The sequence below is a fragment of the Emys orbicularis genome, chromosome 12, assembly GCF_028017835.1.
Source record: "Emys orbicularis isolate rEmyOrb1 chromosome 12, rEmyOrb1.hap1, whole genome shotgun sequence".
NCBI lineage: Eukaryota > Metazoa > Chordata > Testudines > Emydidae > Emys > Emys orbicularis.
Window position 1 is genome coordinate 1,951,291 of NC_088694.1, and position 71,354 is coordinate 2,022,644.

Below are 71,354 nucleotides of genomic sequence, written 5' to 3' on the forward strand. Positions count from 1 at the left end.
ACTATAGCTGTAGAGATGATGCTTCTTGCCACATGATTTCATCAGCAAGAAGATCCTTAATGCATAGCTGAGGCGCAAGACAAAAAGTTCTTTGGAGAACAGCTCATGCTTCTGGCTTCCTTCGGGCTCACTCCTGCAAGGAGTAGAACATCCTTCATTTTAAGGTGAGAGATTCAGCACTTGCAGGATCAGGCTGTAGCTTGAATCCTGATCACCTTATTGATGTGGCAGTCCCACTGACTCATACTGTGACATGCCCCTTCGCAGAGGACCAGCGCAAGTCTAGGAACCCCTTAAATCTTTCTTAAGCCCGCAGCACGATTTACTGGTGTGTGGGCCCATGTGCTGGCCTTCTGCCCCGGCTGGATTTCACTCTAAGTGGGAATCTTCCGTCTAAACCGAACAGCTAGATAGCTCTGGGAACTGTGGTCCTGATCACCTCAGCGAGGTGTTGAAGATGCTTGGTGGATACTCGTGTGGGTGTGGTAATAGTGCTTCTACTCACATGAAGAGAATACTAAGTGGACAGCTAACTAATTTTAAGCACATTTCTCATCACCACCATTTCCCAGCACCGTACTGTTTTTTTTTTTTTTACTTTCTCTTGTTTCTGTTAAAAAAAAAATTGTCCAGTCATATAGAAATACTGATTTTAATTAAACTGTGATAAATGTTAAGGTAAACTCTGGGCATTGATCTTTTTTCTTTTCCATAAGAAAATGAGTAAAACTGTTTAGACAAGGCACAGTTTTGATTTTTCATACTTTGGTACTAGGTAGATTTTACAGAAAACGTGAATTATTGCAACACAACAAAAATACAAGCTTGTCGTGATTTTAAAAGATCACCCACAAAAGTTTTGACATTAAAATCCTTAGTCTAAAAAAATAGCACCAATGAGAGTAAAAGGCCTTTAAGAATCATTAAAATAGCATTCCTGAAATGCAGCTCTCTCCTGAAAACATTTGTATAAACATGTAATAAAAGGCAGATTTTACAGGGAAAAATATTTTGTGGAAGATTACAATTTTTCATGTAAATTTAATGCCAAGACAACTCTTATTCCTCTTTTCCTAATCTTTGTTTGCTTTCCAAATCTTCTGCATTGTATTTATTTATTTTTCTTTTGATGAGGAAGGGAAGGATATAAAAACTGGGGTAGAGAATTCAAAGATAAAGCTGAGTTGAGGTTGTGTGTGTTAATCCAGTCTGAAAAAAGGTCAAAGGCTAAAATAAATGGAGGACTCACATGGGGATTTTGTCATCTTCTTGTCTCACTTGAATCTAAAGTCTCAGTTCTGCCAGGAGCTCCATGTAGGCAGACTCCTGCAAACATGCAAAACTCTGTTCTCCTCTGGGGGGGTTCTGCGGTCCACCCACTTGGAGTTCAGGGACTATCAAATGCTTTCACATGACAGTAAACTAGGGCTGCGATGAGGAATTAGTGTTCTAATCCAGATCCAGAACAGGTTTAGGGTTCAGAGTTTAGCTTTTGGTTCAAGAGTTTCAGGCGAGGTAGGCATGCAAATGCATGTGGAATTCCTCCAACTTTGCACACAGAGGCACCCAATTAGCCAGCTGCATGTGCATTACTGTGTGCAGACTTGTCAGTTGCATGCTCAGGTGAGAAGAGCATTTTGAACACCTACATCACTTGAAAATCTGGCCCCATGTGTCTCCTGAGTCACATCTATATAGTTTATGGGTGTGAGATGACGAAGGGAGATGATAGGCTGCTTCTTGTCCCTGAGTTGCTTAGAAAGATTGGAGGTAGCACACAGGAGAGCGCTGCTTGGTTTTTCTTCAGCGTTTTGGAAGTCAGTGCATTCTCAAGTGGATGTCACCTGGGAACAGCTAACTGACAGGGTTTCCAAGTGCAACTGGGTAGGACTGAGAGGAGAGCGCTACTCAGTCTCTCCTCTCCTCTGTGGGAAAACCCGTCTCCCATGGCTGTGACCTGCTTCCCCCTGCTGTCAGTTCCCAACTGACTCTCGACCTGGGCATCAAGAGGAGGCAGGCTGCAGCTGCGGTTGGAGGTGGGAAACAATCTGCAAACACAGCTCGACACAGGGTAAGCTACACCATGAGAGGAGTGGGAAACATGAGGGTCTTCATCCACTGGGGATGATGCCCTCTTCTAGGACGTGGGAAGGAAATGCACAGGGGTCTCCTGCTATCAAGGAGGGGCAGAAGGAGCAGAGATAGGGACGCTCTCATTTCTCATGGATCCTTGTTAAAGTGGAGGCTGCCCCTTAGGAATGCTGCTGAGCACAATGCAGAAAGACTTCTGTTTGCCTGGCTTTTCACATAGCCTGCAAGAGTGTCTGGGGGCCAGGCCGCTGTTTACTTTGCCATAGGAGACAGAGGCGTCTCTTAATTTAGAAATGGCCTTTCCCACGACTAGCCAGAGTCCACTGGTCTGCCTCTTGCTTGAGCCTTTTCTTAGAGGCAATGGCATTTGCTTTCAGTCAAATCAGATATAGCAACACTTCATGCATTTCAGCAAAGCACTTCTAGAAGCACATGTGTCCTATTAAGCATGAGCATAGAAAGTGCTTCACTTCACTGGGGCCACTGGTTTGAGTGAAGAACAGAGCTAGGAGAGGACAGAGGAGCTGAAGTCCTGGACTGTTTCAAAGCATGGCAATATGCACATGAGGGTGCCACGTTTAGGGGAAGCTCTGTGGGGGAAAAGTCTGACTTCCCTATCAAAGACTCCTGTGTCATTAGTAGATCTGTCAGAGAGACTGTTCATCCTGGTATATGTACGATATGCATGAGAGCCCTACACACTAGCTTGCCCGGCCCACGATTACTGTATTTGAGAGCTGAAATCTTTGGGTCCAGGCTTTATCCAATTCAGGATCCAGTAAGCGCTAGTCAGTCTTGGGAGTTTCTTTCAACATTGCAAATGTTTGTTTTTTCCAGTAAAGGCAGGAAGTAAGGTGAGGCCCTCAGCAAGGCGCTGGGGCAGCAGGTCTGCCCTAGCCACCATCACGATGGCCAGACCTGACTGGGACATTCCTTTCTCAGAGCAGGGCAGTGGATTAGACAGGAAGGGTCCAGTGGCACTAGATCCATATTTGGTTGTTCAGCCTGAAGCCAGATTTTCAACCCGGGTCAAACCCAACTCAGCAAAGGGCATCATCCACTTCACAATGGGTAGGTGATTGCACCTGCCAAGGCCGGGGCCATGCACACAACTGGTGCCTGTGGGCGGGCAAAGATCAGAGTAAAAATATGTCCCTCTATGCTTCTTAACAGACATTAGCTGTATGTGCAGGGATGGCAGATGAGATAAGAACAGTGGGAATCTGTCTGATTCACGTTATAATAAAAACGGACTCTCCCGGGGGAGGGTGGGGGGTGTTGAGAGTTTACTCCATGGCAGGAGGGTTCCCTTTTCCGTTAACACGAGCCTGCTCCAGCCCCACTGTAGTCAGTAGCGAAAGCACCACTGACTAACCCGGGAGAAGAATCAGGCCAAAGCCCAGGGCAAAATTCCTAGGTGAAATCTTGGCTGCACTGACGTCAATGGGAGTCTTGCCATGGACTTCAACGGGGCCAGGATTTCACCCCTGGTGACTTAGTGGGATCAGGATTGGACAACACTGTGTTGGCAACACTGTTCAGGTTTATAAAACTGTTAATAAAAATAAAGTTTTGAGGTTTTTAAAAAAAAACAGCATTGAACATGAGTGCTGCCCCTTCCTGCCCATTTCAGCACATTCGTTTGCAAAACGTTAAGAGAACATTTTCCTTTTTGATTTGGAGCCCAAACTCCAGAAATTGATGAATGTTTTACCTTTCTAGCTGTTCAGCTGTTCTTAATGTAAAAATTAAAAGAATGTTTTAAAAAGGAAGGAGTGAATATTGGTAAAACTACAGCCAGACACAAACAACATTTCTTTAGCTCTAACTAGAACAGTAATTCTATCACCTCACAGTTCAGTTTCAGCTACATTCAGGTCTAGGAATTTCCACATTCTCATGTAATGCCTTAAAGCAGCAACAAAAGTTTAAAAACAAAATTAAACTTTAACAAATAAAAAAAATGTAAAAAGCTATTTGGTTCTTGTATCCCGCTTGTTTGTTCAGTGTATGTAACCTGACAGGATTCTTTATACCTATGGCTACAGTTCTGATTTCTTAGCAACTGTTTTGAGAGGCTGTTTTTTTTCCCCACAAAAGCCTTGTTTCTACCTATTTCAAGTATGGTTGCAGCCCGCCAGCCAGCGGCTTTCACCACCCAGCCTCTGAATCGCTACTTTTCAATTGTACAGTAAAATGGAATGGTTAATGCTCTGTGTGAGACATAGCGGTCTCATCCACCATACCTACGCTCTCCTGGGTGGGGTAAGCTAGCTTCTGTGTTCGGTATTTTCTAAAGAGCGTTGTCTTCTGTCCCTTTGAAAAAGTCACCCTAACAGGTTCTTTGGTTAAAGAAAGTTTCCTACGCTCTCCCTGCAGGGCCACACTTCCTTCCCAAAGCGTGTGGCTCGGGGGACCATTTCCTACCAAGTAATGGAGCTTGTGGGCCGTTCTCTTCCTTCCCTCTCCCACACAGGCAGTTGAGCTAGTGCATCTTTACCAGAAGAGACAAGGGAATCCCTGCTATTCACAGGCAAAATAATCCTTGAGCGGGGCGAAGAGGTGCCGAATGACCGGGACACTCCACGATCTCCCGAGTAGCTTCTGACGAGCTCCACGCCCCATGTTGGACACGTCCGTGTAGTGAAGGGGGAAGCCAAAAATCCTGCAGAGGGAGGGAAGAGAAGAGGAGCTTTTAGAACAGCAGTTACGCTTCGATGACATCTTGTCCTTGTAGTCACAGGGTTACTCCTGAGGGCCAGAACCCTGACCCTGTGCATTGCCCAAGGCACTGGGCTTTGTGCATGGGGTCTCTGGGCGTTCCAGGGGAGGGATCCCCTCACCCACAGACGGTGAGCAACTGTACAGCTCCTGCACTGAAGGAGTTTTGGCCTGTGGCTCTCTGCAGTAGCAAAGCCAATATCTCACCTATGCCCACTTCTGTGTTGTCATGGAGACAGCGCCCTCCACCCGAATGACACACAGTTGGTATGGAGTGCCCTTGCATAGCCTCAAGGCATTATTTCTACACGGATGTCTCTTGCACTGGTCACTGTTTTGTCTCACTAAGGGGCACATTTCCACAGGGATGAGGTCCAGACCCTGACTCTGTGGGCAGCGTCTGCCCAGTCTTTGCACTGGAAGTATAGGTGAGAGTCCTCAAGCCTCTCTCTGATTTGTGCCCACAGTTCCATCGTAGGTACATGTTACACTCACATTAAAGAAGACCCCCACCCCCTTTTACAAATCTGGTCCCAAAACCCTGACCCTTCTCTCACTGAAGCTGAGTGTTCCATATATGCTACATATTTTTTCTTTCCTGTAGAGATCTGTATCCTGAAAAATCACTTCTGCCCCCAGCTGTAAAAGCTTGTCTAGTCACATTGTTCTGGTATGGCTTTTATGTTTCCACATGGCTCTCACACGCTTCCATACTCATGGTTTTCACAAACCTAACTCAGGTTTAAGGGGTTTTTCAGCTTACACTCAGATGCTGAAATCTAGTGATCCACACTACTGTTAGAATACTTTTCCCTCCATGAATCTATGATCTTGGTTCGCTTGTATTACTGAAAGGCAGAGATAATCTCTCTTCTCTGAAACCAGCACTGGGCTCTTGTCATACTGAAAAGCCCTGATGTGCCGTCAGTCAGGTGAAATGCAGTGACTGTCGCACTTGACTGAAGTGCAGTAATGTATTTATCTTAATGGCGGTCTCTAGTAGTATTATTATTACTGCTGTCCACTGAAACACAAGGCAAGTGAATATATCCAATCACTTGCCAGAAGAGCTCAAACAGATGTGTCAGGTACTGGAGAATCACTGCACAACATGAAAACCAGTTTCCACAAGAACTGAACTTTGGAATCCCCCTAAACTAAAGAAGAAGCGCATTCCGCCAACACATGCATGGACTAATTCCACTGGGAGCACCTCCACAGCAGAGCCCAGCTGTCCCGGCTGACAGAGACACCCTGGATGGTCTGATTAACAAATTACCCTTTCCTGGGGTGCCAGCTTTATTTAAAACATAACCAGGGAAGGGGGAAATAAAAGAACCAGATGACACACCCAAGACCTCTCTGTCCAGGGATCAGGGCCAGGGGCTCTTTCAGTCATTAAACTGTAGGCTTCCTTTTGCTGTTGCCTGCTGCAGAGTCCACAAACCATTGAGAAGTCCCCCTTGTTGGGCCATCGCCCTTAGTGACAAGCCAGAGAGCCTGCAGTGTAAACTCCTGGGCCCCTTCCAAGGAGGGTCAGCAGATTCTGCTTCTTGCTGAGGAACTGCCAGGTTAGAAAAGGCCACCTCCCATGCACACTTCACCCCTCCCTCCAGTGTATGCTGGAGAAGTGTTTCCTTTCCAGGAACCAATTCAAGCCAGGGGGCTTCTGGACCACGGCCTCGCCCTCTTGGAGGCTCACCCTGAAGAGCCAGTGAACTCCATCACAGACTCCCATGGGAAGAGCTGGCAGATGCACGCAGCGCCTCCCACAGGCCTTTAAGGGGACCCTGCTAGTGTGCACTAAAAGTTCCATAGTCCGCTTTGATCTGAACAGCAGTAGGTCAATGCGCTCCACGGTACTTTTTGCTCACAGTAACAAGAGCCACATGGCCAGTCAGTTCACGGCAGGCTGCAGTGCTGTGGATTTACACCCCAGCCTGCCATGCACTGACTCTCCCTATAGACATGCCCTGAGCGTGTGGTTCTACCTAATCCCCACCTTTTTTTCCCCCCTCTCCCATCCCTCCACCTCTCTCTGAGCCACCCCTTGGTAGTGACGCTCACCTTTCTAACTCAGTGCACCACAAATTGTCTTCTTTCCCATTCATGAGCACTGGGAGCTGCATGCTTTTCCCCTGCCTGAGGGAGTTGGATTTAGTCGTTATGGTTTGCACTTTTCTCAACTGAAGAACAAAACAACAAGAGTTGATGTGAACTTCTGGGTTTAGTATTCGGGATCAAATGGATGTTCTGTGGGCTATCCTGCAAAGATCTCGTACTGAGAACAGGGCTGATCTAGGCAGGGAATGATAAAAGGAAGGAGCAGGGATTTTGCATGCCAGCATTTTTAGTATTTACACCAATATGCATCAGATGCCAGCAACAGATTCTGCAACCACCGGCACGTCAGCTCTTAAGAGAGTGGTTGCACTCGCAGAAGAGGGTATTTGTAAAAAAAAGTATATGGAAACGGATGGAGCTACTTTACCTGGGCACTGAAATCCATAGCTCCCAAGAATTAAAAATATCTATACAGAGATCCAGAGGGAGAGCAGCAATTTGTGTCTCCTGTAGGAACAGCGTTGGCATGTTGGGAACAAGGAAAAGTAGCAGGCCAGGGTGTGTGCCCATTAACCAGGACTGTGCCACATGGCGTTAAGTCCCCACAGTTACAGCCAAACACTCAGCTTTGGGCCTCATTTGTGTGTGGACGATACCTCAACAGAAAGCCCCTATGAACAAGACAGAAGCCCAGCATCATCTGTCTCACCAGATCCACAAAGCAGAACAGAGGGAAAAATAAGGGAGGTGTGGGGGAGGGAGGGAGAGAGAGGTTGGAACCACAGAGAAATCCCTCATTAGGGTTGAAATGAGAGAGAATATCCTCAAGTCCAGGAGAAAGCAGAGAATCCTCGAGAGTAAATCAACTAGAGCATCCACCAGACAGGACATCCCTTATTATAGCATGCAGTATTACACGAGGGAGCCCCAGGAGGTGACGGAGCCCCGAGTAAGTGGTATTCATGGCAAGCTCAGAAATACCAGACTGCCCCAAGGAAGGAAAGGGAAAGGGTTGAACAGCAAGTCTTACCTTTGCTATCCTACTGTACTCCAGGCAGTCCTGAAGCTCAACTCTATCAGTCCTGGAAGCTACCAGAGGCCTGAGAACAGGCAAAGCTCATTACACTCTAAACTCTACAATTAAGTCTGTTCTCTAGTCCTCCACCAAGCTTATCTTTTGTGCAAAATTCATCGCTTCCTCTGCTGTAGCAGGGAGTGCGGCATCATTTAAAGAAAAGGTGAAAATCAAATGTAATCCCAGACTGCAAGTCAAGTGGGTGAAAATAAAGCCTCACCATTATCATTTCATACATGTGAACAGCCTTTGTGAAAGCCCCACACAGCCCTGCTCAGCATAAGCAAGCTTTATGCACAAGAGGCAACAGAATCCAGAAACCTCCCAAAAGAGAGAAGAACTAAGAGAGGTCATGGGGAAAACAAGACATTAACGGCTGGCCGGGGCTTCTGGTTTTGTTCTTTAATTATAGTTGTAAGAAGTGGAAGAATATTTATGACTTTGAAAAAATCCAAGAAAAAAAACCCACTGGCCTATTGGGTTTTTTGTGTTTTTGTAAAGACAGTGCGACTGTTGGAGATCTGTGTGTGAAGGGGAATAACCTGCACAACAAATCTGGCAACTGATTACTCGGATTTGTGCACGTCCTTTCTGTGCCACACCTAGCAACTGTGTCCCTGGCCTCTTATATCATTTCATTTCCCACCTTAAAATGGCAGGCACAGATGCGGAGGGAGGTTCTGAGACTCCTTTTTTCTACACTGTCAGTGAGGGACGGAAACCAAACCTCCGCCAGCTTGAGAAATATAAACAGAAAAATGAGTGTTCCAGTGGTAGAGCCCACTGATGCGCAAATGCAGATTCACATTTCTTGACTACTTAAGAGGCTTTAATGAACATGCCTATTTATTAGATGATGCAAGAGCATATAATCTACTTACAAATATCCCACACAGTACGGAGCTCTGGGCCCAGATATCAAGTCAATTTGAACCACCGTGTTCTTTAAAGTGAAGGTAACAACTGAGTGCTTCTTCCAAGAGAACAAATAAGCTGTTTCCTTCAAATGTAGGACAACTCAGGAACCCAGCCCAAAGGCGTCTTTCACTGCTCCTGTCCGTTGGGACTTTAGAATCTCCCACTACACACAGTGAATCCTTGGGATGTACCAGGTCTTGTGTTGCCCATTCCCCCCATCTCATTGCGCTGCTCTATCCCTTTCCGAAGTGCTGTAGCATCCTTATCCGTAAAGCAGAATGGAGCTACAGCTTACAGAATTGAGCTGTTACCCCTCTCCTCCTTGCAGTGTGCTGCCAGCTGTCTGAATACGCAGATCCTAGCTCGTCTGTGGATCTCTCTCATACCAAGCTTTCCAGAGAAGACCAGTGCCTCTCTCCCTCTCCAGCTCCAGACCATACCTGCCTCTTCAACCACATTATAATGACATTGCACATACCCTTGTTCAACTTCATTGGCTGGGGTCAGCCATATTACAAAACCAACCACACCCCTTTGCAGGCTGCTAGTGCTGTCTCTTTGCAGAGTTCACTTCTTTCAGGCAATGTACAATAGTTATGCAATTTACAGTGGCTGCCCCTATCCCTCAGACACATCATGATGTGATCAAAAATGATTAAAGGGTCAGGGAATGATCCATAACAATAAAATTATGGTGCGTCATTGACAGTCTCTCTCTCTCAATAGCCTGAAGGAAACATTGTAAGAAATTATAGCCGAAGTGATGAGAGAGACAAGGTGAGGCAGGTAAGATCTTTATCTTTTATTGAACCAACTTCTGCTGAGGAGAGAGACAAGCTTTTGAGAAGCTGGTCCAATGAAAGATATTACATCACCCACCTTGTTTCTCTAATACCCTGGGTCTGACACAGCTACAACTACACAGCAACGACTGTAGGTTTTATCCTGTTACAACTGTCCTGGATACCTGACAATTTTAAATGAATAGAAGCAGGTCAAGTAGCAATAGCAGCTATTACAGTCAGCCTCATTTAATTAGCTATTGTTCATAGGCACATGCTCTAAATTGGGACAGGCGGCTGGTAACTCATTTTCTGCAATGCCCTCAATAGGTTTTCATGGATAACATTTTCAAGTGTGCCTAAGTTCCATTTTCAAAAGACCCTTAGGACCCCTCGTCTCATTAAAAGTCAATGGGACTTGACTCCTAAGTGCCCATCGATTTTGAAAATGGGACTTAGTCACTTTTGAAAATTTGACCCCAAACCCACTTTAGTGGGACACCACTGAGACCTCATGCTTTAATCTCTATGCTCAGTTACAAACAAATTAAAATGCAACTACGATTTTCAAAATGCAGGTATAATAGAAGCCATGCAGCTTCTCTTTCACTTTTCAAATGCCTACTTCCATCAGGAGCAGCTTTAACTATTTATAATTCCTAAACATATCTGCAATTAAAGCACAATCAAGCATATAAAGTTCAGAAATCCTTGAGGGATTCCATTGGTTTCTTTGTGTCTGTATTTACTTACTGAGAATTTTGATGTGTGAAAATTCCATCTGCCATTGCTAGGAATCTCTGGTTAACAAGGTCACTATTAGCATCCTTTTATTTAATTGCAATGTCATTTTATTATAACTTTTTCCTGTGAATTTGGTGGTGGTGAAAGGGGCTGGACAGAAGGCTCGGGGAGAGTGGAGCTTCTGTTCATCCTCAGAAAGCTACAGGATAGACTGCAACCATGCCAGCTTTCCCCCACGTTGCCCTGCAAATGGGCCTCACTACTGCCCTGGATGGACCATCTCCAGGACGGAGAGATTAGTTTGATCTCTATGGCCCATCCAAACGCTTGTTCCCTTAGGCTGAGGCTGTCAGCATGGGGAAGGGCAGTCAGTGCCACTCACAGAGGTAGGTTTTGGTCCACAGAGAACTGGACTGTCAGTGTCCTTCTAAAAAGGCAATTGTGCATGTGCGATTGCAAACACTGAACTGGTGTCTGTAGAGGCAAGAGACTCTCCAGCTCATGGAAACAGGGGAGTGTTTTGCTTAAGAGAACTGGGTACGTTTATCACAAGGCCTGTTAAACGTCTCAAACCCAGAGTGCGGACCGTGCATGGATCCCAGTCTCACAGCACTGTGCAAGGGAAACCAAGTGCCCTGTGCGGTGGCAGAGGGGAATTCAGATTACTCACTGCCCCGTCAGCAGTCCAAGAGTTTGCTGCAGCAACCCATTAGGATGGAGGATAATGAGTTTGAAATTCCTACCACAGCTCCAGCAAACTGGAGGAAGGGCCTGAGTCAGTGCACCCTGCTATCCAGGGAGGGGTCCCATTGACTTCAACGGGCTTTGGATCAGGCCCAAACTCTACAATTTTTCCAGATTCACATAATTACTAACAGTAAGTGCAATGCAGAAACAGAACCATTGTTGGGAAGATAACTGAGCTCCGCAAAGGGCTGTGGGGTCGCAGGCTAGTGAGTTTCATTGGCTCCCAGGAGCTGCACGTGGCGCCGAGGAGGAAAGAACCAGGAGAGCGTCACAAATAGAAGAGTTACCTGTTCATCCCAGGCAGATTGCCCCAGAAATAGCGCGCTCTGTGTGCAGCTGATACCTTGATGGCGTCGATCATAACTGGGTTGCACTGCATTCCGAGATAGAAAAAGGGAAAAGATTAAAGAGAAGCACCTGTGGCCAGCATAAACCGTAACATCCAGCACTAACTGCAGCCACCTCCAGCCGCGTTCCAAATCAACTCACTGCCTGGAGATGGCTGGCGAACTGCCCTGCTCCTCACGTAACCAATGAACAAGGCCTTAAAAGGCTTACTCTCATGCATCCGACGAAGTGGGCATTCACCCACGAAAGCTTATGCTCCAATACATCTGTTAGTCTTAAAGGTGCCACAGGACTCTCTGTTCCTTTCTCTAGGACCTTAAATTTCAAAGTGCTGCTGCTGCATCCTCCAGCACCCTGAAGTCCTGTGCGCCAGTGGCCAGGGCTGGAGCAGCATCCTCCAGCTCCCTGAAGCCAATGCCCAGCATGGGAAGTGCGTTCTCCACTACATGCAATTTTAAAAACTCAGTTGATCCTCTCAGAGGGAGCCAGCTTAAATGTCTTTTTGTTCTGCGTGCGTACAGTGCCCAGTGCAATGGGGTCCTGATCCAGAACTAGGAATCCTAGGCACCAATGCAATACAAATGAATAATAATGATACATGTTGATCAAATTCCAGTGTCTCACTGTTCATTACTTTGGGTCAGGGACAGAATTATCCTCCTAGGTAGAGACTCTTACAACACGCAATAGACAGGCTGCAAATGATGCCACAGAAGTTGCAGTCTCATCTGTAGCACCGTCTTTGTTATTGTGAGAGTGAATGCTTTGCACTTCCCTCAAACCTTCCAGCTGGAAATATCAAAGCACTTTACACTAATGAACAGACGCTCAAAATCCTCCTGCCAGGCTGCTAAGAACTATTAATCCCATTTTACAGATGGGAAAATTGAGGCACAGAGAGGGGAAGCCATTTGCCCAAGGTCAGAGAGGAAATCTGAAGCAGAGCCAGGAATAGAACATATATCTGCCAATTCCCAGCTCTGTGAATTGTCCTCTGGAACATCCTTCCTCCCCAGTTGTTTTGTTTGAGCTTTTTAACCTCGGGTCCCTACACAACCACCGCCCATACATATTCTCACAGCCCAGCTTCATCCTCAGGCTGATTTATAGGATATATTATATGATAAAGCACATGAAGGATGCAAGAGCCTGCCCGTTCTAGGCCCTTGTCTGCAGAGCAGGAATGTGGGGAATGGCTCCCAGTGACTCCTACCTCCAAAAATCGAGAAATGTCCCTTTTATCATTGACTCTCATGGCCACGACATTCTCAAACATCCAGAAGAAGGGGCGTTCCTCCCCCGCCTTGGGACGTGCGTAATTGAGGAGATGATAGAACTCGAAGAACAGCCTTCCAGTGCCCTCTGCAATAGGGAATGTATAAGATTGTGAGGGCTTACCGCAGCCCAAAGAGAAGAGAGAGACTCCCGTCTCCCGGAACAGCGACGGCAAAGGCAGGAACAACAAGAGCTCCCTTCACACAGCGCTGTGATTGCGCCTCCACCCTGAACTAGCCCTTCCAGAGGTTAGACAAGCTCAGTCTCCACGGTCCATTCAGTCCTGGACCTCCCTAAAGCAGGTGCCACTTGGAGAACATATTAATGCCATTTATGGTGGTGGTAGTTTTAGACTCCTGTCCACCAGGAACTGGAATGAGACACCAAGTCATTGTGGTGGTAGTTTTAGACTCCTGTCCACCAGGAACTGGAATGAGACACCAAGTCATTTCCCAGAAACCACCAAACAGTCACCAGACCAGATGGTAGAATCTTGTGGCCAGCACCAAACCCGGCTGGATATGAACCAGGGGGTTAGAGGTGAAATGTTCCATTCCCCATTAGCCACCACACCCCTCCAGAAACAAACAGTCTTACCATACAGACCCTTTCTGGCAGGATTCACAATAGAGAGATCGTTACAGGGGCTTCCACCAATCACCAAGTCGAAAGGACCCCACTCCTCAATCTAGGACAGACAATCAGATTCAGTGTCAGTGAACACCAGGTAACAGTCGTCTCCCATTAAAGTACATGCCACTGGGGGCACGACAACAACTGTATCACAGGTCTGCACACTCAGCTCACACTTCTCCTTTTCAGTAGTAAATAAAGTAAATCCCCCTGGGCGTGGCAGGTGTGTTCGCCAGCCCTTCCGTGGAACGCATTTCTCTTGGTTATGCTCACGTTTCTCTTGGTTATGTTCCTGACATCATGCACGTATGTGATGTTCCCTTCATGCCGGACAGTTCCCACAGCAATGGAATCTTCGCAAATCTCAGAGGCGATGTATTTCTCCACTTTAATGCCTAGGTCCTTCAGAACCAGGTAACCTGTTGGGGAAAAGACACCCAGGTTGAGTTCCGGTCGGGTGGTTCTTATCAGTCCCTCATCCTCCTCCACTGGCCCATAACACACACTCTATGCCACCCTGGCGCATCACGAGCAAGTGCAGACTAAGGATCTTCTCTAGGTCAGTAAGGGTGGCAGAATCTGGTCCTCTGAGCTCCCCCACACCCCTTTAAGATCCTCTCCACGGAGAGACACCTTCAAAGAACACATTGGACTTCTCCCAGGAGCACCCATTCATTCTCTCCAGGGGGAGGAAGCAGAGCCAGGGAGGTGTCTGCAGAACTGAACCTTCAGTAGTCAAGCCACCTGCACTGAGACATTTCCCCACTGGGGGCTCCATCTTACAGGGCTCCCTCGCCTTTCCCCACTGGGGGCTCCATCTTACAGGGCTCCCTCGCCTTTCCCCACTGGGGGTTCCCCCAGACATTTCCCCACTGGGGGCTCCATCTTACAGGGCTCCCTCGCCTTTCCCCACTGGGGGTTCCCCCAGACATTTCCCCACTGGGGGCTCCATCTTACAGGGCTCCCTCGCCTTTCCCCACTGGGGGTTCCCCCAGACATTTCCCCACTGGGGGCTCCATCTTACAGGGCTCCCTCGCCTTTCCCCACTGGGGGTTCCCCCAGACATTTCCCCACTGGGGGCTCCATCTTACAGGGCTCCCTCGCCTTTCCCCACTGGGGGTTCCCCCAGACATTTCCCCACTGGGGGCTCCATCTTACAGGGCTCCCTCGCCTTTCCCCACTGGGGGTTCCCCCAGACATTTCCCCACTGGGGGCTCCATCTTACAGGGCTCCCTCGCCTTTCCCCACTGGGGGTTCCCCCAGACATTTCCCCACTGGGGGCTCCATCTTACAGGGCTCCCTCGCCTTTCCCCACTGGGGGTTCCCCCAGACATTTCCCTACTGGGGGCTCCATCTTACAGGGCTCCCTCGCCTTTCCCCACTGGGGGTTCCCCCAGACATTTCCCCACTGGGGGCTCCATCTTACAGGGCTCCCTCGCCTTTCCCCACTGGGGGTTCCCCCAGACATTTCCCTACTGGGGGCTCCATCTTACAGGGAAGCCCCCAGAGCTCCCTCGCCTTTCCCCACTGGGGGTTCCCCCAGACATTTCCCCACTGGGGGCTCCATCTTACAGGGCTCCCTCGCCTTTCCCCAGTGGGGGTTCCCCCAGACATTTCCCCACTGGGGGCTCCATCTTACAGGGAAGTCCCCAGAGCTCCCTCGCCTCTCCCTGAACAGAGTGGGCAAGGAGGGTGCTCAGAAGCTCAGAGAATCAGGCCCTTGCTTTCTAAAGCCCAATTGTTCCAGCTTCCTCACCAAAACCAAATGGGGGACATACCGCCCCAGAGCTCCCCCTCCTCAGTATTACCCAGGACATGCTGCTTATCAAGTAGGGTCTCCAAGAATGTTCTAAGCAGCTCTGGTTAGCACTCACTTAGCCTTTCCTGAAGGCATGTCACCAGGTAAGATTAAGCTCCAAACACAGCATTTATCTCTTGTCAAGTTGGCTGTATAGAATCCATCCCCCACCCAGATCTAGTCCAGGACTTTGGTAGAACCTATGTAGTGTGTAACTGAAGAATTCATCCTAGGTTTTGCCCAGGACACAATGTGTGCGAGGACACGCTGCCCTGGGTGCACTTAGTGAGTATGACATGGTTCTTCACCTTGAAGCTGAATTACAGGGTCGAATCCAGCCCTGGTGTAAACAAACACAACTCAACTGACTTCAGTGGAATTGCATCTTCCATACAGCAGAACGGAATTTGCCCCGGATGGGTTATTAATTCCAGGCTCCAGGGCCCTGGGACTAGAGCTGGTCGGGAGTTTTTTTGATGTAAAATGGTGATTCGTCAAAACAGATGCTTTTGGGGGGAAAGAGTCAGTTTCTGTGAAACTGTCCTTGGGAAGATTTCTCAGGCCCAGGATGGCATTTCTGGTCGGGGGAGAGAGGGGTGGGGAGGGAGAAAGAAAGAAAGAACGAACACAGACATCCCCCCCACTCCCAAACAGTCCAGTGGTTAGGGACTCAGCTGGGATGCAGGAAACCAAGTTCAAGTCCCTGCTCTACCTGATTCAGAGAAGGGATTTACATCTCAATCTCCCTGCCCCAAGGCAGGTGCTTTACCCACCAGGCTATTGGCTGTTCTGGGGTGGGTCAGTCTCTCTCCCTCTCATGATTTTTCGTGAAAAATTCCAAAAGTTCTCATTTTCATTCCAATGCAAAACTAAAGCGACATTTCGAAACCTCTGATTTTTTTGCAAACTGGAATTCTCGTTTTCCAGCCAGCTCTACCTGGGACACAGTGTTGGCATCAACCTCTGGCTTTGATTTGCTTTCACATTCTCCATATCAGTTAATAAGCAAGCTGGGTCTGTGCTCAGTCTCCGCTGGTGAACGGAAGGGACAACAGCAATTGTGTCTCATGTGCCTGCCCTCTCCCACCACAACTTCCCTCCGTCGAGCAGAAAAAACAGCTACTCAGATTCTGGACTCTTTAAGGGGCGGTTTTGTGGCTAAAGCGCTGGACTGAGAATCCGGGCTCTGCCTCAGGCTCACTCTGTGTGAACTTGGCCAAGTCACTTCATCGCTCTGGGCCTCGGTTTCCCCATCTGTGTAATGGGCATGATGACAATGACCTAGCACCGTGGGGTGCTATGAGGCTGAGTTCATTCAGGTTTGTGAGGGGCTTGGATCTCCCTGGATGGCAGGTGCTAGAGCAGTATGAATCATCAGTATTTAATACTGTTAGTCATCCAAAAATAAGCTCTCTTGGATCTCACCGGTTGCTATGCCGTCAAATAGGGACAGCACTCGGATTGGCCTCCTTTCTGTTGCAGGCACTGCCGGGTAGATTTTAGGCGCATCCTGCAATTAAATAGAGAGAGAAATGAAGTGGGCAGCACCTTCAGCCTGGGCTCATGCTCCGATTGCAGCAGGACTCCCCTGCTCTGGGTAACAGCTCAATGCTCCACGAGGCAGGCCCCGGGCCCAAGCCCTGTCATTACAGGGCTCTAAGCTGGCTTCTCTTCAGGAGAGCTTGGGAGAGCCCAGAAGCCTCAGAAGACGTGTGTGCAGGAAAACACAAGTCAGGAACACAGAGGGCACCACGACTGGGTCAAATGCTAACAGAAAAGTGTGGATTTTGAGGAGTGGTTTTAAGAATTCAGCAGATTCCCATAATCCCAGATGACAGTCAGCAGGACCCCTCAGGAAGATGCTAACCTCCCTTTGGATTCAAGCACTCAGAGACCACAGGGACGGATGACGTACAAGAACCCAAAGAGATAAAACATTCCCTGTTGCCTCAATTCCTCCTCCCTCTTCTGCTGTCCTTCGGCCATTCTGCTGCTCTCCCCAGGGCACAGCCTCAGCTCAGGCAAGCCGTGATGGCTCCACTGAAGTGCACTGGCTAACTAAAACCAGCTGAGGATCTGCTGCTCCACTTTCATGTCCATATGCGTAGCTAACATTTCCTCTCTGCTGCTTACCCTCCTGCTGTATGGTTCTGTGCAAATCCCCATTCCCAGTGTCCTACACAGCCTCATGTCCTTCCCCATTGCTAGTGTCCTCTCGCCCATCCCCACGTGTGATCTGTTGTACTCCTGCCCCAGGTCGATTTCCTTACATATTCCTGTCCTTTGTCGCTGGTGAAGAAGTCTTGCAGCCGTACATTCCAGTCCGGTCGGCGCTGTAACACCCCATAGCACTTCTGTGGTTGACACATGTAACAGCTCCAGGGCTCTTGCTCTTTTGCCTTGGCCGAGGTACCTTGCCCTACCAGGACCTCCAAGCATTCGACACAGAAGCACCTGCGCAAACCAGGAGAAAACGGTAACTGAGTTCCAGAGGCTCCTCCACTGAGCCACCTTCCACCTCCAAGATTATGCTTGTAAATCTCCCCAGGACAGGACACTACCATGGAGCCCAATTCTCTCATCTCTCCCATCTTTCAGGGAGACAGTAGATCTCCAGGTCTTCTCTGGCATCACTGTGGAATGCATGTATCTCTAGGTGTTTAGAGCTGATGACCCCAGCTACGTGTTCAGCCAGGGTATTCACCCCCCTGCATCCTGGGCAAGGCACGTGCTATTCTCTTTAAGGGCTACGTGCACAGACCTGCTCAGGTATGAGGCAGGCAGGTCTGCTGAGCACCACACCACAGTCAGGCCCAGAGCATAGTGCTTTCACCTGGGACTTGCTGTCCACAAGCCAGGTCTGATCAGCTGGACTCTGAGACAGCACTGCGTGAAGAGAAAGGCTCTACATCTTTGGATTACAATCTGGGGAAGGCGAGCCAGGAGTCACTGGGAAAGTATTACAGAGGCTTAAAATAGTGTCCTCTGAACTATATCTAAGTGGCTTCTCCCTTTCTCTGGCTGGGGTTTTCAAAGGAGCCAGCCAGCCAGCCCCTTCCAAATTTCAACTCCCTCCAGTCTCCTTTGAAAATCTCAGCCCCCATTACTGCACTGGTCAGCCTGTCCTAGTCCACACCTATGGGATGCATTAAGGTTGGAGGCCAACATTTTCAAATCGGACTGCTTATCCCATGGATCCTCAGCCTAGATTTAGGTACCGAAACCCAACTGGCCAGATTCTCCAGCAGTGCTGAACCCCCTCCCCCTGCGGCGTCTGCCCCAGGAATTCAGTGTCCCTCTAATTTTTCCCACCCATGTGTGGAATGAATTTTGTTATGTGACGCCTCACCTCCATCTTGGTGCACAGAACAAAATTCATGTGGTGGGGTGGGGCCAAGGGGTTCAGAGGGCAGGAGGGGGCTCAGGGCTGGGGGGGAGGGGGGAGGAGGGCTCCAGCTGGGGATGCAGGCTCTGGAGTGGGGCCAGGGATGAGGGGTTTGGGGTGCGGGAGGGGGCTCCGGGGCTATGGTGGGGAGAGGACTCCCCCCAGCTCTCTATCCCTGCAGCAGCACCTGGGCTGAGGTGGGAGAGGTTGGGCTGGAGCCGGCCGGGAGTGGCACCTCTCCCTGTTGCGGCAGGTCGAGGGCTGGGGGAGAGGCATCTGTCCCCGCCACAGCCCTGAGCACCTGCATGGTGCTTACTAGGCTGCGGCGCAGCCGCGCAGCTTAGAGGGAACTTAGCCCAGGATCTGCTGGAGAAGGAGAAAGACCCGTGGCGGGTGCCAGGGCGGGGGTGCCTACCGGCAGCAGCTGGCATTGCTACACAGCAGCAGCTCCTTGCCCTCGCAGCACACGGTGCAGTAGGACTGGTAACCGTCCTCGTCGTACATGTAAAAGAGCTCCAGGAATCGATCCTAGCGAGAAGCATGCCCAACAGAGAGAGTCAGAATCCCGGAGTCTACTGCAGAGCCAGCGCCACACGGCACCAGGCAGGATGGAGAGAACGCAGGGGGCACATGGCGCACGCCAAAACCCTCTGGCTCATACTGAGAGGCAGCACAGAGCTGCACCTCTCCGGTGTCCCGTGGGAGCCTCTAGAGCTCCTGGGTGCACAGGGCAGCAGACGCTGCATCCGCACGTTGACGTAGGGGCCGGATCCAATGCCCAGGGGAGCCAATGGTACGAGTCTCACTGACTTCCATGGGCTTTGGATCAGGTGTTAGAAGGGTGCTGCGTGCTCTCCCCTAGGATGGCCAGGACAAGGGTGTGGCACCCTAGCTCCACCTCCCCCCGCCCTATCCTGGGTAAGGTGACCGGCCCCCTCCCCAGCCTTAGCGCACGGTCACAGCATGACCCCTCCCGCATCCCTCTGGCAGAGCGAAGTGTACCCCGACACGGGAAGGTTAGCAGTGCTCTGGTAGGCCCTGGGGCTTCCCACCCCAGCTAGTTCTCACCCCACCCCACTCGGCAGCTGCTCTCAAAGCCTCGCAGGCTGCAGAAGCCAGAGTCACTACACACTAACAGTGACCTGACCCAGCCTTCTCCCCCGGCCCCCCGCACCCACCCTCACTAGTGACTTACCCTGCAAGTCTGGCAAAGGCCCCCCTCAAACAGCGGGTGGAATGTGGCTGGGTTTTTTCTCCCGCACGATAAACAACTGTCTGTTTAATACAATGAACACACCCTTTAAAAACAGTGTTATTGATCCCAGGAGCACCTAGAGGCTGGATGCCACAGTGCCAGGCGCTGCACAGATGCACAGTGAGAGACAGCTCTCGCCCCGAAGAGCTCAATCTACGCAGACGAGAGACACAGGAGGGCAGAAAAGAAGGATGATTATTCCCCGCGTTAACGCCGGGGAGCCGCAGCTCCGAGAGACGAAGAGCCCCGATTCAGGTGCTCAGCACCCACAACGGGAGCCAGATTTCCCAGGCAGCTCAGCTCCCAGGTAGCTTGCTGTAATCGGTGAAAAGGGACCCCTGAGAATCGAGTGGCAGGCAGCAGCCTCTTTGCCAGTCACTGCCCCCTCCGTGGCTCACACCAGAGCACCCACCAGAAGTCCACAGGGCCCTCCCTGCTAGTCTGCAGAATGAAGCGTTTTAAGAGCCAACCACCACCTCTGTGACGTAGGTATGACCATTATTAGTACTTTGCAAAGAGGCACAGCGAGTGAAAGTCAGTTCCGAGTCTGTGGCAGAGCAGACTAGAACCCGGCCGTCCTTAAATCCCTACCCATTCCCGCTTGGGCCTTATCTCGCTACGCTCCGGTCCCTTCCGGAGTTTCAGTTCTGCCTAGTTTGTAAGGAAACACTGTCCATAAAGAGAGGCTACTTCTCCCCTTTGCTGCGTCCCACTTAATACTGGACTAATTCTATTCCCTCCCCCCCCCCCCCCCCCGCCCCGCCTCATTTTCTCCATTTTCCATAGATCGTTATACGGCCCTTTGCCCCATATAATTTTTTACAGCATGTTTAGATCTAGCAGAATTTCAAGAACAAACCAATTTCTGACCAACTTGAGTTTAACCTTTAGCCAGTAGACTGATCTCTTAGACTGAAATTTACCCCTGTACGTATAGAGGGCCAGTGAAAGGTCTATGTACCAGGTAGACTCTCCTGAGAGGAGTCAGGACCCAATCCTGCAGGGATATACACACACATGCTTCACTTTATACATTGAGAGCAGCCTCAGCGAACTCCAAGGCACTGCTCCCAGCATCTCAAGTTAAACACCTGGGTAACTGTTTGCAGGGTGACTGGCCCTCATGCATTTCACCCTGCGGGAAGGATGGTCACCTCTCCAGCAACCTGGAGAGCTTCCAATAATTCCACACGGTGCAATTAAACGGGGGAGACCAATTATCTCTCATCTCAGGCCGTATCCAAGCACCTGACTTAGCCACTGACTTTTGACTGAGAGAAGAAAGGAAACTAATTACCTTCAAGGCTCCTGTTGTTGTTTGTGACTTCGGAAACCATTTGCTCTTTACAAATAAAAAACAAAGAAAATGTGCTCAGTCCTTAAACGATTTTATGTAGCAAACTTTACATGTAGCCTATTTAATAGCACTCAATTTAAACCACTATAGCAATACTGAATATTCACCCGAAGGCATATATATATATTCACATATTATGTACTTATCTTATACAGACTGTGTGTCCTTTTAGGCGCTTTACTCCTGGGGTTCACTGCTCTGAAACAGTCCCAAATGAACCCAGGGGACAATACAGTTAAATACATTTTGGCAGAAAACGTTCTGTATCCGTATATTAGCAGGCAGCATGAGGATGTGCGTGTATGGCCATGCCTAGATTAGGCTGTCATGCTAACCGGGTTTGTGTGCAGATTAGGGTACGTGCAGGCGAGGGCTACGTGTAGCGGGGGCGGGTACACATTATGTGGGTATGCAGTGTGCAGAGGTGTGGATACTGACACAGCTAGGCAAATACTCCAGCTCCCACATTTCTGGTGCTACACCAAAAAATGTCATTCGTTCCGTGCTGCCTGGGAGGGAGTCACAGCCTGTCACACGTCACTTGCCCAGAGGGGTGTCTCTTTGGTGCTTTCTATGTCTAAGTTTTTGCTGAATTGTGACATCCCCCTTGGTGCCACACCCCCCCCCCCCCCCCCATCTCCCGAGTTACCTCTGCTCTGGTCCTCCTCCACCCGCTCCTTGCTGTTGTTGCAGAAGTTAGTCTTTAGTCGCTTGGCCGGGGGGCAGTGTTCAGGGGCACAGACCTCTTCAATGCCATTCTTGAGGAGAGCCACTCCGTTCTCTGTGAAAGGAGAGCAGCCTCAGCCTTCCCAGACTCTGTCCGGTCCTGACCCACTACCCTGGCTCTTTAGTCTTGAGAGTCTCCAAGAAAGGTGCTGAATTTCTCTCTCTCCTTTCTTTCTCCCTCATCCTCACCAAGAATAAGTGCCCTCCTCCCCTGGCCAGATTTATCCTGGTCTAGTGAGAGGACCATGACAAGCAAAGGCCAGAGCGCTCCCGAACTAGAATCAGGTTACACGTTCTTCCAGTGGGAAGCCTCTTCCGCTAACACATGCTCGACCTGATGCCATGTTCCCCTCAGCGTCTGGCAATGCGGCACCCACACCCCATCCTTCCGGCACGGATTTAGTCTGAGCTTCTGCTGAGACCATCAACATTCCCGCTGTGTGCCAGGAGAGTTAATCCTGATGCCAGACCGGGGCGAGGGCTGCATGTGCTGTGCTGGAGATGATTGGGAGATTGGGGAGGGCGGCTGGGAGATTTCTTTGCACCTGGTACAGTTCACCCCCTCTCCCTCACACACTAAGCCCTCCCGGCCAGCCATGACTCTGGGAGAGGCGTCTCAAGGGCCACTCTTACTTTTTGCCTTTGCTGGGCATCAAAATATTTCCACAGAGGGGGAAGCTGTGTCCCCCGAGCCCCTCGTGTGGCATCCAGCCCAAGCCCTGCCTGATGGGTGAACACAGCCAAACAATAGTTTAGTTCCTGGAGCAATATTTTTATGCCAACTGAAAGGTGCTTCGTGTCTTTCCTCTGGCCTTTTGCTAAGCTGCTGCTGGGCGTCTTTGTCTAATGGCACCCACTGTGCTACTGCCCAGCCAGGGCCAAACGCATCCCTGGGACAACTCCACTGCAACCATTAGAGTTACACTAGAGATAGCTCTGGCCCCCGGTGTGCAGAGGGGAGCCTGAGCAGCAGATGACGATGCAGACAGGAGGGAAGAGGTTGGCCAAGGGGTCAGTAGCAGCTAACCAAATTCAAATCCAGAGCCTGGAAATGAGGGCAAGTGGCCAGGTGTGTTGGCAAGTCTTGACCAGGCCAGCTCTGCTGTCTGGCTCACAAAAGCAGCAAACCTGGAGTTTTCGGCGGTTTCAGTCCCTTGCATCCCATGGGCTTGAAGCCGCTCAACGCCCAGTCAATCATGGGCTTTAGCTGCTCTTCCAGAGACTCCCCAGCGGTGCCTGGGAACGTCTTCCCTGCCCGGCTCCTTGCAACCTGCCGGAGAGAGGGGAGAAGTTACCACGTTCTACGCAGCCGGATGACAAGTCAAAGCGTCTCACAATGGCATCCCAATGACGGTCTCACTTGGAAACAACCACTCGAGGAGAGAGGGCTCTCGCTCGTCTAGTCTGGCTGAAACGCGGAACCCAGGCAACACGGCTGGCCTGACTTTTCTTGCTTGGATGCAGCCTCCTGTGCCAGCCCTCCCCCCAAACATATGTGCACACTGGCTCATTCATACCAGCACCTGCAGCAACAGCTGCTCCCCGGGGTGGGGGGCGCACAGGCCTTTCCTTGAGGGCAGCGCTGCCACAAATTCCAGCAGTGGGTGTGCCAGCTCCGGGGGGCTCTCTTGGGGCTTTCCCTCCCAGTCAGCTGGGAAGAGCATGCCTGCAACCAGCCACGTCTGTGAGCCCCAAACCAGGCAGGAGCAGGAGGAATCAGCCCACAGCCACTGGCCCAAATTCCAAAGGCAGTGGAGTCCCTGCAGGTTTGCAGTGAGTAACCAGGAGTGGAATGTGTCCCACTGTGCGTACCAGATATTAGCTTCACGAGGCATTTAGCCCCAGTGCCAATAACAAGGCCTGCGGCTCATCAATCATCAGCCTGGAGCAACTGCTCCCAGGATAACATCCCCGAGCGACTGGGGAGCTGCTGCAGGAGAAGCAAAGATCCTGACACAGAGCCAGACTCTGCAAGACCAGCATGACTCTGGAGGAGCCAGCAGTTACTCCGATTCCCCGCAGCGTAAACGTGAGCAGGGTCCGGCCCCAAGTCTGCACCTCGGCACCTCGGTGCCAGGAGAGCAGCGAGAGCATCACTGAGGCCACCCCGAACAGCTGGGAAGAATCACTGACACTTTGCAGCGTTAGCCCCTTTCGTCCCCGGATCTCAAACCTCCCCTCGCCCCCCTCCCCTCCACACACACACCTTAACTAATGCCTCGATGCCGGGAACGCTCCTAATCTCCCGGTGCGCAGCGGGGAAGGGACTTGCCCAAGCTTACGCAGTGAGAGAGTGACAGAGCAGGGAATGGAAGCCAGGAGTCCTGACTCCGTCACCTGCTCTACCCAGAGGAGGGTGGCAGGGCTGTTTTCAGGGGTGAAGGAGCCTAGTTTCCTGGCCCAGGCACTTTCGCCCTCCTTAGTTTCCTCAGTATTAATGTTGAGCAGCCCAGCTGCAGCACCTGCCTCAGTCAGTCACTCTGGGCAACACCAAGCGTATGCCTCCTGTGGCAGATCACTAATTACAGTCTCAGTGTGGGTGGGATATGGCAGGTTCTGACTTCCCTTCCTATGTCCCCAGTGCTCCCCACGCAGGCCGGAGCCCTGAGAAATGCTCGGCCACCCTGCGTTGCCAAGAGATTCCCACTGAGCGAGCAATCTTGCAACCCAACCCAACCCTGCTCTCCAGTTACCTCCAGGGCATGGTGCACGGCTCGTCGATAGGAGACCAGCTTATTAAACGTAGAGTGGTTGAAATGCTGCCTAAAAGCCATCAGACCCACCAGCTTGTCTGCTGAAACCTAGTAAGAGAATGATCAATACTTAATAACAGATATTATTATTAATAAAATACAAATAATAATAAAGTACCAGGCACTTATCTAGCTCCTTCCATGTAAATGACCTCAAAGAACTTTATAAACATTAAGTCTTGCAACATCCCCATGGAACTGAGTTGCATTATCTCCCCCCACCCAAAAGGAAAATAAGAGACTCGCTCAAGGCTAAACAGCAAATTAATGGCAGAGCCAGGACTAGAGCACAGGTGTTTTGGCTCCAGTCCCTTGCCTTAGGCACACTAGAGCACATCTATATTTACAATATTTAGTCCTGCAGAGAAGAAGGAACCTGTAACGAACAGAAAGGCCATTAGCAGCGTTTGCAAAGGGTGCTTGAATAGCCAGGCACGGAGTCAGCTTGTGGTTTACTCTCAAAACATCCGGTCACACAAGGTGCCTACGTGACATGGTTTGTTTCCCCCAAGAAAGCTCTGCTCAGATCCAGCATCTAGCGCCCAGTGATCTCACCCACCACGCACTCTCCCTGGGGAGTGGGAGGCAGGGCTCACATTGCTCTCCAAGATGCACACCAACATGCACAGAATTGTTAATGGGCATCTGGAGGGAGACTCGTTCAGCCTCTCTCCGCTGGAAGGAGGGTCCGTGCGATGGGGAGAGTGGGTGAGTGAAAGGGAGAGTGTAAAGAACATAGGAATAAATGGCTGACGCTTGAGGGGCCAAGGTGCTCTCAGAGGATCTCGCCAGGCTAAAAGGAGCCTGAAGCCCACGTTTTCAACCAGCCTCCATAGCATCAGCCACAACATTCACGGGGGCATCCATTGCGCCCGTGCAGAATGGGCGACTTCCCATGCGAATGGCCATCTGCACATTCCCCTGCCCATTCTGCATGGGTTGGAGGTGAGAGAGCTGCACCTGTGCATTTTCAGGTGTGGCTAAGGAGGACCAGCCCCTGTGGCAGAGTGTTTTTCATAGACCCATTTTTTATCTGAATAACCTGAGAAATCTGACCCTAAAATCTAGTCCCTCATTCACAAGCTGTCCCTCCCGTTGTAGGCTTGCTCCGGTCACTACCGGCGCTGCTGCTGCAGATGGGATTATTTCCTCTTTTTGTTCATTATCAGACTCTTTGTTTTTGAAAACGAAACCATGCTAAGAAATCCAATCCAGGCTTTGCAAACAGGGGCAAGGCAACAAGATCTGGAAGGGGATCACAACAACGAGACTTGGGCACCCTCTACTGGCCATCTGGCTGCCTCGGCAGCAGCACAGGAGAAATGTCGCACAGGACACAGCAACCCGAGTTTCAAAGCAATCTGCAAGACAAGAGTCCCCAGCCTGACCTCGACGGCTAGAGGGGGTGGTGAGCATCCGGAGCCCCTGTGCTTTCAACGTACCTCGGAGAACTTCCCGTCCCCAAACCATTGCACCCAGCGCATTCCGGAGATTGCCTGACGTTTGGACGTGACTCTGTAGGAGACGATGATTGCAGGCCACCAGGAGAAGCCCTTGATCTTCCCCCACACGAGCTCCCCAATTCCAAAATCTTTCCCATCCTGAAAAAGACCAGGGCAATGCAAATCAGCAGCAGAAAACACCAGCCACACGTTGCACGAGGAGCCCACAGAAAAGCCAATAACAAGCGCCCCCAATTGATCGTGAAATTGCCCAGCTGCAATGTGTACACGAAGCATTCTGTTTGCACCTCTCTCACCTTTACACAATTCACGTGAGTCCAGCTACTCACGTGTGTAAGCATTTACCGGATTGGGCCCTGAAAGCTAGCTCCTACTCCCTCCCAGATGAATGACAAAGCTGCCCTTGACGTCAGTGAGACCAGGTTCAGGCCCTAAATCACCAGGGAACAGGGAATTTTGGTTCCAAACGACTGTCTGTAGAAAGTATTGTAAGATTTTCAGAAGAATGAGGGAAAGCTTTTTCTGTTGGCAACTTCACACCCAGCTAGGCCTCCTGGGCACTAACATACAGTGCATGCCTACTCCTGCACTCACCCAACCAGCATGCCCCCTCCTGCTTGTGTCCTGGCTTGCACTATGCAAAAAAAAAAAACCACCTCAGAGCAGCCTTTTCTCTGCATTCAAACAAGCCAGTCTCAGGAGCGCCTGGTTTCACTGATGCAGAGACATACGGGTTTACCACCTTCACACTGTTGGCCACATCCTCAGCTGGTGGAAACTGGCGAGGTGAGTGAGCTCCACCCATTTCACCAGCAGAGGCCTTTCCCAGGGAAGAAAACAGACTCTGAATCTGATCAGAGAGCATCATGTTCACCTGCTTCTAGAACCACCAGAGCAAGCACATCCTCCAGCGATTGGTCCTGCTGCTGTGCTTGCTTGAGAAAACATACACAAGACAGACAAGACACTCCATAAAACAGAAACATTTCAGAGAGGCAGCAGTTCAAGTGGAGATGACGACATGTTGCGCAGAATATCTGTGGAAGGCTGAACTGCTAAGGATGCCGTTTATCACTTGCCCTGCTCAGAACCATCTAGTAACACTACAACAATACAGTCACCTTACAACACTGCATTGTATCACCTAGTTGGAGACAATACAAAGTCTCCTGTCCAAGCTGCTACAAAGATATAAAGCCCTGCTTCCCTCGGATGTAGAAACAGCAAGTTATTCCAGTAGCAATTTACAGGCAAGATTAGAAAAACACTGGGGTTCTGTAATTTCATTCCATGCACAGCATGGACAAGGTAAGTCTACCATTGTTCTATGCAGCGCAATAACAGTAGCTGATGCTGCCCAAGCTGCTAGTCATCTGAAGCAAGATATTAAGTCGCCCAAATGTTTTGTGGATGTTCTTCCAGTGAGTGAGCCTGATGAACTGCTTTCAAATGATCAAGTGGTTCCTTATAATGCCACTTCAACCCTTCAGTCTGAAAAAGCCAGAATGAAAGCCTCAGAATATTAGCCAGAGCCAGGTGATTGTAGAGGCCAGGTACTTTTGTGCCCCAACTGGTGCATGAGTTTGGTCTGTCTTTGCTAGATAAGCAGGCATAGAACTCAGCCAGCAATGAGTACCATCCTTCTGAAGACACACACAGAAAGTGCCTTAAATATTGTGCATTCTGCAATCCAAAGTTTTCACACCACTGCACACAAGCCTTGCTGCACAGCTACCCCGTGAGTTTGGGTCTCACAGACTGCACCTTCAGAGACTTTGCATCAATTATGACAAGCTGAGGCCGTGCATCACTAGTGCTGCAAAAACGGAAGTAGAAAGACTCCAGGGAAGTGTATTCATTCTAAATGGAATTGTACCACTTCATGCTGGTGGAAAACTCATCCGTGAACGAGATGATAATATAGACATCAACACAGAGACAGTTGATGGTGTGACATACTGCTGGGAACCAATGGCTGGGCCAGCACTCTGATCACTTAAACCCCCATTAATTGGGGAGAAAGGCAGGCAGGCTTGTGGAATCAGAACCAAGAAGGTTCTCTGGATAGAGAGATCTCGTCTCCTCGGTAGAGGGCTAATGAGAAACAAATGTGTGATTTGTGGATTAGTAAGGTGGTGGGAAGAGCAATGTAAAGAAACTACATAGTGGTGTTTAATGACTGAAGGTCTCCAAATAGCCTGTGAAGACAGACAGAGGAGAAGACAGGAGTGAGGCCTCGCCCGGTGATAGGTGAAAATAACATCTTCCATTCAATGGCTAGAGCAGGATTTCAAGAAACAGTCTGCAGATAGTCCTGAATTGTTGAGCTTCAATCTAACCATCAACAGGACAAGTCACTGGCCAAACTCCCCACCATGTGAGGACAGTTTTGAAGAGCATGTCAAAAGACCAGCTTGGCAAACAAAGCTTTGGATGTCCTCGCACACAAGTAAACCAGATACTGGATCACCATTGCAAAAAGGATGGAAAAACATGGATGATTAATTACTCCCTGTATTCTTCAAGGACCCATTGGCATCTGAGCATCTATAAGCCTTCATTTGTGCCTGTACCAATAGGGGTGGCTGCACAATCAACTGTGTCTGCAGTCAGACCAATCTTCCCTGCCCAGAACTGGGTACATGCCCAGGCAACGAAGACTGTAGTAGCCACACGCTCTGAACATCACGATAATGATGTTGATGAGAAATGTCACCAGCGCGAAGGATACCTGTACACGTTTTTATTAGATTCTGTTTTACCCTTTAGATCGTTATTGTGATGCGTTGAGGTCACAACCAAATACAATTTGACGTCTTGAAATAATACTGAGTCATTAAAGTAACAGAAGTGAATGCAAATATTGCAAAGTGGTCACTTTAACGTGTGGATGGGGTCATTGGTTATTGTTTCTACGGTAGCAGCACCACATCATGCCTCACCTGGAAGTAGACATAATAAGCTTTCCAATGCTGTGCACGTACATAGAGATGGTACATTAAAGCAACCAGACAGGGGGTATCTGCCATTGCCGATATTCTTGCCTGGAAGGTCTTGGCCCCAGCTCTTCAGCACCTCGCTGGCTGCGAAGCCCAGAAGCGCCGCCTGCTGGGGAGCAGAGACTTCATGCCCAGTCTGCACATTCAGGAGTCAGGGCTGCTCCAACAGAGGGGGGCTTTGATCAGCCACATCTAGGGAGCTCTACTGTGCCCTAGCCACAACTGCACCCCTCTCTCAACACACTTTCTCCTGCCCCCCACATGTCCAGGGGAGGGTGGGGCAGGAAAGGACTCTGCTACGCCAGCCCTGCAGGGAAGCCCTGGCACTGGGGTTGTTCCATGGGTGCCAGTTAAGCTGGCTTTGCATCCTCTTAAAGGGACGCATCGGAGCTGGCATCTCAGCCATTGACTGCCCTGCAGTTGATCAGACACATATTTCTAAATCACACCTGCCTCTGCTGGTCTGAGAGCCGGCTCGCTGCCTAGCTGCCCTGTTATTCTAGTTCTTTTTCATTGCATGTGAGGAAAGTGTAAAAGACGGATTTCTATGGCACCCTTCGTCAGCTTTTCCACATGCGTTTGGCTGTGGGGTGTAGCGTGAAAGCACAGTCCCCCCCATCCCCCCCCCGAGCATTACACAAGTTACCAGCAGATCAGATTTGACTGAGGTGTGCTCAATGTCACGGAGCTTGTTAGGGGTGATCGTTACCTGGCTCTGATTTCTTTCCAGTTGCTATTGGTTGTTACACACTGTTCTTTGCATGCCAGTGGTTCAGCCCCCACTGGACTGTATGGACTGTCACAATTTGTGGTGTCGCTTCCACGGAGCTGGAATTTGGAATCCGTGAACCCAATTCACACTTGCGGGACAGCGCGACTTTGGGGTATACGTGCCTCTGAGAGCCTGATCCTGCGAGATGCATCCTTAGCCCTTACTGCAGACAACAGGGGGCACTGCATCCTACATGCATGGACTGGGTCTGAGAAAAGAGCCAGTGAGCAGACTCCATCCCTCCCTCTCAGCTCCGTGTCAGGAAAGGCCCATAATTACTGGCTAGTTATTAGGCAGTATAGTCCACCGTCCACTGCATCGCTCGCCTCGGCCAGGACGCAGGGCATGCCACGGGGGGACACCACACAGCACAGTCTCTTAGTCAGTCAGGGCACTAGAGGGAACCACCAGATCTGCCCCCATCCAGTAGCACACAAAAGAATCCCTTTCCTACCCTTTACAGCGAGTCCAGTCTTCTCGAACACAGGAGGCACTACAGGGAGGGAGAGTGATTCCTGGCCAACAGGCCCTCCCGCCCCATTCCTCACCGTGGGCAAGAGAAAGGAAAAGGTCTGAGGGGAAAAAAGGAGAAGAAACTAAGGGGATGGGCAACCAAGAATAACCCTGACGGAGGCCCCAAATCCTGGTCCTGCACGGAACACAAAGCAAACAAGCCAAATCCAAACTAACGCCTATTCCTTCAATAATCATCATCACATGTGCAAATCCTCAGGCTAAGCTTTGGTGTGCATTAGATGCCTAATTATGTAGCAAAATGCAATTGCACAATTCCAGCGAGCCTCTGACCGTGCCCTGGCACTGGGACGCTGTCACAGAGTCACCGGGCGATGCTTTGGAACTACTCCATATGAAGCCAGTCAGGACTTTGGGGGAGCCTCCTCTCTCTGAGCAGATTGTTGCCAGCTTACACAGCTTCGACCTCCCTGGGTCTGACCTCGGAGCATTCAGCATCCCCTTCTCACACCGTGCGCTTCCCACAGCGAGTCCGCCCGCGTAGGGCTCCTGGGGAAGCCAGAGGGCCCTGCCCCACAACGCCGCAGTCAGACGTGACTCTCAGCCAGCCAGTAAAAAGAAGGTTTATTATTCAACAGGAACACAGCATAGGACAGAACTTGTTAGCACAGAAATCAGTGACTTTCAGCCAAGTCCATCTTGCGGAGTCCTGGGCCTGAAGCCCTGGACTCCCGCTCTTCCAGTCCCCAAAAGCAGACTGCCAGCTTCCAGTGACCCAACCTCCATTGCTCCTCCTTGTCTCCCTTCCCAGGCAAAAAGTCACCTGGTCGTCACCTGGTTGCATCCTCCTCCTGGGTCTCAGGTTATGGGCCATAACCTACGTGCAGGCAGCTGGAGCAGCCTCACCTGCCCCAGAGGTCTCAGCCAAAGTCACACACCCCTATTCCCACCACCGAGGTATTGATGCAGCACACAGGGAAACTGAGACACACACAGTATTCATGCAAAACAGTAAGACTCACGTAGGCTCAAATACAACATAAGGGAAAATCCCCACTTGGTCACAGACGCCCTCACCCAAGGGAACAACCAATTCGTCCCCTTTGGCACCTCCTGCTGGAAACATCAGTGTGTGCAACAGCAGGCTCTGCCAGGGGCACAACTCTCAGCCTGGCCCATGGCACACCGGGGACTCTTTTGGAACATCTAATCCTCCGCACCACCCCCTGCCCTCCGGGCTTCTGCTGGGGGAGAGCAGCTGTACTGCGCAGCACGGGCTCCACAGAACGGGTAACCAGAGCATCCCCTGGGCATCCCGGCTCGGTTCCCTCCCTGGCCAGCGCCGCACACAGGGCTGACTCATCCCACCAAGCACCTAAACAGAGCCCTGGGTCTCCTGCCCGCCTGGCTGCAAGAGGAAGCTTGAGCAGCGACATGTGCAAGGGCAGAGGAGTCAAAGGCAAACAGCAGGCAGAGAGGTTGCCATGAAACTCCAAATCGCGTGTTGGGTGAGTGTGAGACTGCAAAACCCAGGAGACGCCTGCCCCATCTGGGAAGTCTGTCCTAGCTCTGGGTACTGTCTTGCTGTCCCGAGATCTCAGTGAGGACGCGATACTGTTCCTGGGTGCAGAGACAATGATTTGCCTGGAACAGCCACAGCTCAGGGATCACTGGGCTCCCCTACCTGGTATTCCACCACTTCCCCCGCAACTCTGCTCTCCTGCTCCCCAGCGACGAGCTCGGGGGATCCGTTCTGGTCCTCCTGGGTGCTGCTGGCAGACGTGGTGCTGCTGCTCTGGGAGGACTCCTTGGAATCCTCCTCAGTGAGGTCAATCAGGGGCACCTGGACCGTCCTCCTCTTGGAGCACTGGGGAGAAGGAACAGGGCATGAGTAGCCAGCAGAAGGAGGCAGGGAGGGAAACAGAGGGGCGAGGAGGAGAGAGAGAACAAAAGCCTGAAGGGCCAGGAAGGCAGCACAGACCCATCCTGCATCACATCGTCCCTGCAAACTGCATCCCCCAAACCACCCTAAAATACCACGTTTCCAGGCTGAGAATCAGAGAGCCAGACTCAGAGCCCTGGACAGGTGCAAGGAGAAAGCTCTGCTCTTGAAGCCACACTACATACCACCTGGACTTCAGTTCTGCCCTTGCCAGTTCAAGCTCTCCCTGTGTGTGGTCCCCTGCCCCACGCAGAGCCCTACCCGAACGGGAGCCAGGGACTCCTTTTCAATCTCCAGGTCATTCTCTTCTTTAAGTCCTGCCTGGAATATCCTGCGAGCTGGAGGCTTCTGCCTCAGGCTGCTCTCCCAGCCGGCAGCACCGCGCGGTCGCACCTGGAACCCAGAGAGAACAGGCCTTGGTTACACCCTTCATGCTCTTTTCCCAGCATAGAGTCAACACAGAGAATACGTTTAATCTGCACCGATGCTTTCCCACAATGCACGGCAAGGGCCATGCTGTGATCACAGGCCAGTTTCATTCTACCTGTAGGGCCCACAGCAATCGGAGATTGAATTGTGAGGGACAGCAGCACAGGCTACGCAAGGTGTATGGTCCAGTGGGCAGGGCATTAGCTTGCAGGCAGGAGACCTAGGTTCTCGTCCTAGCTCTAGCACAAACCTGCTGGGTGATGCGGGGTGAATCCCGGCATCTCTCTGGGCCTGTTTTACCTCAACAAGGCCAGACACTACCGCTCACTGCGGGACTGTGCAGTGCAAAATGGGGCCCCGATCTGGACTAGAGCCAGCAGGTGCTACAATAACAATGTGTATTGTCATATGGTATCTCAGCATCTCATTGCACGGGCCTGGTGCCTCTAAACTACTTGATATCCCGCCCATGAGAAACCCAATATTCTGTCCTTGGGGCAGTTACGCTCCCCCATGAGAGCCGCCAGATCCTAGAAGGGATCCGTATTTAGAGGGACAACTTTTGTTTTCGGTCATTGTGTTTCACTGACTGTGTCTCCTCCTAAAACCACCACTTCTTGGCAGAGAGGTAACTAAAAACATGTTTAAAAGGCAACAAAGGACCTGAGATTTGGCAGCTCTTCTGAATGCTATGGACTCTGGAGCACAGCATCTGTAGCTGGGCTGTACTTGGGGGAGAAGGGTCTCTCTCTGCAGTCCCTTCCTAGGGCCCCAGTCCTCATGTGTGTACATACATACACACACACACACACACACACACACATTCTGCAGAGGCTCCCTCCCATGGCAGCTTTTCCCCTGTGGTTTGTTGATCTCATGTTCAATGAAACATTCTAAAGCAGGCGGGTTTCCTGCATCTGGGGTAACAGAATTTTAAAATAAAACAAGTCTTCAAAGCGGCCTAGGGGTGAACAGGCCCTTCAAGCCAACAGCATTTTAACCCCTGGGTTTATTTTAGGGCTTCTGCTGTTGGAAGGTCTGTACTCACAGGCAGATCTCTAGCTTTGGGGTTTCAAAGTCAACACAGTAAAGTTACACTGGAGGCCAGAAAGGCCTCTGAATTCATCATTTTACACATGGAAGTGAAAGGCAAAAGTAACGAGCCCCAGTTGCAGCAAGGTCCCCGCTCGTGTCTGGGGCAGGCAAAGGTTTGCGAGCTGGTTCCAGTTCCTTCTTTCCGGTCTTCTACTCTCAGCAAGGCTTTGACCTTCTCTATAGCACCTTCCACACAAGGGTCTCAAAACACGTGACAAGCATCAGAGAAAGAGCCCTCCCAGCTCCCGTGCAAGGCAGGTACTCCCCCCACATTTTAAAGACAGGAAATCTAAGGCGGAGAGAGGGGAAGGGACTTGCTCAAGGTCTCACCATCCATGGCGGAGCTGGGATTAGAGCTCCAATCTCACGCTTGGATCACAAGACCATGTACCCTTGTAAAGGAATGTAAGGCTTGCCTCTCCTATACCACACTCAAATCCCCCAGGCGCTCTGCGGGGCGAGAGGGGAGGGAATTAGTGACTGTCTGTCTCCTTGTTGACACGCTCTTTGTTCTGTAAACAGGAGATTAGGTTATAGTTATAACCTATAGCTATAGCTGAACGCTGTTTGGCTTTTTGGTTTTCTTTTTGATTAAACTGCCCCTTGGAGTTTCTCTGGCTCGAGAAAGAAGCTAGAGCAGTTTGGCTCCCAATCTGCCGACAGAGAGTACAAGGGCCAGACTGGATCAAATGCACGGTCCATATGGACTATACCTAGGAAGCTGCCAGTCTTGTCACAGGGCCAATTCCCACAGCACTTCCTCAGGCCACGGGAGTAAAGAACAAATGAGGAGCACAGAATTTGGCCCACAGTTATTAGCAGCACTTCACAAACGAGCTGTGCGCCTGTTTAACCAAATGGGCTATTAAACCACCATGCAGACTCGTGCAGTGTTTCTCAAATGCGGCCACCAGCAATTTTTTTGCCGCCAAAAAGCCTCCAAAGGCTGGGCGGAGATTGGGGGGAGGGGCAAAGCAGCACGCGGCTGTTGCTCCTGAATAGCTGTTACCAAGGGCAGCGAGATGCACTGCCTTGGTGCTTGCCCTGGGGCCACCACCGGGAACGGCGCCCTGCACCGTGCAGCCGCCTCGGGGGCTCCAGGCAGAGCCTCTGGAGATATGGGGCTGGTGCACTGGGTGCCGGAGGCAGCTCTTGTCAATGGAGGTGGCTGCAGCGTTCGGTTGCCAGGGCACTCCCCGGGCAGCTCTCCCACTCCCGCCTGGCTGGGGCACGGGGAGCCAGGGACTTCACAAGCAGCCGGTGAGTTCCCAACCCACCTTCCCTGGGGCGTCTCTCGCTGCCGGGCCGCAGGAGGCAGGGGACCGACAGACGGGTTTGTCAGAGCGACAACAAGCAAGACAAAATTTGCTGTGACAATTCACAGGCTACTATACAATAGAGACCAGAGCACGATGCTCTGTGGGAGGAAACAACTGACCTCCGGAGCCTTGCTGAGCTTCATGGGCCAAGATAGGTCTTCCTTGGAGACGTCTTCCTTGCCGATCTTCTTGCTCCTAGTGGGCACTATTCGTAGGTCCACAGCATCTACAGGAGACAGTCCAAAGTAATACTGCCCTCAGTCAGTTGTTCTGGAATGGGACCCGCTTACCTCAGCACGGCGTTTGGTATAAATCAGCAAGTCCTGACCTCACCCACGTCCCACCCTAGGGAAGAAATCTGGCCCAACTCTGAAGATTTTGACAGTCTCAGACCTCACTTCGGCAGGATTGCGAACCCCAAGCATTCAAACATTGTAAGTCAGCTGCCAACAAATCGTGAGACTGCCTTAAAAATGGTAAAGGGTTTTTATTTTTTAAATGATAAATGTTAGGCCTTTAGGGTGTAATAATGGTAACAGCCAGCTCAGCAGCAGATCTCAAAGCACTTTACAAAAGACATCAGTATCATTCTCCCCATTTTATACACGAGGCACAGAAGGTGACTCCCCCAAGGTCATCGGCAAAGCCAGGAATGGAACCCTGGTCTCTGGAGTCCCAATTCAGTGCTCAACCCCCTAAGCCGCGCTGCTGCCTCCTCTTTGTATTTTCAAGCCTTTCTCCATAGCCACACAGGCTAGAAATGTACTCCTTTCTCTTTTTAATTAAAGCTGACAGTCTGATCTAATCACACGACTCCAGGAGCTGGGGCACTGGGGAAATCTATTCACTATTATGAGACTCTTGATAGAATCGCAAGAATTGGCAACACTCCTTTTGTGCATATTTATTCGTCCTCTGTGTTGCTTGCCTGGCTCAGGGTGGCACAGTCAAATGACTCAGGGAGGCAGAGCAGAGCTTGTTTCAAGATGGCAAAGCCTGTCACATAGCTCCGGGCAATTTGTAATAGGAGCATGTGTTGCCATTATTAGTTATGATGTCTCTGCAATGTACTCTACGGCTCGGAAGATGCCAGTGGTTTATTATTAACTTGTGCAGCATCAGTGAAATACATCTAGCACACCCAATACCAGCGTGCAAATCTGCCCTATCGCTCATTGCCCACCGGGGACCCAGTCCTGCTCCCTCTCAAGTCAATGGCAAAACTGCCTTTGTCTTCAAGGAGAGCAGGATCCAGCCTTACATAGATGAGAGCTTTCAGAGTAGCAGCCGTGTTAGTCTGTATCCGCAAAAAGAACGAGGAGTACTTGTGGCACCTTAGAGACTAACAAATTTATTTGAGCATAAGCTTTCGTGGGCTAAAACCCACTTCATCGGATGCATGCAGTGGAAAATACAGTAGGAAGATATATATATACACACACACACACACACACACACACACACACACACACACAGAGGACATGAAACAATGGGTGTTACCTTAACTGATAACTCTCGTTATAGTGTGTATGGTGAGCTATTACCAGCAGGAGAGGGGGGGAAAAAAACTTTTTGTAGTGGTAATCAAAATGGCCCATTTCCAGCAGTTGACAAGAAGGTGTGAGGAACTGGACGGGATGGGGGGGGGGGGAAATAAACATGGGGAAATAGTTTTACTTTGTGTAATGACCCATTCACTCCCAGTCTTTATTCAAGCCTAATTTAATGGTGTCCAGTTTCCAAATTAATTCCAATTCAGCAGTCTCTCGTTGGAGTCTGTTTTTGAAGTTTTTTTGTTGTAATATTGTGACTTTTAGGTCTGTAACCGAGTGACCAGGGAGACTGAAGTGTTCTCCAACTGGTTTTTGAATGTTATAATTCTTGACCTCTGATTTGTGTCCATTAATTATTTTGCGTAGAGACTGTCCGGTTTGGCCAATGTACATGGCAGAGGGGCATTGCTGGCACATGATGGCATATATCACATTGGTAGATGTGCAGGTGAACGAGCCCCTGATGGTGTGGCTGATGTGATTAGGTCCTATGATGGTGTCCCTTGAATAAATATGTGGACAGAGTTGGCAACGGGCTTTGTTGCAGGGATAGGTTCCTGGGTTAGTGTTTTTGCTGTGTGGTGTGTGGTTGCTGGTGAGTATTTGCTTCAGGTTGGGGGGCTGTCTGTAAGCGAGGACTGGCCTGTCTCCCAAGATCTGTGAGAGTGAGGGATCGTCCTTCCGGATAGGTTGTAGATCCTTGATGATGCGCTGGAGAGGTTTTAGTTGGGGGCTGAAGGTGACGGCTAGTGGCGTTCTGTTATTTTCTTTGTTGGGCCTGTCCTGGAGTAGGTGACTTCTGGGTACTCATCTGGCTCTGTCAATCTGTTTCTTCACTTCAGCAGGTGGGTATTGTAGTTGTAAGAACACTTGATAGAGATCTTGTAGGTGTTTGTCTCTGTCTGAGGGGTTGGAGCAAATGCGGTTGTATCTTAGAGCTTGGCTGTAGACAATGGATCATGTGGTATGGTCTGGATGAAAGCTGGAGGCATGTAGGTAACTATAGTGGTCAGTAGGTTTCCGGTATAGGGTGGTGTTTATGTGACCATCACTTATTAGCACTGTAGTGTCCAGGAAGTGGATCTCTTGTGTGGACTGGTCCAGGCTGAGGTTGATGGTGGGGTGGAAATTGTTGAAATCATGATGGAATTCCTCAAGGGCTTCTTTTCCATGGGTCCAGATGATGAAGATGTCATCAATGTAGCGCAAGCAGAGTAGGGGTGTTAGAACAATGCTTCCTCAGCTCTCGTCCCCTAAGTCAGCCATAAAAATGTTGGCATACTGTGGGGCCATGCGGGTACCCATAGCAGTGCCACTGATTTGATGGTATACAATGTATACACCATTAAATAGGCTTGAATAAAGACTGGAAGTGAATGGGTCATTACACAAAGTAAAACTATTTCCCCATGTTTATTTTTCCCCCTACGGTTATTCCCACCTTCTTGTCAACTGCTGGAAATGGGCCATTTTGATTACCACTACAAAAAGTTTTTTTCCCTCTCCTGCTGGTAATAGCTCACCTTAACTGATCACTCTTGTTATAGTGTGTATGGCAGGGGTCGGCAACCTTTCAGAAGTGGTGTGCCGAGTCTTCATTTATACACTCTAATTTAAGGCTTTGTGTGCCAGTAATACATTTTAACGTTTTTTAGAAGGTCTCTCTATAAGTCTATATTATTATATAACCAAACTACTGTTATATGTAAACAAGGTTTTCAAAATGTTTCAAAAGCTTTATTTAAAATTAAATTAAAATGCAGATCTTATCAGTTTAGTGTGATCCTTGCCCTTGCTTTTCCTTGCTGAGTTTTCCAATGTCTGGCACAGATTTGGATACTTTAAGCTGCACACAGGCTTCTGAGTGATCAGTTGTTAACCGGCCCAGAGAAGGACACAGGACCGATTTCATGTGTGAAAATACCTGCTCACACAGGTATGTGGATCCAAATGCTGCAAGCATTGCAAACGCAATTTTCTTCAAACAGTTAAATTTCACTGGCAGGGATGTCCAGCAGGTCAGAACAGAGGCCCCATGATCTCTTTCGGTAACTTCAAATGTGCTCCGCAGATCCACAAACTTTGATGTCCACAATTCTGAGCTTTTTAACTGAATGAGTTGCATTTCGAAATCTTCAACACCCATCCACTGAAATACAGACAAATCCAAGTAGCTTTCGTGGAACTTTTCAGGTTTAATTAGAAAAGAAAGCAATGGGCAAATTGCTGGAAATCTTGAAATCTGTCAGAAAATTTTGATTCCAGTTCTTGCATGTACTTTCCAATCTCATCGACATTGACAGTGCAACGTGTCGATAGCTCTTTTATGAGTGGGAAGTAGCAGAAAGTAGAAGTTTGAATATTCCTGGAAAAAAACTGCTAGTTTCACAACAAATGCTTTGCAGGCTTCATAAAGATCCAGAACTGTTTGCCCTGCACCCTGGAGAGAGAGGTTGAGTTCGTTTAGGTGAGCGGTGATATCAGTTAGAAACATGAGCTTACACAGCCATTTGTCAGCATCCAGTTTGGGATAGTTTTGTTCTTTTTCCAACAAAAAGGCCTTGATTGCATCAACACAGTTTACAAAGCGCACCAAAACCTTGCCACGACTTAGCCACCGAATGTTGCTGTGAAGTGGGATGTTGTTATAAGCACTGTCCATCTCTTCTAGCAGTGCTTGAAATTGTGAGTCAAAGCAGCTCGAGCAACAAGGAAATTCACAATTCGCACCACTGTATTCATCACATTATTAAGCTCTGAATTAGAATTTTTAACACACAGGTTTTCTTGATGGATGATACAGTGAAATTTGACTGTCGGGCGGCCAATTTGATCTTCAAGTAACTTTACAAATCCCTTCTGTTTTCCGACCATGGCAGGAGCACCATCTGTTGTCACACAAAATATTTTACTGATGTCAACTCCTCATTCTTCAAAATGGTTTACAAAACTTTCCAGTATATCTTCCCCCTTTGTTGTGCCATGCAGGGGTTTTAGGCAACAAAGTTCCTCTTGGATTTCATCAGAAGCACAATATCTTGCAACAACTGTCAAACGTGGAACGTCGTTTATATCCACTCTCTCATCAACTGCAACACTAAACACTGCTGTGTCTTTCAATGTAGTCGTCTGCTTTTCCTTAATGTTTTCTGCCATTTCACTTATGCGTCTCTTAACTGTTCTGGCAGAGATGGGCAGCTCTTTTATTCTAGATATGATTGTATCTTTATTTGGCAAATCATTGAACAAAATCTCTGAACTGCTGAGAAAAATTTCTTTTATATATTCCCCACCTGTAAACGGCTTTCCATTTTTTTGCAATGCACTGTGCAATCTTGTAACTTCCTTCTGTAGCTTGATTTTTACTTACACTTAAGCTTTTAAAAACACTGCTTTGCTTCTCATATCCTGCTACTGACTTTTTGCGCGATTCAATCTTGTCAAGAAAGGTTTTCTCGTACTTCGTTTCAAAAGGTCGAACACTTGATGTGCGACACACAACACTTTCATAACAGAAAGCACAAATAGCACGCTCCTTCTTTTCAAGAAATCCAAATGCGTCTGTCCAAGCAGGCTGAAATGATCGGACATCTAGCTTCGCTTTCTTAGGAGCTGCCATTTTGTCAAATGTTCCCTTCAACTCTCAGTGGGGGAAAAAATGGCGCTAGAAGGCAGGCACAAGATCAAACGCAGCGTGGTCTGATATGAGCAATTTTAAGACGGGGGTGCTGAGCTGCCTCGTATGCAACCCGCACTGTCCCAGGCTGGGGACAGTGGGCCACAGCGGGGAGACTGCAGAGCACTGATCCAAGGCCAGGAGCAGAGCCCAGGGTGGCCTGCTGGGACTCCAGACTGGAAAGCAGGCTGAGCAAGGCTGGAGATCCAGACCCCAGGTGGCAGGAGGTCAGCGGCTGGAACCCCAGATCGGCGGCTGGTAGGGCTGAGCAGGGCCGGAGGCCTGGTCCCTGTCTGGCAGGGGGCCTGTGCTGGAACTCCAACCGGAAGCAAGGTGAGTGGGGCTGCGGCGGGGACCCCAGCTGACCTCTGGGGTTCTGGCCGCTGGCTCCTGCCAGCCGGGGTCTCCGCCCGCTGCCAGCCTGGGGTTCCTTCACCCAGGCCGGCAGCGGGCGCTGAGTGGGACCGGCGGCGGGACCCCGGCAGGCAGGAGCCGGCGGCCGAAACCCCAGAGCGGCAGCGGGCTGAGCCGCTCAGCCCACTGCCGTGTGCCATCAAAAATCGGCTCGCGTGCCACCTTTGGCACACGTGCCGTAGGTTGCCAACCCCTGGTGTATGGTAACACCCATTATTTCATGTTCTCTGTATATATATATATCTTCCTACTGTATTTTCCACTGCATGCATCCGATAAGTGGGTTTTAGCCCATGAAAGCTTATGCTCAAATAAATTTGTTAGTCTCTAAGGTGCCACAAGTACTCCTCGTTCTTTTTATAGATGAGAGCCACATTAGAGAAGCCCAATCTATACAAGCACCCAATGCAATGATCTTCACTGCACCCAGCACTGCCTCCAAGAAGTCAGCTGTGGAAATCCAGAGCCCAGCCCATGCTGTGAGTGCAGTAAGAGGAGACTGACCTTGTGTATTGGGCCTCCCATTTGCTTCCAGAGCTGGGGGAGAAGCTTCATCTTCAGCAGGGTCACTGCAGCCTCCGTTGACAAAGACCAGCTCTGCCCTGCAGTCTGTCTCCCCATCGCCGTGGCACTTGTCTCTTTTCATGCTAGCCTGCGGAAATGATTTGAGGTACAACAGGAGAGAAATTTAGCCACCCACTAAATACAGCCAAGTAGAGTCTGAGAAAGACAAACTGGGCTGCATAACCTTCTAAAGGCAGCCACAACTGAACATCCGCTTAGCGGCTTTCTTAAGGCCTGGTCCAATGCCCATGGACATTAATGGAAAGATTCCACCGACTCGAATGAATGCTGCATCAGTCCCTTTCTGTAGCCCGTCCTGCTGAGATTCACACGCGGCTCTGATTCTCCTAAGTGTCGCTGCTCCTTACAACCTTCTGGACGGGGCCTGGTAATGATCTGAACAGCACTTCGAGGCATTAATCCTTTAGTCAGGCCAGTTTCACACAGGTGCAACGCCAGTGGAGCGGCTCCCAATTTATACTGGTGTACATGAGAGAATTCCCAATCTAACAGACTGGACATCCTTAATCTAGAGCGGAGTTCCTTGTTCTGGATTTCAAGCTGCTGTCCCCAATCACGATGGAGGAATGAGATGTTTCCAAAAAGCCTACACTACCAGGGAAAACCAAGTCCCCATATTGCCACTAGACTGGTTATTTTCCTTTGAAAAAATGCACAGAGGGGATTTTTCCTGTAGCCCAGGGCAAGAGGATGAGCTGGGGCAGCAATATTAAAATGCACCAGCCAGACAGCCAGTAGGGCAAAGTCCTGCAGTCCACACTCAGCTGCAACTCCCACTGAATTCCAAGGGGGCTTGGCTGCAACAGAGACCGAGCGAGAGCTGCAGAATCTGGCCCAGGAGATGTGGTTTATTCTAGTTTTAAAAAAAAAAAAAAAAACGCAACAACTTTGATTTCCAATGCAAGGAGTTTGTCAGGGGAGTCCAGACAACACATAAACAATAGGACACTTTCTGCACAACCATACACACTTTAGAAAATAAATAAATACACCGGGTTGGCAGCTCAGGTCCCCACAAGAGGGGCCTGGCTCCAGCTACTTTGGGAGGGCAGCTGCTGCAACTGCAAAACCTGACATCAACACAAGGTCAGTTACAAACATTCATATTTATTGGCATTTACACTAATATCAATAGCTTAAACAACTCTCTTTACAACTGCTTGCCAGTGCATAGTCTGGTTAAACAGATGTAAATCTCCCCCTAAAATGCTGCCCGGCTCTTCTCAGCAGGGCCAACCGAACCAAAGCCATTGTGAGATTCTTATCCAAGCTCCTTTGGAGACAGAATGAACCACAAAGTCGGAAATACAGAACCTCACAGGGCAGGGGCATTTTCAAACCCTCCAATGTTTAAAATGTTTCTGATTCTCATCAAACCACCCACGCACCTCCTCTCCCTGAGGTGAGATGCAGCAGGCAACATGGCAGAAAGAGCAGGGTCTTTTTTTGCAGAAGGTGGTTGAAAATCCAGCTTATTATGGGCTGCTTCAAACTGACTAGGGGGCAGCCACTGCCACCCCACACAATATGTCTGCTGAAAAACAGGGGGCCAAATTCTGCTCTCAGTCACATCGGTGCGGAGCTGGATTAATGCTGATGTAGTCCACAAAATACACTTCCAGCCCTACCCTGACATTGCCTCAGGCCTCTGCCTCTTCCAATCCAGTCACACCATCTCCAACTCTATCCCCTACTGTTTGGCCTAACCAAGGCTAGTGCCATTCTCGTACATTGTTTTTACAGTTGCCCACACGGGACAGAGAAAGATGTGGCCAGAGAAGCTAGGCAGGGAGGCAGTGGAAGTGTTGTCTCTCCCAGTGCTGACATTCAAGGACCCCCTTGCACTCCCTTCTCCCTCAGCGCACTGGGCTTGCGAGTTCCACTTTCCAGAGGAGATTCAGGAGCCAGGGCCAAAGTCCGCTCCTTGTGACACTGGTGCTAGCACACTCAAGTTGCAGAGAGCACAAAGGGGGAGGAACTGAGAGCATGAGTCCCTCCCATGAACCTGGGGGGCAAAGGGTCGCAAGCTACTTGGGAGCAAGGACTCAGCAGCCATGCTGGTTTAATTATGCAGAATGGCTTCAACTGAAGTAGGGGCATAATCTTGGTAGAATCAGAGAAATTATTAATTTAAAATGTTTTCTCTTCAGCCAAACCACATGAATCATTTAACCAAGTCCAGAGCCATTGACCCACCTAATGAATTGTTTATAGGGGGATAAAACCATTTCAGAACTGGCAGTAAGATGGATTCACCTCTGCAATGCTACTGCTCGGTTGTGAGGACTGGCCGAGGGAGGGCCCAATTCTGCTCCGATTGAAGTCAATGGCAACTGCCATTCACTGCAGTGGAAGTAGGATCTGACCCATTCTGGATGAACGCAGCACATCAGCTCTAGGGTGAGACATGTGTCCTGAGTGTCTTATGAGAATTTCCTCCTCCTTGGTCTAACTTCCCCTCATCCAGCTGGATTCAGCATCAGCTTCCCCTTTTCCTAATCAGCAAAGATTCACTGAGAACGACACAGCTACTGTGGATCTAAAGGACACGAGGTGCAGGTTTGGGCCTGATCCTGCTCCCATATATGAAATAACTATTGGGTTATTGGGCCCAGCTCTACAATATTCATAATTATCAAGAGCCCCCAGCCCTTCTCCCATTGAATCCAATCCGAGCAGTGCCCTTCCAAAGTGTTTTGCAGATTTCAGTAACTAACAACAACAAATGGATAAAATAGAAAAAGGACTGAAAACATCTTCATTACAGACCTAGCCAGTGAATTCGCTGCGATTGCAGCAGCATCACTGAAGGCCCAATTGGACCTGTCACCCACTGAGAGATCATCAAACATTTATAACTTTAGATAAGTTGGTGGTTTAAGTACAGGAGAGTCTGTCACCCGCAAAATTAAATTCTCCACACCCCACCAGAAATGTAATGATGAACAGAGTCTCAAAGCCCTGTACAGGGTGCAGGCAACAGTGTTATCACCAAAGTGATTTTTCAAATCACAATTGTTTCTAAAAGTCTTCATTTTTGCCTAAAAACAGAACCCTCCATTTCCCGACAGCTCCCCACTAGGGGTCATGCTCTTTCCCTGGAGCACACACATGTATGGGAACAAAGAGGGGCCAACCACGAGTTCTGCAGAGGGCCCCAATCTCTGCTTGGGGCCTGATCCCATGCCACTGATGCAGAAGAACGGCTGCCTAGAGCGTTCTCCTGCCAGCACAGCCAGAGACACAGCAACACACCAGTGCACAAAATGGGGTCTGCTCTGCTTAATACTCAGCATACCATGCATTGTGTCAGCCAGAATTTCATCATTGTCGCAAACATACATCCTTAATGTCACCCTGGGGCCTCCTTAGCTGTGGGTTGTCAGCTGGGATGCACAGCCTTCAGCCAAAGAACAAAGACAGGGCGGGTTGGGTTTTTTTCCTCCTCTCTCTCTCTCTTATTCAGAGAAGGGGTTTTTTTTCCCCCTTCTCTCCCCTTTCTCCTAAACCTGTCCAGCAGTTCCCATGCAAGGAGGGGCACCTCACCTGAGCCCATGTGTCTCTTGCCCTCCCAGATGTGTCCTTCCTTGGTCCCGTTTTAGGAAATGGAAGCTCCCAGACGATGTCAGAAGCACTCTGGACCAAAGGGCTGCAGTCCTGCAGCTTCCCCTGGACCAAGGAAGGAAGCCATCTCGCTGCAGTGTAGCAGGATCCACGACACAGCATGAATGTTGTCCACAACTTTTCCCAGTGTAAACCCATGTTTTTCCTGGGACATTTGTAACTCAGCACGAAGTACCTGCTGTTCCCACTGGCTCAGAACCCGAGGCCCATATTCACCCAAACTTCCATTGACGTCACTGGTATCTTACCTGACTCAGGACCTAGTGAAACCTTCCCTAGGAGCAGAGAGGTGCTGGTACCCATGGACCAGGTCACTGATGTCCTCTCCAGGTAGTTCAGCATCCAGGATCACAGCCTGGGTGGGAGAATTCTCTCTCTCTCAATTTGGACACAGATGCCTCTGTGATCTGTGCGTTATAGGCAGTACAGAAACAATTGAGGTTTCTGCTTTCAGCTCGTCTTTCACCTCATCTGACAAGCAAAAAGGAGCCGTCTGGACTGAACTTTTAGAGAAGACGTTTTGGCCTTAAGTCCGTTATGCTCTCGACACAGGTCATTAGTCAGGTGTCCATCCCACACCTTCCGAAAGCAAAAAGTCCCCACAAAGTGCACATTCAGATCCTTTCCCCAGAGTACAACAACAGTCTCTAGGCACAGGGACAGAAGAAAGAGAGAGAGTCTCAAGCTAAGTAAACCCCTACAGCTGTTTGTAGAAATCCCACTGATCCAGCACATCTGCTCTCAGACCAAATGAACAATTACTGGGAGCTGCCCAGACTCGCTGGACTCTCCTCAGCTACTCAGAGACCTGAAAGGCCTGCTGACTACTGCAGCTAGCAGCTCAGGGGGAGCAGCATTTCCTCCCCAGAGATGCCTCACACGGAAGCTGGGAGTAACAGATGCACACACCTCACAAACAAAGGCAGCAAAGGTCACAGTTTCTCTCTCTAGGGACTCCACTGTCCCTCAACAGATTTCAGGTTACTACTGAATATTAGGAGTTTATTACTAGAGACAGGTCAGACCCTGAACCCTGGATCCAAACATCTTGAAACCCACCCCTACATCCACATCCAAATGTTGCAAATTACCTCTATCTTTATAATAGGGCTACACCACAATCCTGGCTTTGAAGAGCCCTGAACTCAGGGATGTCCAAAAACTGCATCTGGGTTCTGCTGCCTGATCACGGCTGGTTAGTACACAAACGTTCGAAGTCTGTAGTGGGCAATAAGGGCTTACTCCTGCTTCCACTCCAGCCCCCACTGCTACGGAGGGCTTCTCTAACAAAGCTGCGTTTTTACCTTCCTAGCATGCATGAGCTATCCCCAGGGAGAACACAGGGACGACCAGGCACTTACTTGAGTTTAACCACAACACCGAAGCTCAACCCCAGGCAGATACATAGGGCAGGCCCCGGTGAGCGTACAACTAAATAAAGCGCCTTGTCTCTGCTGTGTTTTCACTCCGGCTAGCTCATGTGTGACAGCTACCCCAAGGTACAAAACACAAACAAGCTTTTTCAGCGGTGAAGGCAGGCCCTGAGCATTACAATGCAGCAATCTACAGCCACAGCCCGAATCATTAAAGAGCTGAATCCCGTAATCCTTATTCAGACACAGGTATGTTCTGGGCTGAGGCTATACAATGCCTTACTATTCTGAAGAGGGCCGTGGTTTCTTGTGAGCATCTCAGCCATGCTCCACCAGCAACATAGCTCTCGAAGGGGTCTAACTTTCAGACAGGCCTCTCCTTCGCGTTGAGCCCCAGAGCTAAGCAGTTCTGATGTTTCATTGGGGCTCTTTTAGAATGTCATTGAAAAGAAGTGTGTGTTGTTTGAAAGTAAACATTCTCCTACAGAGCTGGTATCCCATACACAACTGCACCAGAAAGTGAAACGGGCCAGAACGCACCACATGGGCTTCAGAGCTGAATTTTCAAAAGACAGCCTGTATGCTGGGCCTGCAAAATATATACAGGTATGGACCAGCTGGCTATTTGCCTGGATCTGCAACAGCCCAGCTCCTTATCATCACACGTGTGGTCCATTAACACACCACCGCAGTGCCCTGCTCCCTGCACTTAGCTCCCACTGAACACAAAGCTCCAGGGAATACAGGAGACAGAGCTTTTTTCAGGGGCCAGCCCCAGACTGCGAACAAACTCCCCCAGGACTGAAGAACCAACCCAAACCTCCCCACCTTCTGCTCCAAATGCAAGGCACATTTCTTTGACCTGCCTTCTCTAGTGTACATAGACAGCAATGTGTGTATATATAGATTATATATAAAAATTAAAAAAAAATTAAAAACATCCAAAACTAAACACCCCACTGCACACACTTCTTCCCCTGGGAAGAGGAGGAGAGAACAAGTGATAGTTAGTCACAGTTGCTTAATGAACGACTGGGAAGACGCTCATGTACTATGGTGATGAGCACAATGTAAGAACCCATATAGAACAGAATAGAATGGTTTCAGGTCTTGGTCCCGATATTCAAAGCCCTCCAAGAGACTGGGCCCAGCTACTCCCGGGATGCTTCTGCATCTGGAACCACGACCTCTCCCTCAAAAGTTACATCCCATTGAGACAATGAAACTGTCGAGATCAGATCCAGATCCCAGCTTCGCAGCCCAGGCCATTTCAGGTTTGCCATGCTGGGTAAAGATCACGCTGTACTATCCATTGCTCACAGAGCACCACAGATACACCCCTGCCCTGAAGAGCTGACCACCTACATTCAGGACAAGGAAAGCAGAGTCAGCCTTGCCTTCTAAACCCTGACGAGCTTCCCCCAGAAACACTATTTCCAGGCCTTTCCGCCCTTCAGAACCGGCTTGTCCCTCTAGGCCCCCCGTCAGTCACTGCTGACTACTGCAGTTTCAATGACCTGGCTCACACCCTCCCAGTCCTCACTGAAAATGCAGTTGGGCTAGTTTCAGTTTTAATTCCAGAGCAAACAGAGTTACCCTCATCAGGTACATTTCCTCTGTAGGTGCAGAGATTGCAATGGAAACAGTCTGGCTTTGCCTGTAGAGGCCTCGGTGTGCCGGTCAAAAGGCCACAGGGAAGCGTTTTACATGATGGCTGGGATGTCAGCCATGACCCAAAATCCATTTGAATGACAAAAAAAAGGAATAGCTGATACCAATGGCTGATCCACCACTCTGAGCCATCACCTCCCAAATGGCCTTTCATTCTCCCTAAAATAGACCATTTCCCTCTAAACCTGAAAAGTAAAGAGGTACTTGGGATGTGCAGCTTAATAAGAAAAGGAACTTCTTGACTTGCAGATTTGCTCGTTAAAAAGGCCAGTCCCTTCCCTGCCCCACCCACCTCCTGTTTCTACACCCTGCCCTTGCTGCCAGTTTCCCTCTTCCTTCCCCCTCCCCTCCCCCCAGTCACAGGCTTGGAGACTTCCCCAATTTTACCACTACTGTCTTTGGTTTTGTTTTGGTTTTTTGTTATTTCATCCTCTCCTGCCCCTGCTCCCACGCCCGCCCCAGTGTTCACCTCAACCTACTATCACATTTTAAAACTACAGCTGCCTTGTCCACACTAGGATTTCACTAATGCGTTTAGTAACCATGTTTCAGAGTAGCAGCCGTGTTAGTCTGTATCCGCAAAAAGAACAGGAGTACTTGTGGCACCTTAGAGACTAACAAATTTATTAGAGCATAAGCTTTCGTGGGCTACAACCCACTTCTTCGGATGCATATAGAGTGAAACATATATTGAGGAGAGATATATATACACACACATACAGAGAGCATGATGCTCTATTTGCCTGGATCTGCAACAGCCCAGCTCCTTATCATCACACGTGTGGTCCATTAACACACCACCGCAGTGCCCTGCTCCCTGCGCTTAGCTCCCACTGAACACAAAGCTCCAGGGAATACAGGAGACAGAGCTTTTTTCAGGGGCCAGCCCCAGACTGCGAACAAACTCCCCCAGCATACATGATGCTCTCTGTATGTGTGTGTATATATATCTCTCCTCAATATATGTTTCACTCTATATGCATCCGAAGAAGTGGGTTGTAGCCCACGAAAGCTTATGCTCTAATAAATTTGTTAGTCTCTAAGGTGCCACAAGTACTCCTGTTCTTTTTAGTAACCATGTGTTAGCTAAAAAGTGGTGAAAAAATACCTTGTTGCCTAGGGAAAACAAGGCCTAGGCGTTCGCTCTGAAGCAGCTACACACATGGCCGGTCACTATTCTACTGTATTCTATTCTATATAGGTTCTTATCCCATGCTCATTACCCCAGTATCTGAGCATCTTCCAGTAATGCAACTGTGACTAAATCTATCACATGTTATTTGTTCTCTCTGACTTCTCTAACCAGGGCAAATCCCCAATGCAGAGAAGAGATTAATTACTCCCAGGTCTGGGCTGAAGCACAAAGTGGCAGGGAGTTGCACTGGCTATGTAGAAAAAAGTTTGTCAGTTTCCACAGCTGTCAGATGGTCACCTTTCACCAACGCTAAACACATACAAGCAACAGCACAAAGAGAAATAAAGCAACAAAGAGTCACTCTTTCCATCCTTCCCTTCCATGCCTGTCCCCCACTCCATTCAGACTTCAATGCTAGAACAATAACCACAGCAATAAACAAGCCAGTCATTTAGGAAGAAATGGAGTAACTGGGTGTACCTGCAGAGAAGCAAGTAAGTGCATCCCCTACAGTTGGGCCCCGGGGAACCCTAGCTTCTTTCCGGTCTCCTACTGTCTGTGTTTCCATGGATCATTTTCTCTAATACACATTTACCAACCACAGAGATCCTAACTTTCAGCTCTTCCCTATGGGTATCCATCCAGCTGCCTTTCCCATCCACCTGGGACTGGTACAAGTTCCAGAGCTGCTTCAGAATTTATTTGTTTCTCAGACACCACCCAACCCCTTCCCCATGATATCACCAAAGGAGTTTCTTCTCATTGGCCTTTGGGAGGATGAGGCAGAATAAACTGCAGTTTCTTTAACTGTGTCACTACCTGAAGGCTCTGTGTCTGGAACCTGCAGTGCAATGTCTCAACACTGAAGAATTCCCTCTCCCCTTCCTTCCCCAGGCCAGGGGTAACCTGATGACCTAGTAACCAGCCGAGATCTGCTTTAAAAAAAAAAAAAAAAAAGTATTTCCAGACAACCTGTCAAAAAACTAGGAATGTATCCAAAGGTACTTGAGCGTGCAAACGTCATAACTCAGGTCCCAGTGGGAAACCATTACAGCTGTTAAAAGCAACAGAGGGTCCTGTGGCACCTTTAAGACTATACTTCTGTTAGTCTTAAAGGTGCCACAGGACCCTCTGTTGCTTTTTACAGATTCAGACTAACTCGGCTACCCCTCTGATACATTACAGCTGTTATTATTTATGCATGTGTATTACAGTAGCACCTATGGGTCCAAACTGAGATCAGGGCCCTATTGTGCAGGGTGCTGTACACACTCGTGGAGACAGTTCCCTGCCCTACAGAGGCTACAATCTACACAGACAAGACAAACAAAGGAAGGATTGCTATCCCCATTTTACAGCTAGGAAATTGAGGTCCAGAGAGATTAAGTGATTTACCCAAGGTGGCATTCTGTCTCCCCCGAACCAGCCCACAAGCAGCCAGAGAATTCCCCTGCCATGGGCACTGCATTGTGCCATCATAGGCAGCCCTACACTGCCCCCATGCACACTCCAGCTGTTGGAGGCAGGAAGTCTAGGGCAGAGATTTGAACACAGAGCTCCTATTGATGTACCCCCAGGACCATCCTTCATCTCCGTGTAAAAACTCTTCCCAGAAATAAGTATGAACTTCCAAGATAGGACAATAAATACACTGAAAGGCAGTCAAGCTGTTTGACCCATTCCTAAAGCCTACAGCTAAAAGAACCCCAACATTCTACATTTGTGGCACACAATTCTGCACACAATCATTTGCATATGCAACCATCTGAAAAGGAGGCCAAACTGAGGTTCCTTTAAAAATATGGCCCTTTATGCCTAAATTCAGGGAACACTTAATATAATGTTGCCTACAGGTTAGAGCAGCACACTGGGTTCTATCTCTGTCTGTGCCACTGATTCATTGGGTTTCCTTAGGCAAGTCATTTAATCTCCCTGAGCCAAATTCATTGTGTTCCAGCTAATCCCCATCCCTCTGCCAATTTCCCACCCAGAACATGAGGGAAAATCCCAACTAAAAGTCTGGCTGAAACAAACAGTACTAATGTATGGGAGAGGGAGGGTTCCCAACACTAACCAGTGACCTAAATAATGATTAAATTTACCTACTGTGCGCTCATGGGCTTTCTAAACCCACAGCTGTGGATGTATGAAAATTCTCACGATAATCCCCCAAGGCAGGTATGTCCCTCTTTGACATGTTACTCATGCACCACTTGAAGCTCTTTTTGGAGCAGTTACATTCTTATTCATAAAAACAACAAGGAGTCCGGTGGCACCTTAAAGACTAACAGATTTATTTGGGCATAAGCTTTCGTGGGTAAAAACCTCACTTCTTCGGATGCGTTTACCCACGAAAGCTTATGCCCAAATAAATCTGTTAGTCTTTAAGGTGCCACCAGACTCCTTGTTTTTGTAGATACAGACAAACACGGCTACCCCCTGATTCTTATTCATAGATTCCAAGGCCAGAAGGGACCATTGTGATCACCCAGTGAGTCTGACCTCCTGCACAACAGAGGCCAGGAACTTCCCCAAAATAATTCCCACAGCAGAACTTTTAGATCTCGATTTTAAAATGGTGAGGGATGGAGCATCCACCAGGATTATTATTAGTGAACATAAATAAATCTTCTGCTGAGACTCCAGCACTGTTCCCTTTACAAGGGTCCCAACAGCAACACCTCCCCACCCCCAACGACCAGCCCCATCTCCAATCATCCACCCCCCCAACCCATCTCCCAACACCAGCAACAATCCCCTAAGGAGATCGCCACATGACCCCAAAGAACAGCCACCAGCCCCAAATCAAAATAGCCTCAACCCCCCCTCCCCCGAGCTGTCACCGAAACACCCTCCCCTCCCCCTCCCCAGACAAAGCCCGGCCGGAGCCCGGCGGGGGCTGCCAGCGCCTTTGCCGCAGAAGTTTGACCAGCGGCGGCTGGATCCTGAGTCCGATCTCAAGTCTGCCCCCCAGCGGTCCCGTGCCCGGCTCTGCCCGCCCCCCCCCTTCCCAGCCCGGCTCCCCCCAGCCACCCCCATCCCAGCTCTGCCCCCCAGCGGTCCCGTGCCCGGCTCTGCCCGCCCCCCCCTTCCCAGCCCGGCTCCCCCCAGCCACCCCCATCCCAGCTCTACCCCGCAGCGGTCCCGTGCCCGGCTCTGCTCCCCCCCCCCCGGCTCCTTCCCCCCAGCAGTCCCTGCCAACCGCCCCCTTCCCAGCCCGGCTCCCCCCAGCCACCCCCATCCCAGCTCTGCCCCCAGCGGTCCCGTGCCCGGCTCTGTTCCCCCCCCCCGGCTCCTTCCCCCCTAGCAGTCCCTGCCAACCTCTGCCCCCCCCTTCCCAGCCCGGCTCCCCCAGCCCGGCTCCCCGCAATCCCGTGCCCGGCTCTACCCCCCCGAGCACGGCTCCCGCCCCCCCTCCCGCTCACTCACATGGATGCAGAAAGTTTCGCTCCTGGATACAAAGTTGCAGCGATTGTTGCCGCAGCCCGGCCGGCCGGCTCCTCCCCCGGCTCGGCCCCCCCTCCCCCGGCGCCGCTGGGGGGCGGCCGCCCCGACTCACCTTTCCGGGCCCCCCTGCCCGGCGCGCGCACGGAGCCTCGCGGGCCGGCCCGGCGGAGCCGCTCTGCAGCCCGCGGCGGGCGCTGGGAGCCAGGCGTGACTTTTCCCGGGTCTCGAATCGGAAACTGGCAACCTCAAAGCTACATTTACTTGGCGCTTTAACCCTCCCCGTGCCGGGCAGCCCCTCCTGCTCCTGCTCCTGCTGCTCCACTCCTGGGGCAGCCCCGGGGCAGGGGGCCGGGCAGCCGGGATCTGCACATCCCCCCAGGCGGGGGCCGACTTCCTCCTCCCGCCCCCAAATCCCCAGCCGCCCGGCCCAGCTCGAGGCAGAAACAGCGGGAATCTCTCCAGGTCACTGAGATTGTACCCTGGGGGGAGAATTAACCCAGCAATCGGCCTCCCCCGGCAAGCCCCGGAGCCCGGGTTTGAACGCGGGGCTGCACAGGGCCCGGGGCCGCTCCTGGGCAGACTGTGCCCTGGTTATTGCTATTGTGTAGTCCACGTAGGCAGCAGTTGGCTCCCAGAGCTGGACAATGAACCTGACAATACATGAAATGTGCTGCTTTCTCTATAGGGGAGAAACCATTCATAGTGCTCAGAGCTGGGACCCTCCCCCTTCTCTGCTCTCCTTTGTGGCCCTGTCTGGCTCTGCAGTTTAGACCCTAAGCTCTTTGGAGCAAGGAGCATGCCCTCCCGCAGTTCTCCATAGCCCTGGGGACACTGAAGGAGCTTAATAAATAATCAATAAAATAATAAACAGTAAATCATAATGCCACTGTATAAATCCATGGTAGGCCCACACCTGGAATACACCCTGCAGTTCTGGTCGCCCCATCTCAAAAAAGATATATTAGAATTAGAAAAGGTACAGAGAAGGCCAACGAAAATTATTAGGGGTATGGAACAGCTTCCATCTGAGGCAAGATTAAAAAAGACTGGGACTGTTCAGGTTGGAAAAGAGATGACTGAGGGGGGATATGATAGGGGTCTATAAAACTATGAAAAAAAGTGAATATGGATGTGTTATTTACCCCTTCACACAACAAAAACCAGGGGTCACCCAATGACATCTATAGGCAGCAGGCTTAAACAAAAGGAAGTACTACTTCACACAATGTACGGTCAACCTGTGGAACTCATTGCCAGGGGATGTTGTGAAGGCCAAAAGTATAACTGGGTTCAAAAAAGAATTAGATAAATTAATGGAGGATAGGTCCATCAGTAGCTATTAGTGAAAATGGTCAGGGATGCAACCCCAAGCTCTGGGTGTCCCTAAGCCTCTGACTGCCAGAAGCTGGAACTGGACAACAGAGGATGGATCACTTGAGGATTACCTGTTTGTTCGTTCCCTCTGAAGCACCTGGCATTGGCCACTGTTGGAAGACACCATACTAGGCTAGATGGACCATTGGTCTGACCCAGTATGGCTGTTCTGATGTTCTAAATGTTAAATAACAACAACAAAAACACACTGCAATCAAAATAAAGAGCCAGTCATCCCTCTAGGGCCAGCTGGAACCAAAGGATCCGGTAAACCCCATAACCTTCAGGTCAACCAGCCTACACACTCTAGAGTCACTTTGCCAACAGCACTCTGCATATCTACAGCATCTGAGGATTTCAAAGCAGTTTTTGAACATGAATGAAGCCTCACAACAAATTCAAAATCCTCATGACAAGCTAAGCTGGGGTTATCAATGTTTAAAATAGGGACAGAATTTTTGAAGTCTGGGTGAGAGAGAGATACAATGTGCCCAGTTTCTTCCCAGGACAGGGCATCAGAGGGCATTTGGGGTTTAATGCCCCATGTCTAATTGCCATTATTTTCTGTTCCTGATTCACCAGCAGGTTGCTACAGATCTGTAAGAGACAGGAATACAAATTTTATTAAAGGGTTAATGTTTAAAATCAAATTTACACAAGTTAAGAGGGAAGGTACTGTACATCTGGGGTCAGGCTTGGGTTATGGGGGATTGCAAGTATCGGTTACAAGGTTCATGAGGTACATACATATCACATAACCAGCATAGATCTAGATTGGGGTGCGGAGTTTTTAAAGCATCAGTGGATAAGTGGGCTCAGGTACGCCACCCATGGAATGTATTAAGAGTCCAAGTCAGTATCAGTGTAGCGAATAAGTACATGGGTGGGATGCGTCCCTCGGTTCGTCAGGTAAGGAAGTGGGTTATTTCCCTGGTTGGTGGTCTCGGTTACTCGACCTGGTACTGGCGGTGTCCCGTGATGTGATCTGTGTAGATGTCTCTGGACCACCTGATGGTGTCGGACACCATGAGCTGTCTCATGAGCAGGGCATAGCATCGACCAACTCCGCACACTCTCAGTACTGGCTCGTCGTGGGAGTCCCGTGCACCCAGGGCTCCCACGATCAGGGCATGTATCTGGACCTCGTAGCCCTGGGCTCTCAGGGTGTCGGCCACCAGGGTGTACTTCAACGCCTTCCGTGCTCGGGCCTCGTGAAAGGCCAGTGACCTGTTTTCAAATGGCACCGTGACGTCTACCATGACGTCTACACCAATGTCAGGTCGCAGTTGGCTGTCTGTCCCGGGGATGGCGGAGTCGATGGTGATCTTCCCCAGGGACGACGAGATGGCTTGCACCAGCCAGTTCTGGATATATTATTATCCCTATTTCACAGAGGCGAAGTGGTTTAGCCAAGATAAACAGAAATGTGTGGTAGAACTGGAACTCTAGCTCCAAGACCTTTCTTCCACTTAATGCAAAAGACAGAGATGAAAAATGGATCTGCACATGCAAAATATGCAAGTGAATAAAGGGAAAAGTCCAAAACCCTAGTCCTGGATAAGCCTTCTGAAACACTGGAGATTGCAGTTTCAATAATCAAAAAGCCACCTAAACCTATAGCTAATTTGCTCTCTGCTGGGAAAATTAAAACCAGGCAAATAGGGGGGTTTTGTTTGTTTGTTTTTCCAAATTTGGAAAATAAAATGTTTTCATGAGCCAAACTCTTGAGATATTCTAGGCCATGGTTCAGAGCAGAATTTGTGATTATCGCCAAGCCACATTCCTCTGCCTTATGGAGCCACAAACTCTGCTCCCCTGCTAACATCCTGCCTGTTTCTTTCTCCCCATTGACTCTCCATCTCGCTCAAATCTCATTGGGAAATGCCCCTTTTCGTGTTCTCTCCCTTTCTGTTATTATTTCACTCAGGGAAAGCATTTGGCGGGATATTATTTGTATGAAAGGCACAGTACAAAACAAAGCTGCATTGTACTGGATTATAATGTAAACACTCACCCCCCTTCCCCAACCCCCAGCCATAGCAACACTACTTGGTAAAATGCAATGATGCTTTGAATCTATTTCTCAGCAATAAAGGGAGTTTGTCTGTGGATCAGGAAGAGAAAGGACATGCCTTTTGAGAGGATTTGGTACTTAAATTAACCCTTTATAGATCCTTCCAATATGCTTGGTTTGTTAATTCAGCCACTCCTGGCAAATAAGGCCCCGATCCTGCAACTCTCCAGCATTGTTCCACACAGAGCTCTGGGTCCATCTGCCTGGAAGGAGTTGCAGGGTGGGGGCCTTGGAGCTGAGTTTCCCCGCATATCCGTATCAGGGTGATTCAGAGAAGTCTGGAAAGTGGAATTACATCTGCACAGACAGTATCCCTCCAGTAACAAGAAGTGTTTTGTCACTCCGCTGGTCTTCCTCAGCCCTCACTTTAAATACGTGGAGCCCATTAACCACCCAGCTGAAAGAGGCACTATCTGTCACGACCATCATAACAAAATTACACTGAAACGGTAACATTCATTCAGATCAAAAGGGACAGGTCCTCAGCTTTCACTACAGCTGCATTCTAGTAAGCATGCACCAGACCCTGCCAGAACAACAGATGCAAAACCTGCAGACATATCTCCACTGCTACAATGCTCAACACCCCCCACAACGCACCTTTCAAGATCCATGGGTCCCACACACAGAGCCGTCCCTTGGGTAGGGCGAATTGGGGCGACTCTCCAGGCCCTGCGCTTTGGGGGGCCCTGCGGGCCGGTGCGATTGGCCAGCGCGGTCAGTCCCAGAAGAGACGAATTCGCCACTTCCATCCTGGGCCCCGCACCTCCCTAGGGATGGCCCTGCCCACACATGCCTATCACAACATGTGGCGTAGCTCATCCAGCGCACTAAATGCCCCAATAACAACTAGGTGGGTGAAACCAGACAATCACTATGTGCTTGAATGAACTGACACAGGAAAATGACAGAAGACAAAGACACCCTATCACCTGTGAACACTTTTCACAAAGTGATCACTCTCTGTCTGACCTATCAGTCCTCATCGTCAAAGGAAACCTGCACAACACTTTCAGAAGATAAGCCTGGGAGCTTAAATTCATAACTCTGCTAGACACTAAAAGTCACGGCCTGAACGGAGACACTGGATTTATGGTTTATTACACCAATCTGTAATCCTCTACACCCCTCTTTTTGTCCTATGACTCCAGAGGTGTTAACAGGCCACTTCACCTTGAATGGTCCCTTAAAATAAGTGCTATGTACACTAAACACTCTGTTCCACCTTGTATTTAGCTGTGACGCCCCGAGTACCTTTCCCAGACCTGAGGAAGAGCTCTGTGTAAGCTGGGTTTGTCTCTCTCACCAACAGAAGTTGGTCCAGTAAAAGAAAGGACACCATCCCCCTTGTCTTTCTAGTAATCATCTCAGCCCTACCATGTGTAACTCTTATGTCATCCCTGACCCTGAACTCCTTCTTTCTGACATCTCATCTGCCTGCAGACTGGCCTGTTGCCTTCTCTGCAGCACTGCCCAACAGCACCTCTGCTGCCTTCATTTATGCCTTCATCTACCTCATTGTCCTCTTTCAAAACCCTTCTTAAAACTCTCCTTTGCTGTTATGCCCACACTTAGGCTGCTGTGCTGAGACCACTGCTCATCCTGCTGACCCATATTACCGAACAATAGAAATGTAAGACCTGAAGGGACCTCGAAAGGTCATTAAGTCCAGCCCTCTCTCCTGAGGCAGGACCAAGTAAACCTAGAGCATCCCTGACAGGCGTTTGTCCAACCTGTTCTTGAGGGGGATTCTACAATCTCCCTTGGAAGCCTCTTTCAGAGCTGAACTACCCTCATAGGTAGAAAGTTTTTCCTAACATCTAACCTGAATCTCCCTTGCTGCAGATTTAAAATTTTTATTAAAGTTAATGTTTAAAATTAAATATACACAAGTTAAGAGGGAAGGTACTGTACATCCATTACTTCTTATCCTACCTTCAGTGGACATGGAGAACAACTGATTGCCATCCTCTTTACATAAGAACATAAGAACGGCCATACTGGGTCAAACCAAAGGTCCATCTAGTCCAGTTTCCTGTCTTCCGACAGTGGCTAATGCCAGGTGCCCCAGAGGGAATTAACAGAACAGGTAATCATCAAGTGATCCATTCCCTGTTGCTCATTCCCAGCTTCTTTAAAAGAGCCCTTAATGTATTGGAAAACTATCAGGTCCCCTTGTAACCAAGAGTATAGTTTGAGTTAAAAATGTAAGTAGAAGTTAGGTTTTGCACCTAAGTTGTATGGGAAATGGAAATTGCTAGTGTGAAAAAGTTAGAAACAAGTTGAAGACAGAGTGTTACGGGAAAGTAAGTGTTAGCAAGGCCATGAGCCAGGGTTATGTTACCGTTATCTCTTGGTTATATCTGATTTAAGCAAGGTTTTTAGTGTTTTTGAGAACTGTGAATGTTCTATTCAAATGCTATCTATATTGATAGTATGGGAAGGACATTGGTGCAGATGTTAATGTAAATAATGTGTAATTAAAGACCCAATAAGAAGGTGGTAGAAATATAATGATGGTAAAGAGCAGTTTAATGTTCATTAGTTTTATAACGGAGTATAAAAGGAGTAGTTTTGCCAAATTGCAAGTGAGTTCCAATGAACATCCAAAGGATACTGGTAGGTTCCAGGATTACACTTCTCTCTATTGTCAGCAGAAGGATCACCCATTGATACACTATTTCATCTTGACAGGTTTCAGAGTAGCAGCCGTGTTAGTCTGTATCCGCAAAAAGAACAGGAGTACTTATGGTACCTTAGAGACTAACAAATTTATTAGAGCATAAGCTTTCGTGGGCTACAACCCACTTCTTCGGATGCATATAGAGTGAAACTATATGCATCCGAAGAAGTGGGTTGTAGCCCACGAAAGCTTATGCTCTAATAAATGTGTTAGTCTCTAAGGTGCCATAAGTACTCCTGTTCTTTTTATTTCATCTTGGAGTGTAAGTATAACTGTACTATTGTGTAAGTGGTAATTGCATGCCTGTTTGCTAAACTAATTATTTTCCTTTTAAGTAAAGTTTGGTTGTATCAGTCCAAGTGTCACCTAGTGATCCTCTACTAAATACATTTTCTGTAACCGACCTAAACGCTCAGACCTGAAAACTAAGTTGGTTTTATTGCACCCTTCTCCTTAACAACTTAATATTAATTGGGAACATTTCAACATAAAGGTTGCAAAAGGTGACATCCCCTCAGTCTTCTTTTCTTGAGATTAAACATGCCTAATTTTTTTAACTTTCCTCATCCGTCAGGTTTTCTACATCTTTTTATCAGTTTTAGTGGCTCACCACTGGACTCTCCAATTTATCCACATCTTTCCCAAAGTAGGGCACCCAGAACGGGACACAGTACTGCACATGAGGCCTCACCAGTGCCAAGGAGAGCAAGACAATTACCTTCCAGGTCTTACATACAACACTGCTGTTAATAAACCCTAGAATGATATTAGACTTTTTCACAACTGCATCATATTGTTGGCTCATATTCGATGTATCCACTATAAACCCAGATCTTTTTCAGCAGTACGACCACCTAGCCCAGTTATTCCCCATTTTGTAGTTGTGCATTTGATTTTTTTCCTTCCTAAGTGTCCTACTTTGCATTTGTCTTTATTGAATTTCATCTTGTTGATTTCAGACCAATTCTCTAATTTTCAAGTTCATCCTCAGTTCTAATCCTGTCCTCCAAACTGCTACCCAACCCACTTGGTGTCATCTGTAAATTTTATAAGCATACTCCACTCCAATATCCAACTCATTCATGAAAATACTGAAGAGTATCAAACCCAGGACTGGCCTCTGCAGGACCCCACCAGATAGGCATTCCCAGTTTGACAGCGAAGCATTGATAACGATTCTTTGAGTACAGTCTTTCAATCAGTGATACAACCACTTTATAGTAATTTCATCTAGACCACATTTCCCTAGTTTGCTTATGAGACTGTCACGTGGGACTGTGTCCAAACCTTACAAAAATCAAGACATATGATGTCGACTGTTTCCCCCCAATTTCCTTGTTTCCTTGTGCTCCCTTGTATGTCTGTATCCATCTGTTGTCTCTTGTTTTTACTTAGCTTGTCAGCGCCTTAGGACAGAGACCATCTTTTTGTTCTGTGTTTGTAGAGCACCGTGGCTAGTTCATGGCTGAGGCTCTGAAGCACTCCACAATGCAAAATACGATAAAATAAATAATATCTCCCATCGCTTTCATTAGTGCAATTCCCCCTCCTCTGGTCCCCTTAAGTCCCAGATTTCCAGACTCCTGCATGGGCAGAGGGCTTCTTCTGTGTTCTCAAACATATCAAGAAGCACCAATGTGCTCCATCACATCATCCTCATCTCTTCACCCAACATTGCTCTGTAACTGTAAGCTCCCTGGGACAGGGACTCTCTGGGAAATCCTGGCTCCTCTGTAGTCAATGGCAAAACTCCTATTGATTTTATAGACACCAGGATTTCATCCCATATCTTTGCAGGCATTTGTACAGCACCTAGCACAATGTCCCTCTCCACAAAAAATCTAACAACAATAATAATATTGACTATTTGTTATTATTATTCCCCACTGATTTCAGGACCCAGTTTGGATCTGTCCTTCTAGAATTTAAAATCTTCCATGATTTTTTCCCATACTACTTTATCACATGGACCCTGTTCCTTCCCCATCCCTAGGGTTTATCTAGCCTCGCCCTTCACTCAATCCCTCAATCTTGCTGGTGAGAGAGCTTTCTTCTCTGCAGTGGAACAGTCTCCCTATATCTCACTGACCATCCATCCGATTTCAAAGCTCCTCTGAAAAATTTCTCTGCCCACCTCCCCAGCCCGCTCTTCTCTCTCTCCCCAGGTTGTATGAAAGACATGACACAAAAGAAAGCTGCAGTGCAGTGTGTTGTTATGAATGGTAATGGAGCAATACACCGTGCCTTCACTGTTCCTGTGTGCTTAATGTAGGTCTAACTCTGTTCTGATTGCATGAAAGTCCCCTCATGCTACTGTGGCCTCTGGTCATAGCTGGGCTGGCGCTTCACGCTGTTGGGAAATTCTGTTTATGCTTAGCTAGGAAGTGTTATTGCTCCTCCAGGACGCTTCCTGTGGGCTGGGCAGGACCACATAATACAACCCTTTAATTACAAAAAAAGGTTAATAATCAATGACATCTGTTTAACCAATACTTTCAGCAAGACTGAAGAGCCCAGTATTAAACCCTCCAAAGAGACAGGCATATAAAGGAAAATCGCCAACACAGCTTGCAGGGAGCAGACCACAAAACCTCCTTTTTCCCAGAGCGAGAATATGAATGTGGCAACCAGGGGCCTAAACTAAAGTGATTGGAACTCCGTGAACCACTGCTTTGGGTTTATGTAACATTTACTGCTAGAATATTCTTCCCTTCTAACCTGTCTTTCATCTGTGGACCCCATAGCCCTTTTCAAACACGAATTAATTCTTACAACTCTGGGCAAGTATTGTTATCCTCACTGCACAGATGAATAAACTGGGTTCAAAAAAGAACTAGATAAATTCATGGAGGATAGGTCCATCAATGGCTATTAGCCAGGCTGGACAGGGATGGTGTCCCTAGCCTCTGTTTGCCAGAAGCTGGGAATGGGCGATGGGATGGATCACTTGATGATTCCCTGTTCTGTTCATTCCCTCTGGGGCACCTGGCATTGGCCACTGTCAGAAGACGACAAGGAGTCTGGTGACACCTTAAAGACTAACAGATTTAAATCTGTTAGTCTTTAAGGTGCCACCAGACTCCTTGTTGTTTTTGTAGATACAAACTAACACGGCTACCCCCTGATACTTGTCAGAAGACAGGATACTGGGCTGGAAGGCCCTTTGGTCTGACCCAGTCTGGCCATTCTTATGTTCTTATGTTTTTATGAATCACAGGGAAAGGAAGCGATTTGCCTGAGGTCACACAGCAAGTTAGTGACAGAGCTGGAAGCAGAACCCAGGAGTCCTGACTGCCAGCCACTGCTCTCAGTGCTGCCAAAACTGTACACTACGTTATGTAACCTACAGTGCAATATTCATCATAATTTGCTCCTGCAGAAGACTGTGATGTTGCACAGGATGATGGGATCCAGAGGGGAATAACCTGGAGGAGGAACTGAAATCCTAAGAAACAAAAATCTTGTTCATATAAGTCTCCTGGTGTGAGTAGAAATGCTCCCAGAAAAGCTGTTTCCCATTTCTCTATCAGGCATTACCGGCTCTTTAACATCAACCAATCAATACAACAAATAGGAAAGGACTTCATAGATTGCAAGGCCTGAAGGGACCATTGCGATCATCTGGTCTGACCTTCTATGTAACACAGGCCAGAGAACTTCCCCCAAAACTTGTCTACCCTGCAGCTGGGGTGTGCTTTCCAGCCCAGGAGACAGATTCACACTCTCTGCTCAAGCTAGTGCCTTAAAAGTAGCAGTGTAGATGTTGTGGCACAGGCTAGCTGCCCACGTATGGACTCATGGAGCCAGGCAGACTTGTACTGGGGTGGCCGCAATGTCCACACTGCAATTTTTAGAGCCCTAGCTTGATGGAGCTAGTGCATGTCTGTCTACCTGGGCTGGGAGACATGAGACACACTTCCAGCTGCAGTGTAGACATACCCTTAGGGGTACAGGTATTATCCAAGATCTACTCCAAATGAGATTTCACTGTAGATCAGACGTAATAGAATCCATGAGGCTGGATGTCAGGAGGTCAGAGTTTTATTCCTGACTCATTGACAGACTCACTCTGTGAATTTGAGCAAGTAACTTAATCTCTGTGCCTCAGTTTTCCCATCAAGAAAACGGGAATAAAAACATTTCCCTACTTTATAGAGGTGTTGTGAGGCTCCATTCACGAATGTTAGTAAGATGCTTTGAGATCCTTGGATAGAAGATGCTATCAAAGGGCAAAGCGTTGGTGTATGGTGTTTAGATGTTGCCACAAATAGAATAAGGGATTTTCACAGGATAATGGGTTCCAACTGCCAAGTAAAGGCCAAGAAGACATTTTTCAATTTAAAGAAAACAGATGCTGAATTGAAGATGAGAAATTTATTTTCAAAGCAGGAGATGCTTATCCTGGGACTCATTTTGAAGCAAATCATTTTTTATGCTTCCTTGTTTCCTTTTCGCCTGCTATTTCCTCTTGCTGTTTGCTCTCCAATATTTATGGTTACATGTTACAAAGGGCTTATCTGCAGCACAACAAATGCTATTGATATCTACTAACTTGATGAGTCAATCAGTGACAAGTTCTGCATGAGAATGGCTCAGGACATGCACATGTCCCCACATCTGATGACTGACTACAGAAACTTTCTTTCAACCTGAGCCTGAATTTCCATGCACCCACTGTAGCCAAAGGGAGTTTTGGATATGCAAGAAATGCAGCAATGGGATGGGACCTGAGATTCTTCTACATTGAAAGAAAACCAAGCGACACTATCTCCTTTCAGTTACATAGCTCCACACCCTACAATCCCACAAGATCCCAGTCTCACCTCATATATAAAATGCTCCATTCTATTTATCGCATTATTTGGCCAACTTATACTCTCTCCTCCTTGACTGTCTTTCTTCAAAGTGCACGACCAAAACCAAAAAATGGTCTGAACAGTACTTTATGAAATGATAGTGCAGCACCATGGACTTCTGTAATGTACTCACTTCAAAGAAACCCAGTATCCTATGAGGTGTGATTGCTGAATTTCCTGCTGATTGCTAAAACAGGATGTTATGAACACGTATTTTGATTAGAACTCTTCTTCTTGGACACTCAGTTTCCCAGGGATTCCATTTGCTGCATGAGAAATATTGGAACAGTGCTAACTTCCCAACCCCCCACCCCCACATTACCAAGTTCTTTTATGAACTCTCTTTAAGCATTCCCCAGAGAAAGGGAGAAGGACGCAAGCACAATGGTTAAGTGCTATATTGTGAAACTTGTCACAGGATCGTGTCCTACAGAAAGTTGTCTTGCCACTATTTCACAGCTGTTCCTGTAGTGCAATCCTCAGTGTAATTTTGCTTGGATTTTGTTGGGTTTGGCGGATTATAGCAAATATTAACTGACATTGATTAAAACTTAGCACAAACGAGCCTCTTTTATTTTTCAGATAAAATATGGTTAAAGTGTTTCATATATTTTAGGACTCAAGCCTGCAAACACTGCCACAATGTAAGTAACTTTTCTCACATCAACAGACTCACTTTCAGGTTATATAAGAAATAATTGTTACACTAATAGATATAGAAAAAAAATCTGGAGTTGATTCTTCTAGTCAGACCATCAGTAAACATCTCCTTTAACATTGGTGCTTTGCGGCTTAACTCACTGCTTTATAAAACCATTTGGGATATCTTCAGAATGAAAGGCCCTATAAAATTTTCCATGTTCTCATTTGCAATTGAAAGTGACAGTCATCAGCAGAAGCACTGCGGTCTGCAGCACTTTCACTTTTCACAAAGGCAATACATACATACCAGCCACTCAGGCAGACAGTCAGAAACTTTAAGAAAAAAATGGATGGGATATCCCATTGACAGTGAAACAGATTTGGTCCCTGCTCTTGGAAAGTTGCAAAGTGGTAGCTTGAGGCCCCAATCAAGTATTTAAGCACATGATCAGTTCCATTGTCTTCAATGGGAATACTCCCGGTCATCAAGTTAAACACATGCTAAAGTGCTTTGCTGGAGAAGGGCCTCAATTGTAGCTATGGTTGGAAAAGTGACTGATTGTGAAAGTGTCACCTTCTTACTCTCATTACAGCTGCCCTCTGTGCACTTCATCCCAATGCCACTGAAGTCAAAGTGAGTTTTTAATTGATTTTAGTGGGAGTTGGATTAGACTGGGTGAAATCTGGCCCTACTGAAGTCAATGGGAGTTCTGCTATTGATTTCAAAGGGGCCAGGATCGTGTCTCATCCCTGGGCTACACTACAGAATTACTTCGGTAAAACTACGTCACTCAAGGGTGTGAATACCCCTGAGTGACACAGTTATACCAACCTAAGCGCTATGGCCTTGGCTACATTGGTGCTGTACAGCGCTGCAACTTGCTGCGCTCAGGGGTGTGAAAACGCCCCCCCCCCCCCCGAGCGCAGCGCTGTAAAGCGCCATTGTAATCAGCGCCTGCAGCGCTGCACGCTCGCTCGCAGCACTGCAAGCTACTCCCCTCGGAGAGGTGGAGTACATACAGCGCTGCGAGAGCTCTCTCGCAGCGCTGGCAGCGCGACTACACTCGCGCTTCACAGCGCTGCCATTCCCGAGTGTAGCCAAGGCCTTAGTCAGCAGGAGAGCTTCTCCTGCCAACATAGCTACCACCTTTTGTGGAGGTGGAGTAAGCCAACAGGAGAGCTCTCGCCAGAAGTGCTACAACAATGCAGCTGCATCGGTACAGCTGCCCCACTGCAAGTGTGTAGTGCACAGACCTGCTCTGAATCATGTCTCTTCACTTGCCTTTCACAAAACCTTTTCACACTGCAGAGTCAATGTAGCTATGAGAGAATAAATTGGATTCTCTTCTGGCTCATGCAACATCAGCAATGCTTATCTGCTAAACTGTGACTGCAGACCCTTTATTACTGGTGACAGTGTAAAAGGCAGAAAGGTCATGCCTGAATTTTCAGCTGCCAAGTGGAGTCTGCAGGAAAACAAATAACTTGACTTGTAAACTAGGATGTTTTAAAAATCTCTTTATTTAATTTGAATTCTAAATGCAGAAAAAACATGTAACAAAATGCAGTTGTCATTCAGACATCAAGATGTTTTTAAACACAATCTCTGCAGTTATCTCCAATTGTGTCTGTGTCTTAAGCCACAAAGATGCAAACAATTACATGTATTCAACTTTACATGGGACTATTCATGTGCATAAAGTTAAACAGGTGCAGAAATATTTCCAGGATTGAGGCCTTAAAGAGGGAAACAAATGAAGAAAAAGTAAACACAAAAAGCGAGAGTATACAGTTAAAGTTCAATCTTCGGGGGCTCTGGCAAGTCCTTTAAGGTCAAGATTTAGTTTTTGTAACAAGAAAAAAAAAAGCATTCACAAACACTAGCGTTAATAGCAGAACTGAGAACAGAAAAACACAACTGAGAACAGATTTGTAACCGGTGTTACTTTAAAGCAAGCAAGTTGGAGGTGGAAGACCCAAGAAACAATGATCATGGAAATTCACAATGCCTTTCTCCCAGAGTCACTTATCAGAGCTTGGGGAAATTACAGCAACCATGCAACAGGGCAAAGCCACTGAAGGACAAGAGCAGCAAATGAGGGCTAGTCTACACTAGAAGCGCTTTATCGGCACCGCTGCATTGATGCAGCTGCGCCACTGTCATGCATCTGGTGAAGACACTCTCGGCGCAAGAGAGCGCTTAAGTCGGTGTAATTGATGTCACTCGGGGTGTGACTTATTCACACCCGAGTGACATAAATTATATCGACATAAGTGGTAGTGTGTACAAGCCCGGAGTAATTCCCACCCAGAGCAAAGGACACTGAATGCTCAGGCTACTGGCACACAGGTGATATTACAGATATATTGCAATCCCTGGGTTTGAGTGAAGTGCCAAGAATATACGGCATGTCGTCTATTTATTATTGCTCTATTGAAGCATGCCTAGAGAGAGGAAGAGAGCATAGGAGCAAGGCTTGTTTGGCAGCAATGAGGGTGTGTGTCAGGGATACTGGAGGTGGGGTTAGCATTACACTACTTACAATTGTTATCAATGACCTGGTAGCAAACATAAAATCACCACTGATAAAGTTTGCAGGTAACACAAAAAATGGAGGAATGGTAAAAATGCAGAGGACGGGTCACTGATTCAGAGCAAGCTAGATTCTTGATAAACTCGGCACATGCAAACAATATGGATTTTAATATAGCTAAATGTACTCTATCCTGGGAAGCAGTGACTCTGAAAAAGCTTTGGGGGTCACGGTGGATAATGAGCTGAACATGAGCTCCCTGTGTGATAACTGTCCAAATGTGGTCCTGGGATGCACAAACAGGGGAATCTCGAGTAGATGTAGCGAGGCTATTTGACTTCTGTATTTAGCACTGGTGCAATCACAGCTGGAATCCTGTGTCCGGTTCTGGTGCCCACAATTCAAGAAAAATGTTTATAAATTGAAGAGAGGTCAGAGAAGAGCCACAAGACTGATCAAAGGGTTAGAAAGCAGATGCCTTACAAGGACAGATTCAAGGAACTCCGTAGTCTCATCTTAACAGAGAAGGTTAAGGGGTGACTTGATTACATTCTGCAAGTATGTGCATGGGGAACAAACATTTAATAATGGGCTCTTCCATCTAACAGAGAAAGTGGTTACACAATCCAGTGTCTGGAAGTTGAAGCTAGACAAGAACAGAAGTTAGGTATAAATGTTTAACAATGAGCTTACTTAACCATTGGACCAATTTACAAAGGGTCATGGTGGATGCTCCACTGACAATTTTAAAATCAAGATTGGGTGTTTTTCTAAAAGATCTGCTCTGGGAATTATTTTGGGGCAGGTCTCTAGCCTGTGTTATACAGGAGTTCAGACTAGATGATAACAATGGTCCTTTCTGGCCTTGAAATCTATGAATATGAATATGTTGTCCATGGCATCACCAGTCAAATGTTTGTATGTGTAAATGTGCACTTGGAGGGAGCAGGAATAGGCTATTTTGAACTTTGGTACCAGATGTGTATGTGTGTCGGGGGGCAATTTTTGGGTGCCCAGGTGAGTAGGAGGCATATTATCCAGGTGCCAGTTGTTTTGGGGGACAGTGTATTGGTTGCCCAGGTACCAAGTATGTTGGAGAGGCAAAGTATTGGGTGCTTAGCTGAGTGACGGAGCAGGGTATTGTGTGCAAAATGTGGGAGAGGGCAGGGTGCTAGATTGCAGGTGAGTGGGATGGTATTGGGTGCCCAGGTGAATGGAAAGGGCAGATACTGAGTGCCCAGGTGAGTAGAGGGGACAGGGAAACCAGGTGAGTGGGGAAGGAAGGGACTGGGTGGTGAGTGGCCAGGTGAGGGGGGGGGAAGGCACTGGTGCCCGGCGGGGATACTAGGTGCTGGGGTTGCCAACCCTCCAGGATTATTCTGGAATCCCCACGAATTAAAGATTAATCTTTAATTAAAGATCATGTCATGTGATTAATGGAATATCTCCAACCGAAACTAGCAACCCTACTAGGTGTCTGGGGCACGGCAAGGGGTGCCCGGGGGGGAGCAGGACATGGGGTGCCCATGTAGGTAGGGGACAGAGTCCGGGGTGCCCAGAAGAGGGGTGTGGGAGCCCAGGTGGGGAGTCAGGGTGTGTAATGCCCAGGTGAGGGGTTGCAGGGTGTCCAAGTGGGTAAGGCAGGGCATTGGGTGCCCAGGTAGGTGGGGAGGAACGGCCTGGAGTTCCCAGGTGAGTGGGGCAGGGCACGAGGTGCCCAGGTGGGTGGAAGCGGGGCACTGAGTGTCCAGGTGAGGGGGCAGGGTGTGGGGTCTCAGGTGGGTGGAGGCAGGGCACTGGGTGTCCAGGTGACGGGGTGCAGGGCACAGGGTACCCAGGTAGGTGAGGAGCAGGACACGTGGTGCCTAGGTGGGTGGAAGCAGGCGACTGGGTGTCCAGGTGAGGGGGGCAGGGCACTGGGTGTCCAGGTGAGGAGGCATGGGGGTCAGAGTGTGGGGTGCCCAGGTGAGGGGGGCGCAGGGGTGTCCAGGAGGAGAGTGCAGGGTGCCCAGGAGGGGGGCAGGACACAGCGTGCCTGGGTGAGGGTGCACAGAGCAGGGGGCCCAGGTGGGGAAGCAGGGAGCGGGGGAATCTGGTGAGGGGTTGCGGGGGTCAGAGCAGGGGGAGCCCAGGTGAGGGGGTGCAGCAGGCCCAGGTGGGGGGCAGGGCACAGAGGCCAGGTGAGAGGGCGTGGGGGGCCCCGGGGGACAGGACACAGGCGGCCCAAGTGGGGGAGCAGGGAGCCCAGGTGAGGGGTCCCGGGGGATCCCGGGGGTCAGGGCGCAGGGCCCAGGTGAGGGGCGGGGCACAGTGGGACCCAGGGATCAGAGAGTGGGGGGCCCAAGTGGGGGAGCAGGGAGCCTAGGTGAGGAGGCGCGGGGAGTCCCGGGGGTCAGGGCGCGGGGCCCAGGTGAGGGGCAGGCCACGGGGGGCCCAGGTGAGGTGGCGTGGAGGGTACCGGGGGGTCACAGCGCAGGGGGCCCAGGTGGGGGGCAGGGCCCAGGGGGCTGGGCGCGGAGGGTACCTGGGGGTTAGAGCGCGGGGGGCCCAGGAGAGGGGGTGTGGAGGGTCCCGGGGAGTCACAGCGCGGGGCACTCAGGTGGGGGGCAGGTGAAGGGGCTCAGGGGGTGCCAGGGGGGTCATAGCGCGGGGGCCCAGGTGGGGGGCAGGGTACGGGGGGCTGGGCGCGGAGGGTACTGGGGGATCAGAGCGTGGGAGGCCAGATGGGGGGCAGGGCATGGGGGGGTACCGGGGAGTCACAGCACGGGGGGCCCAGGTGGGGGGCAGGGGCCCAGGTAAGGGGGCTCGGGGGGCGCCAGAGGGGTCACAGCGTGGGGGCCCAGTTGGGGGACAGGGGGCGGGGGGGCAGGTGAGAGGCTTCGGGGGGCCCAGGTGGGGGACAGGGGGTGGAGGGGCAGGTGAGGGGGCTCAGGGGGCCCAGGTGAGGGTCACAGCGCGGGGGGCCCAGGTGAGGGGGCAGGTGAGTGGGCTCGGGGGGCCCAGGTGGGGGTCACAGCGCGGGGGGCCCAGGTGGGGGTCACAGCGCGGGGGCCCAGGTGGGGGACAGGGGGCGGGGGGGGGCAGGTGAGGGGGCTCGGGGGGCCCAGGTGGGGGTCACAGCGCGGGGGGCCCAGGTGAGGGGGCAGGTGAGGGGGCTCGGGGGGCCCAGGTGGGGGTCACAGCGCGGGGGGCCCAGGTGGGGGGCAGGTGAGGGGGCTCGGGGGGCCCAGGTGGGGGTCACAGCGCGGGGGGCCCAGGTGGGGGGCAGGTGAGGGGGCTCGGGGGGCCCAGGTGGGGGTCACAGCGCGGGGGGCCCAGGTGGTGGGCAGGTGAGGGGGCTCGGGGGGCCCAGGTGGGGGTCACAGCGCGGGGGGCCCAGGTGGTGGGCAGGTGAGGGGGCTTGGGGGCCCAGGTGGGGGTCACAGCGCGGGGGGGCCCCCCCGGGAGGCGCGGCGGGGGGCGGCGCCGCGCGCGGAAAGTGCGGCCGCCAACGCTCAGGCTGAGGCGGGCGCGCGGGCTGGGCCGGGGCGGGGCCGGCGGGACATGGGGCGGCGCGGCCGGGACGCGGGGCCGGGGAGCGGCGCCATGCAGAGCCTGAACCAGCTGCGCGCCGAGGTGCGGGGGCGCGGGCCGGGCCGGGGAACGGCCCCTTGTGCGGCTCCAGGCGCCTCGGCCGGGGCCTACCCGAGCCCGGGGCGCGTCTGGGCCGAGCCGGTCCCTGTGCAGCCCGGCCCGGCCCGCTCGGAGCGGGGCTGCCAGGGGGCTGCTGCCCTCCCGCCGCGGCTGGGGGCTGTGCGCGGCCCCCGGGGGCAGGGCCGGGGCAGGGGCAGGGCCGCTGTTCGCAGCTCGCGGGGTTGGGCCGGATCGGGCCGGGCTACCGGAGCATGTGGGCAGCGGGTGCGACCCAGGGCCCGCCTGGCGCTGACTCCTCCAGGGGCTCTCAGGCTGGGGGGCGGGACCCCTCGGGGGTCGTGAGGTGTCAGCCCCCATCCCAAACCCCGCTCTGCCTCCAGCAATTATAACGGTGTGAAATAGATTAAAACGTGTATTTAATGTATAAGGGGGTCGCACTCACACGGCTGTGTAAAGGGGTCACCGCTGCACCTCCGACATTGCCTGTGTGCTTTTTGAACCCGCAGCGCTTCACAAATGCTCTGGGTCACTAGCACGGACATGCACAGCCCTGCGCCAGCAGCGTGTTTCTGAGTGTGCAGGTTAGGGGTGACCAGATGTCCCCATTTTGGGGTCTTTTTCTTATATAGGCTCCTATTACCCCCAACCCCCTGTCCCAATTTTTCACATTTGCTGTCTGGTCACCCTCGTGCAGGTGCACGGCAGGGAGAGACGTGGCGGTGCTGAGTGGCTCCCAAATCGTTTCTCACCCGTGTGCTTTTTGCCTAACTGGTCCCTGCAGGGTGTTAGGGCTGGGATTACAGTGCATATCCCACACAGGTGCACAGCATCTGGTCCTCGCTGTTGCAGTAGATAGCCATGGACTTGAGATGAATATTTTTCCGTCACTGGTACCCATACACCTACATGAGCTTC

General features: G+C 49.7%; 2 protein-coding genes across 2 annotated transcripts in view; one reads left to right on the forward strand and one right to left on the reverse strand.

Moving 5' to 3' along the window:
- Positions 1–647: 647 nt before the first annotated feature.
- On the reverse strand, positions 648–49,700 carry DNMT3B (DNA methyltransferase 3 beta). The gene is made up of 22 exons (XM_065414220.1): positions 49,677–49,700; positions 41,313–41,460; positions 35,285–35,391; positions 32,584–32,715; positions 32,065–32,247; positions 26,115–26,273; positions 24,613–24,720; positions 23,048–23,189; positions 21,843–21,974; positions 21,134–21,178; positions 19,777–19,856; positions 18,997–19,109; positions 17,467–17,650; positions 16,622–16,706; positions 13,672–13,817; positions 13,363–13,453; positions 12,704–12,852; positions 11,430–11,515; positions 7,907–7,976; positions 6,880–6,998; positions 4,592–4,756; positions 648–1,209 (listed from the first exon to the last, which is right to left on the reverse strand). The coding sequence occupies exons 1-21, from the start codon at positions 49,698–49,700 to the stop codon at positions 4,615–4,617; spliced, it is 2,445 nt and encodes an 814-aa protein (XP_065270292.1). The 3' UTR covers positions 648–1,209; positions 4,592–4,614.
- A 20,657-nt stretch (positions 49,701–70,357) lies between these two features.
- COMMD7 (COMM domain containing 7) overlaps positions 70,358–71,354 on the forward strand; it is a 7,830-nt gene continuing 6,833 nt past the window's right edge. Inside the window, exon 1 of the mRNA XM_065414323.1 lies at positions 70,358–70,421. Within this exon, the coding sequence (XP_065270395.1) occupies positions 70,392–70,421 (30 nt within the window). The 5' untranslated portion in view covers positions 70,358–70,391. The remainder of the gene's footprint in view (positions 70,422–71,354) is intronic.

Excerpts from the sequence above, each read along its gene's own strand:
- DNMT3B (XM_065414220.1), bottom strand. The coding sequence starts at position 49,700 with ATGCACTTACTTGCTTCTCTGCAG. Across the intron at positions 26,274-32,064 it reads GGGAAGTGGTGGAATACCAG|GATGGGAAAGATTTTGGAAT; the intron begins GTAGGGGAGCCC and ends GGTCTTTTTCAG. Across the intron at positions 13,454-13,671 it reads GGAACATAACCAAGAGAAAC|ATTGAGGAGTGGGGTCCTTT; the intron begins GTGAGCATAACC and ends TGTCTGTCCTAG.